The 72,089-nt window shown below is 33.6% G+C and overlaps 3 protein-coding genes across 3 annotated transcripts; all 3 read left to right on the forward strand.

The window, feature by feature from the left end:
• The first annotated feature begins 7,435 nt into the window (after nt 1–7,435).
• On the forward strand, nt 7,436–11,965 carry LOC112019556 (uncharacterized). The gene is made up of 4 exons (XM_024052076.2): nt 7,436–8,771; nt 9,228–9,858; nt 10,396–10,571; nt 11,520–11,965. The coding sequence occupies exons 1-4, from the start codon at nt 8,655–8,657 to the stop codon at nt 11,712–11,714; spliced, it is 1,119 nt and encodes a 372-aa protein (XP_023907844.2). The 5' UTR covers nt 7,436–8,654; the 3' UTR covers nt 11,715–11,965.
• A 12,262-nt stretch (nt 11,966–24,227) lies between these two features.
• LOC112019721 (uncharacterized protein YNL011C) lies at nt 24,228–35,869 on the forward strand. The gene is given in 15 exon segments (XM_024052234.2): nt 24,228–24,530; nt 24,628–24,744; nt 24,863–24,995; nt 26,605–26,701; nt 27,208–27,251; nt 28,495–28,651; nt 30,204–30,275; nt 31,020–31,103; nt 32,325–32,426; nt 32,730–32,777; nt 33,080–33,107; nt 33,110–33,204; nt 34,546–34,638; nt 35,179–35,386; nt 35,535–35,869. Coding segments are annotated over 14 exon segments (1,404 nt in total). The 5' UTR covers nt 24,228–24,319; the 3' UTR covers nt 35,302–35,386; nt 35,535–35,869.
• Nucleotides 35,870–60,836: 24,967 nt separating this feature from the next.
• LOC111996809 (LOB domain-containing protein 29) lies at nt 60,837–62,035 on the forward strand. Its single transcript, XM_024028809.2, has 2 exons — nt 60,837–61,208; nt 61,321–62,035. Exons 1-2 carry the CDS (start codon nt 60,930–60,932, stop codon nt 61,777–61,779), a joined length of 738 nt encoding a protein of 245 aa, XP_023884577.2. The 5' UTR covers nt 60,837–60,929; the 3' UTR covers nt 61,780–62,035.
• Nucleotides 62,036–72,089: the final 10,054 nt, after the last annotated feature.

Here is a 72,089-nt window from a genome sequence, read left to right on the forward strand (position 1 = left end):
CAAGTACCACGGTGATTGCTTAAGAATTTAAGGTATAGGTTATTGCATTGGAGTGACAGTAAAAGAAATCAAAGGCTTGGATTTATTGGCTCTGATATCACCTTGAGTGTGAGGAGCAATGTGAAAGATATTATGGTTTATTTAATAGCCCAAGAGGCTTAGAGTATATTGTAGGTCCAACTAGGGTTATCCTAGCTGCTACATATACCATGCTTAAGGTTCATTGTAATACATAATTAAGTATAGTAAAAAATGTAGCAACTAAAGGCTTTGTGTGTTGGATGTATGTCATTTGGCCAAATCACACAATCTTTGTGTTCTTATTCTCTCACTTCTACTTCTCTATTTCTCTACATCAATATATAGGAAATTGATTCTCAATTCTATGGAATGGTGAAGTTAAACACATAATCAATATTCTAACACTCCCCCTTACTCTATGTGCCCAAACTCTCCCTTAATAAGTGGATCCTAACAATGATATTTTTAATTTTTTAAATGAGAGGTAGGGGTAAGATAAGATTTGTACTCAGTATCACATGCTTTAATAGCATGTTAGAATCTCAAATAAAGAAAGAAGCAAAAGCAAAAGAGAACAAGAACTACGTGGTTTAACTTAATAGTTTACATCTATGAGAGAAAACCTAAATGACTACTTTTTAATATTCATAAATTGGGTTTTTTTTTTTTTTTAGAAAAAAAAGAAAAAGAAAACCTTATTAGGGTATATATAGGAGCTACGTCAAACACTACATGGACTGAAAATATAATTAGTCCTCTTGAACCATAATATATTTAGCACAAACCACAATATCTTTTAACACAATAAGTTTTCACATCTAATTGTTGGCGCATTGGAGATGTGAAGTTGGTGAGCATTTGGCAACACCACCAGTTACCCATAAAACACCCAACTAGGGCCTCTTCTCCAATTATTGAATCTATGGAGGAAATTACAGTAGACTCTTTGATTGATGCTTCCACAAGACAATGGCACATGGACATGGTTGATGGCATTTTTGTACCTGGGGAGGTTGAAATTATTAAGAGAATTCCACTAGCTAGGTATGCTTCGGTGGATATAATTATTTGGCCCATGACTCTCAAGATGGGAAATATTCTTGTAAATCTAGATATATGTTTTTGAAGGAAGAGACTGATGGTGATATGTTTATTGAGACCCCAAATCCCGACAAAGAACTTTGGAAGGATATTTGGTCCTTAAGTTTGCCCAGTTAAGTCAAGAATTTCATTTGGCGGGGCCTGTAGGAATTCTATGCCCACAAAAACTAATCTGGTATGCCAAGCTATTCTTGACTGCCTTCTCTGTGACCGATACAAGGCAACCCCCAAATCTAATCTACATGCTTTGTGGGTGTAGACACCACATTTTATAGCCCTTACGACTCGGGCCCTTGTTCCTTAATAATGTTAGAATTCTAAAGCCGAAGTTTGGTTTAAGGCCTGATCAGATCGAAATTGACTTGAAAAAAGAATTTTTGAAAAATATAACTCTTTTGTGAATTAAATAAGTTATTTTTGGAAAATAAAGACCACACATACATAAGCATGCGTACACATATTAGGGTTCCAAAAAACTATGAAAGACAAGCTTTCTACATTTAAGTTTGGGTTTTGGAACGAATCTCACATCGTCTGGGAGTTGTTCCAAACTTCTATTTTTCAACTATAAAAAGCCATACATGGTTCCTTTTCAAAACATAGAGAAAATTCTAAGGGAAAATATAAGATTCGTTAGAAATAGTGAATCAAAGAGAGAGTTTTTCACAAAACTTACTTAAGTTAATATTTTTCTGATTAAGACCTATTCTGGTCTTGATCTTTGAATTTCAAGGTTTGCTAACTAATCTTATTTTGGTTGTAAATAGATTGACTAAGGGGAATAGTCAAAATCAAACCAAGGAACCTTTTGTTTTGGAGGGAAAGTTTCTAGCTTTTCTTACCTGCTTTCTCTTTGTTTAATTATGCTTTTCTCTAGTTCTTTTGCTACATATATGTTTTAATATGTTTTTTAGTCTAGATTTACGTAGCTTTTTTGTTTTTAAGCATGCTAGGTTGCTAGATTTAAAGTTTTTTTTCTGTTGTGTTCTTGTTTTCTAGGTTAGGGTTAGGGTAGGTTAGGGTTATGGTGTGTATGCGTACACATGCTTTTTGCTTGCGCACGCATGCTCGAAGTATGTGTACACATACAACTGGGCTACGAATGTAGCCCTATGTATGCGTAAGCATACTCATGCACAGAAACCCTAATCTGAACCTTTTACTTCTGTTTCTTTACTTTATCTGTTTAATATGCCTTTGTCCAGGTTTGTTTTCATGTGTATATGTCTCTGCTTCCATGTTTGTTTGCCTTGGTTGTTCTTTACATGCTAGATTATGGTTTTATCTTCTAATTTTGTTGTTTTGCCATGAACATGCCTATAACATGATCATGTATCAATACATAGGTTCTGTGATATAGTAAGGTAAGTCATACATTCATATGAACATTGCATTTGTTTGGAATATGCTTTCAATGATAAGTGAGAACATGCTTGGTTGAATGATGAGTTCTTGATGTTTAGATGCCTATAACCCATGTTTGATTGTTGCCATGTCTATATTTCTACCTTAGATATAATATAATGAGAAGCATGATAGATGTATGCTAGGGTTTGTGATGAAAATGCCATATTACTTAAATGTATGTTAGTGTGTGTGTGTGAGTCTAGAATACAAGCTTTGAATATGCCTTTAATAAGACTAAGACATAAAACACAATGAATGGAAGCTGACCCATGGGTCAAGTGGGGTTGGGTGCCTAACCCCATACCCAAACTCCAAATACATGCTCTGGTAGTAGATTAGTCCTTCCATGAAGCCCTTCCACGAAAGACACTATATTTATGGTTTCTAGATCTAATCTACGTGGTGACTCCATTTTTCCTTATTCTCCTTGGTCCTCTTGACCGAGGTGTACTCCCCCCTGTTGCGCCTACAATGGGCATGCCTTTAGCTAGGTCCGGTATGGTCTACATCTGATGTTTAGGATTTCTGCCATACTACCTGGTTTTGGATTTTAAAGAGCTTATGTCTTGAATTTTGTAGAAGCACCAAAGCCTAGAGTTGTTTACTATGACTGCTTGGTTGATTTGGACTCAGTGAAATCAAGTTAGAATAAATAAACCTAATTGCAATGTTGATCATAAAGCTCAGGTTGCCAAGATCGGTTTGAAGAATTTTCCTAAGTTCAACCTCCCAAGCAACCCCGAGTTCCCAAGCCTCATAACTTATGGCAACCCCCACCTCCTGATTTGTTTAATATTAATTTTGATGGAGTAGTTTTTAGCCATAAGAATAAATCTAACATTGGAGTGGTTATTCGCAACAATCATTGCCTCTTTATCTCAGTAATTCCCTCAAGTTTTTCAAGTTGAGGAGATTGAAGCTTGTTGAGGGCCAAAATTTCACAAGAAAGACCATTCCATAAAAAGTAAGGAAATACCATGGGTTTTAACAAAGGAAGGCCCAATTCATGAAGCTAAGAAGGACCATAAAGACCCAAAATCCCAAAAAGAAGGAAAAAAAGAAAGAAATAATAATGATAATAAAGAAAAAAGAAGAGGATCTCGGTCAGGCCAAAGGAAGGATCCTGGGCGGCCTAGAGGATATGCAACAAGAAGAAGGATTCCAGTCAGACCAGAGGATATGCAGCAAGATGTATGTTCATATTTCTAGCAAAAAAAGGCCATTAAAAATCCAACAAATCTAGTGAAAGAACTAGGTCGGGATACTTAAAGGCTCGGGATCCTCGGGATGTGCAGTACAACTAAAGTCAGATTGAGACAACTCAAAATGGGTATTACGAAATACAAGAAACAAAGAATAGATATGTCCTTCTCAAGCACCCACTGGTGCAACAAAGAACCAAAAAGCTTGGAGAGTGACAATTCATGAACAAGAGGTTGGTACCTCGAGGAACCCAAAATGAAGAACTATAAAGGGAAGTGGCTGGGAAAACCTTCAACCTAGCAGGAATGGATTCCACTCACTTGGGAAAAATGACAGCAAGAAGGATAGCTAAAAGGTGAGTCTGAAAAGGTAAGAAGCCTTGAAAGAAGAGAGATTGAAGGTCAACTACTTAAGGATGCCTTGGAATGGAAAGTCAGCAAGTGGCTTTTAGAGAAACAGCACTAAAAGAGGAAAATTATGAGAAACAGGGGAAGAACTAGCCATCAGAATGGCTAACATGACAAGGACTTTGGTATCCAAGGAGCCAAAAGGGGAGAATCAGTGGTATCCAAACCCTAGAATGGCACTATAAAAGGGGGGAAGCAGCCAACATTAAGGGGCATTATTCAGTAGGAGGAAATCATAACAGAATCTTTGAGAAAACACGGTCTAAAACTCAAAGAAAGTAAAAACAACAGCCAGTATCCCAGAACAGCCATTATAGAACATACTTGAATTCAAAGAGATTCAAACTTTACAAGTCTTAGAGGCTTAGATAGCCATCTAAGTCTGTAATTTTTGAGTTTATTTGGACCTTGTAATGCATCTTAGTGAACACATTGTAATTCATAATTAAGAAAAATAATGAAATATCTCATATTGATTTGAGGATCTCTAACAATTATTTCGCGTATTTCTTTATTACATTGTTTTCCTTTACTATTTCTTGCTGCTCAATACATATATTCCTGCTTGTTAGTTTTCCTTTTACTCAGCTAAAAACTGAGTCCTTTTACCGGAGTCCTCACTTCAACTTGGGCCTTAGACACACTTAGCCTTCAAAGAAACATATGTCAAAACATGCACACATCAGATATCACTTTCTCCCACAAAAATCCTTCTCACCTAACTATCTTGGAAGGCAAAGCCCAAGCAAAGCCACTTGGACTTGAGTTCCAAATCCCACAAGTCTTGTGCAAAAACATTAAGTCTGTGAGAATTGGGGCCAGGATCCTCGTGGTTGAATCATTCTCATAAAATTCATTTACATATATGTATATGTATTAAAATGTATATCCTAATCTAAGAAATTAACAATTTTTTGAAGATATGTGTATTGTATAGTGTGTTTTAAGTAGCACTTATAGAAGTAAAGGGAAATGACAAAACTCTATTGCATAATAAACATGGAAAAAGATCATATAGTTCAGAGAACCAGCATTCTGCATTCTTATAGGCCTAGTATGCCCTAGGATCCCACGACAATATGCCCGGGATCCCACTACAGTATGCCCGGGGTATCAAGTGAAGGAATTCTTTTAAATGTTTATACAATAAAAGATAAGTCTTAAATATTCTATTTCAATCTCTTTCCCATTGTGAATATTATAAATACTTATTTTACTTATTTCCTAAACGTAAATGGTCATTTTATGATACTAAAACACTTATAATGATATTTTATTGCTTAGGAGGAATCGCATTTTTGCCTTAAGGAGATTTATGTGACTTGCACACAATTTGGTTCGTAATCCACTGCCATTTTGCTGCGGTAAACCAAGCCCAATCTACCAAATAACAAATATTTGGCCCGAGATCCTTGTCTCTACTTGGGCTTGTGTGCTAAGAAAAAAAAACACTCTCATACTAGGACGGAAGATAATAATTGTGCTCATAATTTCGCTAAATATTCAATTAATGTCCCAAAATGTGTTATGTGAATGGAGGATATTTCACAACAAGTCTTTCTATACTTTAGGCTGATATAGCTGATTTTTCTTAATAAAAGTGTTCTTTTTTCTCAAAAAAGAAAAAAAAAATTGACCATAATTGTACACATCCTTTCTTCACGTACAGAATAAATCTGTGTATCATAGTTTTACTATTTTCTAAAATTAAAATAACAACCTAGACTCTCTTTTTTTCCCTTGGTTTTGGATATGGCCAGACTCCAAAGTCCAGAGTCGATCCCAACAAAAATTCGAACTTTAACACTGAAATAAAATTAGCTCTTTATTATAGCCCAACTAAGGGGGGCACTTTGATTTTGAAGTTGAGTCCATGATCAATTTTAGCCCACTATACTTTTCTAAAAGCAGCCTAGCTCCAAATAGGAGAAAGTAAATAAGTTTCTTTGTTATTGTTTGGCCCAGCTAAAACCAAATTACTAATATGTGAACAAGTCTAGAAAATTGACCCCCTTACGGTATAGTTTGGGAGGATTTAAGATTTTTAAAAGTTTGTACCATATATTGTAAAGTCTTACTTATTTTAAAAGAAAATTTTAAATTACATACTGAAGAATACTTTAAAATCCTAAATGATTTTTAGGAAACAATAATTTCAGGGATATAAAAAATTTATAAAACAACTATTAAGTATTGACATGAATTTATCCTTGGATATAAAAGCAAATGGAAGTGGACATTGAATCAAAAAACAATCGTTGGTTATAAAAGATTAAAAGCAAATGGAATTGACATTGAATCAAAAAACAACATATCATATTAAAAGAATTTCAAAATCTTATAATAATTAAAAAAAAAGAATTTCAAAATATTTTGAAAAATATTGTATATATATCTTATAGAGTAGTACACTACAAAATAAACAAAAATTGAAACATTTTGGATTAGATAGGTAACTTCAGCCTTTTGAAAACGTAACCTTTTTTGTCCTCAAGAAACGTAAGAAGCCTATCAAAAGATTAAGAGATTGATTTGGTTCCGCCTGGGAAATAATACGAATTAATTTGGTTCCTCTACTTCCAATTGGATGTAGAACTCTATCAAGAGACTCCAAATTTTGGACTAATTGCCCACCGGAAAGTATTAATCATATTTGCACTATATCCAAAAAAAGAAGACTAATCAAGTTAGAATTAAGGCTAATGATATGCTATCGTGGGACTTTTGCATGACATACATATCCTCGATGTTATGAATCTTTTCCCTCCTCATTGTATTTAAATAATAATGGTTTCTTAAAAAAAATTGTGGTGGATTTTTTTTTTTTTTTAAGGGAAAAATATAGTTAATACTTAACATTTCTAAGATTTGAGTTAATACCAGCCAAGTTAAAAACTTTTCAAAACTAATTAACTTAGTTCTTAACTTTTAAACCCTTACCCATTTTAATTATATTTTTCAATATAATTACTAATTAAAGATTAACTTGATAAATTTTGAAAAGTCTTAAACTTAACATACATTACACTTTGAGTAAATTGAAGTTCCCTATATCAAAAAAAAAAAAAAAAAACAATTATAAAAAGTCAACCAGAGGAAGTTCTATTTTAGTAGGAAACGGAGTCAGTGTCACGAAGGCTTGTGCGTGTGACGATTAGTAATAAGAAGTAAAGAAGAACACCTTTTCCTTAAAGAAGTAGAAGTACGTAGCCAATGAAGTTTTACCAACTTCGTTCCTTTTTTTGGTACTCTGTCCTTCTTTCACTTTTTTGTTAATAATAGGATTCTTTTATTGCTATTTGCTACTCGCTAGGCCTCTGCTTCTTTTATGTCTCTTCAAAGCTTCTCTCCTTTATCTTCTATTTTTTTTTTCTTTCTCTGTTCTATTGAGCTTTGGTGGATTGGGTTTCCTTTGAATCTCAGAATTTTCAAGTATTTTGCTTCTGGGTGTTCGACTCTTAGTACCTCTAAGTGGTGGTCAAACTCATCGTAATTTGATGCTCCTTTTTTAATAAAAATTTTACGTACTCGATGTAGCTCTCTTGCTTTTTGTTTAACTTCTACAAGCTTTAATGATACCGTGACTTTAAAACGCTTTTGTATGTTGATCTTTGTGGTTTACTAAAGTTACATTGTGGTAGTTTATGGCTTTTGATTATCTGCAGTATTGGGTTCTTTTTCAATGTAAGTGTTTGCTACTCTCCAACCCCTCATTCTCGTTCAATTGCCTTGAAATTCTTGACCACTAGACCACAACAATGTTGTACGTCAGAGCCAAAGTATAAAGAAAAATAAGTAGGGATTCATGGTGTTTGTATGGTGCTCTTGCATGACAAAGTGACACAGAAGGAAAACAATTTGACAGTCCTAAATTCTAAGTTATTTTGATTTCTCTATATCTAATGTTGTTTTGGTTTCCAGTCATTGAATGAATTGTCTCATTAAGCTCAGATAAACTAAACGGACTCCAAATCTGACAATTAAAGTTATGTTAAAGCTGGATTTTATGTGTTTGTCATTTTTTTTTCAGTTTGGCAATAAAACCCCAGCTTTGGTGAAAGCATCTGTGTCTGAATAATTATCGGGGTTAGCATGAATAAGATTATGATGTTGGGACTTGGGATTGTTTTTGATTATGGAAAGTTAGAGCAACTATGTCAATGCTTGTCATACTTGATTGCTTTACATGGCAGTATGTCAGCTATGCCCGTGTTTATGTGTGAATGTTAGGCTTGCTTTTAGCTGGTAGACCATATAGGGCCATATTCTTCAAAAATCTACAATTAGATGTTGCATTCACTGGATTCGATTGTTTTGCTTTTATGATTATCATTTGTCCTGTTTCTTGGCTAATAGTCCAGCAATCTCATATATATTGCTAATATGTCTTTTGAGCATGTTGGATACTCATTAATCAAAATAGTTGCAGTATAATCCTGTGAGTAGGAGGTGAAGAAATTGTGATTTTGGCCTGCATCTGAAAGGTGGATTATATCTTAGTTGTTTGTGTTCAATATGGAGGACATGTTTAAAGTCATTATGGAGGACATATCTAAAGTCATTCCATGGGTTGGGTACATAGTCCAGATGTTTGAAGATATGTGTTTGGAAATGGATGAGATCGTGAAGCAGGTATCCTTTTAAATTTCCTTTTGACCTTTTTATGTTGTTTTTGTTTTATGTGGTGGTTGAATTTTGGCATTCTATTGAATGTAAATGTTATGTTGATTGTGCCTTATCAGCATCTATATCTTGACAACCTCATGGGTGTAGTACTGTAAATATGTATTACTCAGCTGTCAATTTTAATTATGAGGATTTTATATTATTGTTCTTATTTGATATATTGTTTGGTGACTAATAGGCTGTTCTTTACTTTTTAAACTGTGCTTATGATACTCTTATTAGTAATGCTCAAACATTATAGCCATCTTTCAAATTGTTAAACTGTGTAATAATTTGGATGTGTGTTATGTTGCTTTGGTTGCTTGTATCTTGTTGCATTCTTGCACCATCCTTAATTGAATTCTTTTCACATTATGTCTCCATGCCACTATTTCTCTTATACTTGATTGCATTCTTGAACAGTATGAGGTTCAAAATGATGAAAGCCAGTTGGAGATGGAGAGTGGGAATGTTAGAGAATGTAGCTCAGAAGTCATGCAAGATGTGCTCCCTCCATCTTCTGTGGACACAGAGAAAGAAGAAGTTTCTGACTTGTCTGTGGCAGGAAACACTGATGGAACCACCCGTGAAAAGTTTGGAGAATGTATTGGTGAAAAACATTTTAAAGAGGGACCTTCCAAAGGAGATCATTTGCTAGATTCATCTTTTGTGGAACCTGTAGAGGGCATGGATATTGGTTTATCTTTTGAGGAAAATATCAATACTGGTACGAATGTAAAGGTTGAATTTAGTATCAAGAAAAATCCTACCAAGGAAAAGCAAACCTCTAGAAAGAAGAATTCAAGCATGAGACGGTTATCCCATCAATTTCAAGCTGATAATGAGATGACATTAGATATTAGAGCGGAAATGTTGCTGCCATTTCTAGATGATGTCAAAGGGTCTAACTCTTTCAAGAAAATAGCAGAAGACATAGATGATGATGCTTGTGATGACATACTATCCCCTGACTCTGTTAGTTTGGTTGAGTCCAGTGAGGGTAAAGTTGTGGAAGTTGAACTTCGATGTGGTGATACCTCAACACAATCAATTGGTAAGTACCGTATTTTTCTTATTGTTCTGGATCTTATGACCTCTCTCCATGGATTAGGGGAGAAGGGGCTATTATATTATTTTTATGAATCAGAGACTCTGTTTTGTGCAGAAAATGGTAGTCATTTTATCTTTCTCTTCGTATAGCATTTATTTGCTTGGAAATATTATTGATTTTCCTCCGTTCTCTTGCCCATACATATGGGTTGAGGATTATATGGATATTCTTTTTTAGTAGAACTTATCCCAAAAAATAATTCTTTCTTTATTAGTAGTACATATTGTTTATTGCAGTTATAAGATTTTAGATGTGAAGCTTATAAATCTATAGTTCATTTATGTGTGTTATGCACATTTGTAAAGTGCACTATGCTTCCCTACAGAAGTTTTTAATTAAAGCCTAAATAAAAAAGTTCTCATTTTTTTTTGTGCTCTTTCTCCCTTGTTGCAATCAGGTGCTCACTATGAATTAACACAATAATTACACAATAATTGTAGAGGAATGTTACCATATGTTTTGTTTTCTGCATTATTTCAGAGAGATCTTGTGGATCCGTTGATGAAGGGTCTAGAGAGGATGATGTTACCAAGCAAAGCATACAAACTGTTCAACCATCTGATAAAGTGCAGCTTGATGAAAGTTCTGTTATGGTACCATATTGCAGTGAACTTTATACCATCTCTTGTGAAGAATCAAAAGACCGTTCTTTCAAGGTACAACTTTCTTCCTTTCTCTTTCCTAATGCTTAAGCCATTAGAAAATGATAAATCTAATCATTTAACCATAACTAGCAACGTGCGGTACAACTTATTATTAGTTATTTTATAGACAAAATAGAAATCACTATATGTGTGTGTTCACACATTGAAAATTATGTGATATAGTGGTTAATATATAAATATGCATGTTTCATACCTACTAAAAAATGCATATATCTTTCAATTATTATTTTTAACATTCTTAATTATGTGTTACTAATTTTTTCCCTTTCTGTTGGACATTGCTTCAATTTTTGCATAATATAGGGTTTCAATTGTTCCTCACACAAAAAATAAAAAAAAATAAAAAAAATCTCATATAAATTTTAGAAAAATTATATTAAATTTCATTATGCAATAACAAAATAAATATATTTATTCTATTACACACACATATATATTATATGACTAAAAAGAGTTAGGAAATTTAAAGAATTAAGATTTAAGTTGTTGCGTCAATTGTTGTCAAAGCAACTAAACATGAATAAGAATGTCATAGTCTAATTTTTTTTTTTATTATTATTCCAACTAAAATTATCTTATATAGAGTTTATAAAAATAATTGTATAAAAAAATTCATTTGATATAAATAATTAATGCTCAACTATAGATAATTAATATATACATTTACTCTATTGGCTAATTTAATAAACTAATACTTTGATATAAGTACAAACTTTGTTAATTTAGAATCCTAAATAAAGAGAACTTAAAAAAATGCGCCACATGTCATATATATATATATATATATATGAATCTAACAGATACTTTGAAACAAACATTCCAAGTAATAGTAATATACAAGTCAACAATATTTGAGTTAGAAATAAGGTGTTATAGTTGGAAATTAACGCAATATGGATAATAACTTGTGTATTTCTCTTGTTTTCCTGGTTCTTTCAGAAAGACTTTAATGAAGACCTTGCTTCAAAACTGGGGTTGAAGAAGAAGAAAGAATATGAGCTGAATCCAACCTGTTATGACGAATTTAATGCAGGATTGGATGAACAAAGAGGAAAAGGTTCCAAATCATATCTTGCTGAAAACCCTGATACACCAGACCAAGAATTCTCTGAGTCTGACTGGGAGATTGTTTAGATCAATTACCATTATGTCTGCAGATGAGTCGGTAGTTCAACTGGTTTGGTGGCCTTGATTATGCTGATGAAACTGCGAATTAACAAATGTTTCCTTTTTTTTTTTTTTTTTTTATATATATATATATATATATAAAACAAATGCTTTGAATTATTTGATCTCTTCAATCAAATGTACACTGTTAGATACAGTGAGTCCTTATAAAGGCAGAAGATATCCATTTATTCACAGGTGGATTTTTGGTTCGGATATACATATTTCTTTAGGAAAAGACCCTCTCCCGTTCAAATCCTCAATTTTCTCCAATTCTTTGGAGTTTAATCCTTTTTTTTTTTTTTTTTTTTTTAATTTGCTTAATAGAGATTTCACATTTCCAAAGAAGGAAAAATTAAAAATATTGAGGGCTTCCCAATCTCTTTTTTTGGCTTGTGCAAATAGGTGGAGATGGGGTTTGATTCTCTAACCTTATTCTAGGGAAGAAAAGTTTTTCTTTCGATTAATTACACATTTATTCCTCAACTTTTGTCTTATGTTTCAAGATAATCTTAACCTTTAATGCAGCAAAAAAAAAAGATAATCTTAACCTTTAACCATATAAATGTGGTGCCAAAAAGGTCATCACTGTCAATTGGTGAATTGAAAAATATGATGTAGCAAACAAAAAAAATACTAAAATCAAGCCCATATGCTGACATGGAGCCCAGGTGGCAGTTATTAATGGTAAGGATACTCCATGTCAGCCAGCAATGCTTTTATTTTAGTATTTTCTGTTTTCCATATTATACTTTCTCATTTATCAATTGACGGCATAGATTTTTTTTTTGATAGGTAATAACATCTTTAATTGATAATAAAAGCACAATGAATTTACGATAGTAAACTCACTGCACTGAAAAGAATACAAACCAATCAAAAGGAAAGACTAACAGAATTAACGAAGTCAAACAAAGAATGACAATGTGTAAACCCCCAAATCCGGGACCACTCAAACAAAGTCCTGAGTAGCAAAGACTTCACACAGTTTACAAGTCTCTCAGTTTCCTCAAAAGTACGGGCATTGCGCTCCTTCCAAATTAACCACATAATACATGCTGGAACCATATTCCACACTTTGGAAGTGTGACTCCCCAACCAATTCCACCATGCAGAAAGAAGAGAAACAACACTCTTCGGCATTACCCATTGAACCCCAAACAAACGAAGGACTTCACTCCACAAAGTATAAGCATACTTACAATGGATCAATAAATGATCCACAGTTTCTTCATCACATTGACAAAGGCAGCACCAATTCACAAGAGGTAACTTCTTCTTAACTAGGTTATCTATAGTAAGATGCCCACCCCTAGCAGCTGTCCATAAGAAGAAAGCCACCCTTTTAGGTACCTTAACATACCAAATGCTCTTCCAAGGAAAAGACACTAACGGGGCTGCTAGCAATGAATTATAGAAAGAGCGCACATCAAAAACACCACTACGATTTAATTGCCACATCATGGTATCATCACCCCCCCCCCTAGGTAACTTGGAGGAAATATACGCAAAGAACTCATAAAAGATCCCTGTCTCCCAATCTTGAAATGCACGACGGAAACGTAAGTTCCAGCTTCTACCACCTCCATCCGGAGCATAATCAACCATTTCAGAAATCATAGCTTCCTTGTTCACAGCAATAGCAAACAGTGCCAGATATAAGTCTTTCAAGGCAGTAGGGCTACTTTAAGGGTCATACCAGAATCTGATGCAAAAACCCTCACCTACCACACACAACACATGACCAAAGAAACTCTCAGCGCCCTTCCTAATGTTCTTCCACATACCACATCCATGAGTCCCTCTAACAACTCTAGTACACCATCCCCCACTAGACTCCCCATATTTGGAAGCTATAACCTGCCTCCATAAACGTGTGACCTCAGTCCTAAATCTCTAGAGCCATTTCCCAAGCAAAGCTTGGTTAAACAGCCCAATTTTCCAGATCCCCAAACCACCAAACTCTACTGGCCACACAACTTTCTCCCAAGCAACAAGTGAGAATTTAAAGACCTCATTAGATCTCCCCCAAAGGAAATTCCTCTGAATCTTCTCTAATCTATCCGCCACATGTTGTGGAATAGTGAATAAAGATAAATAATAAGTAGGGAGACTTGATAAAGTAATTTTCAATAAAGTAAGTCTACCTCCTTTTGACAAATATAATTGCTTCCAACCTGTAAGCTTTTTTTCCATCCTTTCAATGAGAGGGTTCCAAATTGAGGAATCCTTGTAATGTGCCCCCAAAGGCATCCCCAAATAAGACATGGGTAAACAACCTACCTTACAACATAAAATACGAGATAAGGCATCCAAGTTCCCAACCTCCCCAACCGACACAATCTCACTCTTACCAACATTTACTTTCAGTCCTGTGATAGCTTCAAAGAAAATTAGAACCATACGAATATGTAATAATTGTTCCTTGGAAGCATCACAAAATAGAATAATATCATCAGCGAACAAAAGGTGAGAGATATGCAAACCTCCACGTGTATTGGGATTTGCCTGGAAACCACTGATAAAGCCTCCGTCCTCTGTCCTTTTCAACAACCTCTCAATACCTCCATTACTAATAAGAATAAGAGTGGAGATAAGGGATCCCCTTGGCGAAGAACACGAGAGCTACCAAAGAAATCAACTGGAGATCCATTAATAAGGACTGAAAAACAAGCAGTAGAAATACACATCTTCATCCATCTCTCCCACTTCTCCCCAAAACCCATCCTCTTCATAAGGTAAAATAAGGCACTCCAACTCACATGATCATAAGTCTTCTCAATACCCAATTTAATAATCACACTCGAAATACCACTCTTCAATCTACTATCCAAGCATTCATTTGCAATAAGAACAGAGTCAAGTATCTGTCTTCCCCCAACAAAAGAATTTTGGGAGTTGGAAATAAGTTTATCCAACACACAACGAAGTCTATGTGCCAAAACCTTTGAAAGTAGCTTGTACAGACTGTCCACTAGGCTGATTGGGCGAAAATCTCTAATATTGACTACACCAAGCTTCTTGGGAATCAAATACAGAAAGGTGGCATTGAGTGATTTTTCAAAGATACATTCTTTATGGAAGTCTGCAAAAAAAGCCAAAATTTCCTTCTCAAGAACACACCAGCATTTTTGAAAGAAAGCCATAGTAAAGCCATCTAGACCGGGAGATCACCCTTAGCCTCCTATAGGGCTGCAATGATCTCCTCCTTCTCAAAATCTCTTTCTAAAGCAATCCGATCAGTTTCATCCATATTTGCAAACTCTAAACCATCAATAGCAGGCCTCCAAGATTCGGTCTCCTGATACAAAGCCTTATAAAAACCCACCACTTGATCCTGAATTGCAGACTCATCCTCATACAAGATACCCTCAACCTCCACACCTCTCATAGTATTTGAACGTCTATGAGAATTAGCAAGCCTATGAAAAAATTTAGTATTATTATCCCCTTCTTTTAAGTACAAAGCCTTTGATTTCTGCCTCCAAGAAATCTCCTCTAAGGAAGCTAAATACTCAATATCAGCCTTTATCTCAGCCTTTCTTGCACTATCTGCATGTGACAAAGTTTGCAGCCCTTCTCTCAAATCTAGGTCCAGAAGTTCAAATATCAGGGATTTTTTCTTAAAAGCCACATCCCCAAAAACATGTTTATTCCAATGCTTCAAGTCTCCCTTAAGAGCCTTTAATTTGCATACTAGAACATAACTAGGAGACCCCACAAAATGGTATCCGTTCCACCAACCTCTCACAAGATCCACAAAACCCTCCACCTTAAGCCACATATTCTCAAATTTGAAAGAAGTCTTTCCCCTCGACTTTCCACCCGCCTCCACAAGAAGAGGACAGTGGTCTGAAATTACTCTAGGAAGAGGCCTTTGAATCACATCCAAAAAATGATCCTCCCAATCAGCAGATACTAGCACTCTATCAATTCTAGACATAGAAGGGTTCTCTGAGTCACAGAACCATGTATACTCACCCCCCACCAATGGTATATCAACCAATAAATCCCTCTCAATAAAGTTCGAGAATTTGAACATGGCTGGACTGAAAGAAGAACAACTAAGACGCTTTACTGGATATCTGATGATATTAAAATCACCAAAAAGACACCAAGCAGCACTCCACCTCCCTCTCACACTATCAAGTTCAATTCATAAAGCATCCCTAAAACCATCAGCATTCGGACCATATACCCCTGTACATATCCAAGCAAAACCGTCTACCATGCACTGTAACAAAACCGAAACAGAAAAGCATCCAATAATACAATCTATTTTTTTTATACACCCTTATGTCCCAAGCTAAAATAACCCCCCTTGCTGTATGAATAGCATCTAAAGCCTCCTAATCAACAAAAGGGCTACTCCAAAGACTTTTCACAATAGCAAAATTGACAGAATCCAACTTGGTTTCTTGGAAACACACTACATCACACTTCCACTCCTTAAGTAAATTCTTCACCGTATCCCTCTTTTGAGGATTGTTTAATCCTCTCACATTCCAAGATAAGATTTTCAAATTCATGGACAACTACCTGAGCCCACCCTACTAAAATTCTCAATCTCTTTGGTTTGTCAACCAGATTGCCCCTCATAGTTAACGGAAGAGACTAAACTCCTTAGTTCCCTCATTCCTTTTTTTGATGAAGATGCATTACGACGCAAACTACCTACCGTGGCTTGTTTTTCTCACACTTCCTCAAGCTTTTGAAAAAAGGCAATGCACTGCTGTTCGCATGAGTCAATAGGAAAGCCCACAAATTTACCAAAGCCCTTGATCTTCCTCTTCACCCACACTGAAGGTTCCAACTCCTCCCCCACAAGAAAATCATCTAGTACAGTCTCCTTTGAAACTAATTCCATACCCCTTTGTGGATCCCACTTAGCCAGAGGCACACATTCCAAAGCATTCCTAACATCCTCATCCTTACCTGACCTCGTGGGGTTGACCCAGTCCAGTAGCATGATTTCATCGTCCTTAGAATCAAAGCCCAACTTAGACAGGGGAGAGAAACAATTATTACCCAGCATCTGGTGACGACAGAACATATCGAAAAATTCATAAACCAATAGAGGTGGGGAAGCAGATGGTTCGGCATTGACAGGTTGCCCATCAGAGTTAAGGACAGGCCCAGAGTTTAGGAAGTCCTCCGCTGGACAACCGGCGACCCTCACACTAAAACCCTACAACCCACCTCAGCCTTGCTAGAGTTAGGGTTCATTGGAAGACCACCGACAGCCCCAACCTTGCCATCGCACCCATCGGACCTTGAAAAGACACCACCAATCTCGTCGGTACTAGGAAAAACCATCAGTGGCTTCTCGGCAGAACCGTGGGGGTCTGAATCTTTACTAAACTGGGTTCCTGCTGACAAAGCATGAGTCAACATCTAACCCAGACACCCCTCGATCCTTGGGAGGTCCCCATCCAACTCGCCGGTACACGAAGACAACATCGGACCCTTCTCAGCTGAAACATGTGAACCCGATCCTTCTCCCACCTCCCATGTACTTCTTTCAGTCAAACGTAGAAAAATTAGAAAAATAATTGAGGACCAAATGTATGGTTAAAATTTTTAAACCAGTACTCTCTAGATGGTATGTATCTTATTTATTGTATAATATAATTGAATCATTTTCAATGACTTATAGATTGCCTAATATATAGTTATGCAACCTGAAGGAAACTATCCTAACTAATATCCATATGGATTAATAAATAGAAAAGAAGGTAAAGAAGAGCTTTTTCTTTTTAAGAAAAAAAATGGTTAAGAGAGGGTGATTAGTGTGACATTCCTATTTGAGCATAACCATAATCGTCCCTAGCGGCCCCCATGTTAAGACTTTATCCTAATGAAGTATAAGGAACGCTAACACGTTACTAGTGGGGAATGGGTGACTCAATCCTAAGATACTTTGCATATAAAAGTCTTGTTGGCCTAAGGCCTTAGCCACTTGGCCAACAATCACGTTAGTGTGTGGAGCCTAATTTAATAGGTGGAATTTAAACTTTTCATTTTAGATAAGTAGTAGGTCATGATCAATGATAGTAGACAAAGAAGAGAATAATAATATACTAAAAGATTCATGGCTTTCCCATTCCTATTCATTAAAAAAGAGAAAAAAAAAAAAAGAAAAAAGAAAGAAAGAAAGAAAGAAAGAAAAAAGGTAAATATGGGTAAGAGCACTAGCATTGGGACGTAAACATCCCCAGTTGCTATTTTACAACCTAATTTCTTAAAAACAAGCTCCATCCCAGTTGCTAAACCCAAATTTTTTTCCCACCCGCTATAGTGAAGTTGCATATATGCAACCTCATTGTTCACATGTTGTATAAAAAAATACTACTATTATTTTATTAATTAACTCCATTTTCTCTCTCCTCTAACTCTCTGTCTCAGTTGTCTATCTCTATCTCTTCTCTCACTATTTCTCTCTTCTCCGTTTCCCACTCTTCTCCCTCTTCGAATCGATAAGTGCTGGGTTCAGTGGCGGCTAGGGGTGTTTGCGGTGCGGTTTTGGGCCATTTTTAGTACCGCACTTTGCGGTGCGGTTTAATTAAAACCATAATTGTACCACACCTTCTTTTTGCGGTCATATGTGCGGTGCGGTGTGGTGCGGTGTGGTTTAGAGTTTAGCCAAAACCATAACCGCATTGCACCTCATTTTTGTGGTCACATGTGGATATTATGTATAAGATGCGGTTTGAAGTCGATATATTTTTCAAATTTTGGGCTTTTCCTACTCAGCCCAAAACTAATTTTTTCCTTTTTTTGGGCCAAGTTTTAAATTATTGAGCTAGTTTTTCTTTATTTTGGGTTGGCTTTTCTAGTCGACACTTGCTAGGGTTCTTAATTTTTTTTTTTTTTTGAAAACTAGGGTTAATAAACTATTAATAATTTATTTAATATTAAAAATAATAAATATATTAATATATAGAGAGGGTGTGGTGTGGTGCAGTTTGTGTGGTTTTCTTATTATAAAACTGCAAACTGCATTACACCGTGCAGTGTGGTGTGGTGCGGTGTACTATTACTTGCGGTACGGTGCGACTATACCATTTTGTGAATGGTTTTGGTGTGATTTTTGCGGTTTATGCGGTTTGGTGAACACCCCTAGTGGTGGGGTTTTGGTGGTGGAGTGAATCAGTGGCCATGTTTGGTGGTGGTAGATCGGCATGGAAGATCATCGTGGGTGGGATTTAGTTGGGTTTAGATCACCGTGGTTGGGATTCAGGTGGTCGTGGGTGGGTGAATCGATGCTACACTGCTATTCTCATCTCTTTCAACTGAAGATTAGTCATTTCTGGTCTTGGGTCGTGGTTTCTTGGTCATTTCTAAGCTTGTGGTTTGATGGGTATGTAAATTTTGTTGAAATTTTTGGGTTTCTTGGTGGTTAATTGTTGTTCATTTTTTGGTTTGTGGTTTATCTATGGTTGTTTGTGGTTCGGTGGCTTGGCTAGCTTTGGTGGGTTACAGTGGCAATGGGTTTGTGATTGCTTCGGTAGGTTGAAATTGTTGGGCTAAGTTGTGGTAGGAGGTTGCTAGCCTTGGTGAGTTAGTGGTGGTGGTGGGTTTGACGGAGATAGAGGAAAAGAGAGAAGTGTGATGTTTATATTATAATATTATTTAATTGTGTAATTTATATTGTTTTATTGAGTTGTATATACTATATACCCCACCCACAATGGATGGGTAACCAACACATATCAAATTGAGTTGTATATAAAAATAGAAATTGGAATATTGGATAAGTTGTAAAATAAGATGGTAAAATAAGTAAAGTAATTTTTTAGGATGTAAAATAGAAATTTTTTAGCATCTCAGATGCTAATGCTCTAAGGGGAGGTCGGGATCATGGGTTCACGAAGCCTAGAATTGCCACACTGCACCACCAAGGGTGCTAGTACCATTGGACTAACATGTTTTTTTTTTTTTTTAGAGAGAATTTCAATCTATGACGTCCGCTTCTGATGATAGCTCTTATTATCAGACCAAGACACCAATCAGTTTTTTATATAGGCAGGGATTGAACCCCAGATCTCTTATTCAACTATCAGAGACTTTACCAATTGAGTTAGCTGGAACCTACCCATTGGACTAACATGTTGAACCATATTTGCAAAATAAAATTTTCTTTTTGCAGTAAAATGTTAAGAATATTAATGTGAGCGGACATTTAACATTAAAAAAAAAAAAGAAAAAAAAAAGTGAACAATTAGCATCGAATGCAAATTATGAAGGGGTCATAAAAAAAAAAATGATATCAATGAGTTAGGATAACTCTTAGATTTCTCCAATCTCCACCATCTGTAGGTGGGATTATACTTATCGTAATTTTTAACATTTTTTTTTTTTAAATTTTTAATTATTATTATTATTATTATTTATAACGGAGCCATTTGATATTGCTTGCCTTTCAAAAAAATCCACTTCACTTCTTAAAGGCCTGGGCATAGTTAACCGATCTTTGTGTGTGTTTTTATTACGTATATTTTTGGAGTAAAAGAGGCCGGCAATATTTAGGAATGTTAATACGTTGAAGTGAGCCACACATCACTATAGACGTAATCTCTTCGGTTTGTTTACTTGGCCATCAAGTTCAAACCATATGCTCTTTCTCAACCAAAAAAAAAAAAAAAAGGTTCAAACCATATTCCAAAAAATAGAAAAAAAAATTCAAACCAAACTCGAGTTTAAAATCATGTTTAGTGCTTTAGTTAATGAATGAGATATGCCACTTAATTTATGCATGAATAATTTTATTTTCAATAATAGATTAATCATTAAACAAACAAAAATCACATTGTGTCAACAACTAAAATAAAATAGCTTAAAAAAAAAAAGGCTACTCAATCCATTATATCATCATCACAAAAATATGAATGTCTAAAAAAAACTAAACCTTAATTTGTATAATGTTGGTTTTAATTAGCTCAACTAGTAAAATTTCTTGTCGTCTAGTGACAGAGCCAAAAAATATATCTAATGGGGATTGGGGCCAACTAATTATAACAAAAGTCTTGAATAAAAATAAAATTAAGTCAAAACAAATACTTAGTTCCATATATTAACTTTAACTTGACAATATTATGCCGTATGTAACTATGTTCCTTTGATGTACTAAAATCATTTGAATTTGATTATGAATTAATCAAGGATCGATCATGTACTCATAAAAGTAACATCTATTTGCTTAGGATCATATTTTTGAACTCTTATAGGGAGTTCAACACCTAAAGTTTCATATTTTGGCACCAATGGTTAAGTAAAAGCTTTTGAATTTTGAAAATTTTTTCTTTTAAAATATGCATGTATGGGCAAGTTTTGCAGTCCAGGTCCAACATGTATGAGATCTTAGCTTAGTAAGCCCATTACAATCAATTTGTAGAGAGTGGGTTAAAGAACTAGGCCCTAGTGAACTTAACAACTGCTAGTATGGATTTAAAAAATGATTAAGCAAAAATAAAGCACACAAGATTGAACGAATTCCCTGTCCAAGGAGACCAATTTTATTATGAGTCAGTAGGACTGGTCATAAGTGCAATGTTGGTAGCTACAGTCTTTTTTCTCCCCCCTCTCTCATGGAGAGTCTCTCACATTATATAGCTTCCTTTGGACCATCTTGATCTTACATTTGTTGATCATCTGAGCCCTTATTTGAGCACTTGTTCCATCAGTCACATTCTTTGGCTTTTTGTGAGTCGCAGTAGCCAAGACTGCATTGTTCAAGGTTTTCTTCACATAAATGTGGTCAGAAAAGTATCTGCATTGCATTTAATGCGATGGTAGCAGTTTTTTCTTAAATATTTCTGAATTCCCATCGCTCTTGTACATGTATGACGCGCGTCCTTGTAGCTGAAGCGTCCTGAAAGTTTGCCTTGATCGTGTGGAATATAGATTTGAGCTGCATTCATTATGTCCGAGGAGGATTTCCTTCTCGGACCACCCTCCATTCGTTTCTTACTTATGAGATTTTAAAAATTGGAATCCCTCACAATTATTTCCCCCTCCTCGGACGTTCACTCGTCCTCGGATAGGGCCCAAGGCCCAATATATAATTTTGGGTCCTTATCTCTACAATGCATATGATAGATGGTTAGTCCATAAATTACTCACACTTTAAAAGGTAAATATTTGAATTTTATAAACTAGTTATATAACTATATTTAAAAAAAGAAAAAAAAAACGAAATGTGCAAACCCAAACAATTAAACAATTGTTTAACCAATAAGATTTAAGTTTTATATTTTATTTGAACTCTTTTCTTTGTTGATTTGGCTTTTTTTCTTTTCCTTTGAAAAATTGTTGATTTGGATTTGGGAGTTTTGCAAGTATTTAAAGGGCCATGCCCTTATTAATGGGCCAAGGCAATATTTTGTTTTTTGGGTTTTTCTTTTTATATAATGCTTTGAGTTTTCTGTGCTATTTTTTTTTTACTAGTTTAAATATTTGAGAATCAATTATAAATTTTGAAAGACTAAACTCTACCCCATCTATTTACTAAAAAAATTTTAGTTTTTGAGATGTCAAATTCTAAAAATTTCAGGGGGGCAATTTGTAAGTTGTAATTGAATATTTTTTGTTTTTGACAAATCTAATGTGAATTGTAAAAAGTCATGGCTTCCCGGCCCCTCCCTAGTTCCGCCCTATTGTCGTTGAATGAGAGATTTGAGATACGATCTCCGCTTACATCAAAAGCTAATTAGTATCTTGATCTGATAAACTTATCATCTTCCTTATCAATAATTAATATACTAAAGTTAATTAGTTTGTCATGGACATAAACAAAAAAAATTTAAAAAGAAAATAATTAATATATATTATAAATGAAAATATAACCTAAAAATAAATAAGTATGACAAAAAGAGACAATGAATTAGAAAGATATAGTAAATTTTACTACATAAGCTTTAAAATTGGTATGTCATCAATTACCCAAAAAAAAAAAAAAAAAGAGATACAAGAATGCACAATCATCTCCATAAACTAAATCATGTGTAACACTTTACCTCATTTCGTCACTTTCTGAGTTAAGTCTAACAAAACGTAATATTAAAAGACCAATTGACCCTCTACAATCTATTTTGAAATAAGAGATCAATTGGTGTTTTAATACTAATTTATGTTAAACTTAATCCCCAAAGCAGACGTTAGGGGCTAAGTGTTACAGAATTATAACTTTGGGGCTTCAATTGTTTATTTTGATAGTTCAGGGAAAATGTGTAAAATGAGGTATAGTGTAGAGTAAAAAATTGTCATTTTTCCTTAAAAAAAAATATTAAACCTAAGACATGAGTTATTTGTAGAATAAACTCAAAAGTCAAAACACATACAATATCTAAGTAAGCCATAACTCATAAATATATTTTACAAAAAATTAGCAACGATAAAGTTGTGATTTTCAATTCTTGTTTTTCGGCATTAATTCTGTGTCAAATTTGATTGTAATTCATTCAATTATTTCCCAATATTTTTATGGGATTAAATGTAATGGATATACTGTTCAATTTAGTAAAGAACTGGGAAGAATGAGGTGTACTTGGGTCGGGTTGGGTTAAAGAGTTTTTTAAACCAACTCATCTTTGTTGGATTGAAAAATTCTCAACCAACCCAACCCATCACATGTATAGAAACCAATCCAACCTAAACCACATGGATAGGATTGAGTTGATGGGTTTTTTTGTGTGTGTGTGTGTGTGTATATATATATATACATATTTTTTGCATTGTAAAAAATTAGGCTATCATCAATTATTCATACACATTTTTCAATAAATTGTAATCCATATAATATGCTTACATTATATTTCATTTTTCCAAATTTATCACTACTAATTAAAAAAAAAAAAACCAAAACCAATCAAACTAGACACACACACACACACAATAATAATAACAATAATATTTGGCAAATTTTTTCATAATTATCCACTTAAGTTTGTGTCATGTATCCACTTAAATTTTTAAAATTTTTATGCCAAGTGAAGTAATAAGTGCAAAATACTAAAAATCTAATATTAATGAACTATAACATTTATTAAAAAAAAACCATTACATGTGCTTAATAAAAATCACTACACAATAAAAATCACTACATGTTCTATCTTATTAAAAATTATATAAAAAAACCTAATTATTTATATTTTTATGATAAAAATTGTGTTTAATCTTAAATGTATATGTGTTACATACTATTTTTTTTAATAATTTGACTAATTATTTATATTTTTATAATAAAAATTGTGTTTAATTTGAAATACATCCATGTGTTTCCATGAGTTACATACTAGTTAAAATAAAGACAACTAAATAAATTTATATACACGGTGAATTAAATTGGGTTAAGTGGGTCAATAAAACTATTAATTTTAACTCAACCCGACCCAACTCAAGATTGAAAATAAAATTCCATTACAAGTTTCATGTTTGTCTTGTTTTGAATTTTATTAATTTATTATAGGGAATTTGGAAAAAAAAGAGTGAGTGGTGGTGGTGGAGTAGGGGGGAAGGGAAGCTACGCCCAAAAAACTTTAGAGGGTGGGGTGGGGAAGGAAAGACGCGGGAATATGGCAGACAGTTGGTTGGGTCCCTCTACCTCTCCCTCTTTCCATTTGTGTAGTATTAGTAAGGCTATGACCACCCAATCCCATCACTCTCTTTCCCATTTTCCTTTCGGATCTCTTTCTCCAATGGCTACGCTTCGTTCTTCCTCACTCAACCATTGCCGTTGCTCCTCTAACTCAAACCCTAACCAGCCTTCTTTGCTCGTCTTTTCTGGTTTTACCTTCACTCAATCTCTCTCTCTATATATATGTTTTTATTTACAACAACAACAACAACAACAACAACAACAACAATTTTCGATTTTGTACAGGTGGGACTGCGTTTAACGGTGTGGTGGAAGAGCTTAAGAATTTCACGACTCGTGTCGCCCATGTTCTTCCTGTTAGCGATGACGGAGGAAGCACCGCTGAGATTGTTCGTGTCCTCGGTAATTTTTATTTTTTATTTTTTATTAATGAATGAATTTTTGGTTTTTGCTCAACAATTCTATGTTATGGTATTTGTGCATATATATATATATATATTTTTTTTTTTCCTGCTATTAGGTGGTCCGGCTGTTGGAGACATAAGGTCGAGGTGTTTGAGGTTGTCGGATCAAAGCAGTGCTGAGGCTCTTGCTGTCCGAAGATTGCTTGGTCATCGTTTACCACTTGATGCCCCAATGGCCAAATCAGAATGGTATGCTTTTTATTTTTGTATTTTATTATAAGTAATGAAATTTGATTGAAGAAAAAGATTACTTCATGTTCGCGACTGATGAACACAAATAATCTTAAACAATTACAAAGAATTAGACAGAAAATTGAAGTGAGTCATGGGTGATGGAACTCTATAATAGAATCATAAGTTCTGCAATCATTCTGCGGATTAAGAATTTTGTTTTCAAATGGGTGATGGTAGCATTAAGTATTTCACATGGATCGTCACACAATATAACTAGAATCATGGTTAGGAACAAGTGGATGCCCTCTCAATTTTTTCTTTGTATGTGTTTTTAAAATATAATTATATCATGTGGTGCATTATGATTACATTCAAATTATTGATACAATTTATTCTAAGTAAAACTCTATCGTCAAAGTTTCAGGAATTTTAAAAACATTTCTCCAATTAAAGTTCTATCATCAAAAGTTCCAAGAAATTTAACAGATTTTGTTTGAAATTATTTCCAAAATATTAATATTCTAATACTAAAGTAAGTCATAATTTATAAATATCTTATATATATATATATATATTAATATACATCGTTGAAAATTGTCTCAAATTCTTGTTTGGGTGTGGTTTGCTTATTGGATTTCTTATTGTGAATTTGTGAGTAGTTTTGTTACTGTTTGTGAGTGCCGTTTGTGAGAGGCTGTGAGTTGGTCTGTGAGGTTTGATTGAGAGGTTGTTATCCATATCCTTCATTGTAGATATTGGCTGGCATTGTGTGTGGATGTGAACTTGGTGTTGGCCAAACCAAATCTAACTTTTGTGTCTTATGTGAATGTTTTATTTTATTTTTTTAAATTTTTGTGTGAATATGCTTCCGCTAGTCCAAATTTTCAACATACATTTACAAGATAATCTTTGAAGAACAATTAAAACTTCTTTCTAAACTCTAAAGATTTGTTAAAGCTCCCTTTTCTTTTGGGGAGGAAGGGGGGTTGTTGTGGCTAGCTCTTTTTTTTAATTTGGATAATTAGGCATTATGTACACCAGGAAAATGATTCCCCTTCATTTGTTTTGAAATGGAGAGGGTGGAGATTTACTTTTTCATAAATCTAATCATGTACATGTTGCTATGTTGTTCAAAATCTCATTTCAGCAAATAAGGAATGCTAACTGATTATGAATAACATGGCACCATATCCATCTTTAAATTCGTGAATATACTATTTTTATTTATTTTTTAATGGACACTCAGTTTCAAAAGCTAATGGTGAGGATCCTGATCCTGCAAAAAGGGTCATATGAACATATAAATTTACAAGTATATGTACTTCATATGTTCTCATAGTGGGAAATGCCTTTCAGTTCTTAATAATTGTATATTATTTATAAAAAAATGGTTATTTTGATTGTGCACAAGTTGTATTGCTACTATTTCTTCTTCAGGTAGCATTAACCTATTGCCTACTTTTGACTTGTGCTTTCTAGTTATTTAGTTAAAAAAAAAAAACAAAAAAAAAAACTTGTGCTGTCTTGTTAATACTTATGTATTCTGAGTTTATCTCATTTACTTGCTAGGTGTTACTGTGATGGGGGTATTGAGTAATGCTATGCTGAGTTGAGAATTTGACAGGTACGATATTGTGGAAGGACAACATCTTCTATGGAATGGTGTATCAAAACCCTACAGGGAAACAATTCGAGCTTTCCTGGCTTATTTTCAGAACCAGGTGAATATCTGGCTTCGGTACTTAATTGTCTGTAAATAAACTTAAGTGTTCTTATCGAAGAGACATATGCCAGCTTTTTTCTTACCTTTTCCGGCCCTAAATGTTTTCATAGACTTTTACTTTAGCTTCCAATTAGTTTAATTTTTTTTTTATTGTCTCTTCAGCGGTATATTCTTTCCAAATTGTATATTATATCACGTTATGCAGTATAGCTAAAAATTTTAGATGATATGTGTGGCAATTAAAGATTGAATACTTAATGTGATAAACTATGTTAAGGATTTATTTAAATTATTCTTATCTTCACATAAATATTTTTAATTATTTTCTTTCTTAATATTGCTTGGACAATTTCAATTTTTTTTTAATCCCCTCATCACTGCTTCTATGATTTCATATGTCAATTTTATTCCTTCCTAATTTTGATTGATCTTTTGAAGTTATAACTACTTTATCTTGATGCTTGGCATGAAAATTTATATAACTTTTATGAATTTTGAATACAGATTCTCCGGCGGTCTGATGAATCATTTTGTTTTAGCAATGGCAGGTACTTTGGTCATTTGAGTTAGATCTTACTGTTGTTTCTTATTTTTTGTGTCATAGTAATGCCTTCTAGAATTTTGATGACTATTGTTTTGAGTTGTGATGACGAAAATTTTGATGGTCCATGAGTATGGTGCTCTATATCAGGGATTTGAATATCATATTTGAGTGAACCTTGTAATTGTAGGCTTCCTAATAACCATTACAAGTAGCTTATGCTTATCTATTAAAGCTTTTTGTTTCATGTAGTGTCTCTTAATTGCTGTATAATCTTGGAGGTTATAATTTCCTTTCTGGAGGTTTTGGATTGATAAATTACCACTAATTCCAAAAGCTTAAGCTATTAGGAAAGAATGAATTGATAATTTAAATATTATTCTAACACTTTCCTCTACGCATGGGGCTAGATTCCCCCTTAACAAAGGTATGGGAAGGTAGAGTGGAGACAAGGTTCGAACTCATGATCACTTGCTTTGATACCATGATAAATTTTCGCTAGTTCCAAAAGCTTAAGCTGTTGGGAAATGGTGAATTAAATCATATAACTATTATTAAACAGGACTTAAGAGATTTTGGTCTTGGAGTACTTGCTAAAAGCAAGTTTCTAAGTTCTGGACATAAGCAATGACTGGTGAAATCTTGGTGTGGAATAAATTTGCAAGAGTTTTAAACCTCTTCCTTAAGGATTAGGCTTAGAGAAATTAACAGTGTTTGCAATGTCAATAGACTCTAACACAGAAACTCAGATGTTAATCTCTATATTAGTCCAACTTGTAGGGGATGTAACCTGTGTACACATTTGCATTTGGTTCACTGTTACAAGAGGATTCCAGAAGTGGCATTGATCAATCTTTAAAGGTTGTCCCTAAATAACTTTAGCTTTTAAGCAATCTTTTCAAATTAATTTGGCTTCAACTCATTTTCTTACTGTATTCACACCTTTTATGCATTAGAATTATGAGGTTAAACTTTTCAACCATTAGATAAACACCCCACCTTTTTTTTCCCAGGGCCATCATGAATATAAGACAAATTGCTTTGTTTGGGTATCGAATTGTCATTTGTTGTTGTGGTTGTGAACATTCAAGCCCTTAAACACAATTCATTTGTTTATTTATTTTGCTCAATCACTTGTGGTTAATCCAATTTTACTAGTAAATAATTATTACATCTTAGTTAATTCTTATTCTTATTAATTTCTTTTCTGATATTACCAGTTACTTAACTGACACTCCTAATTTTTGCAGCATTGGGAATTTCTTCTTTGCAGGAGCACGTATATTTTTTCAGTCTTTAGATGCTGCAATATTTTTGTTCTCACGTGTTTCAGATATTCCTTCAGAAAGTCTGGTCCTCCCAGTGATTTCAACCAATGACAGGCTTACATTAGGATGTGAATTATGGGTATGATGATGACTTGATCTATATTTTGATATGTATATGTATGCTTGTGGGCATATATTTTTTTCATTTTGTATTTTAGTTCACCATTTATTTTGGAGGCTAAGTTTATGCCTATCATGAAAATTTTAGTTGAGAGTTCATTAATTGTACTAATAGTGGTGATGCCCAATATTGATCATTGGTAAGCAGGGTATGGCATCTTGCTGGATCCTATCTACGTAGTAATTTCATCCCAACATGAACATTGTAATTAAGATTTCAATTCCTCCATTTGCCCTGGCATTGTCAAAGTTTTAGCTTTTGATCCACCACCTTCATCTGACCATTGGTCTGACTTCCAACCTTTTTTGGTCAAGCCCAAACTTCCAGCCATCCTGCTCAAAGTCCAAAATGACATTGTGTATTTTTCTATTACCTTGGTCTGCCAAAGTCGTCATAACAAACTGTTTTGCCCTGAGATCCAAAAGAGTAAAAATTGACATCAGCTGAGATGGTTTGATTCTTATTGTCTGTTAAGTTCTATCTTAGTTTTTTTCGTAGAAGGCATGCACAGCATATGACAACTCTAATGTCAGTTCATCTATGGTAAACAATATTTGTGGGAAATATGAGTTTTAGCACAACTTATAAGCAATGCACGAGCATGGCAATAGACATACACATTCCAAGTTATTTTCCATTGTCCAAGAAAATTCTCTCTTGTCGAGAAGTGATTTTACATTCTGAGTTCCCAATTTACTCCAAAGCTTTTTAGGGGTTTTGTCCTCTGTCTAGGATGGCAAATATCTGATGCTTAGTTTGTGATGCACATGTAGTTTATATATGGCATGTTAATCTGTTATGCTTTCTATTAGTTCTATTTTACACGTGGACGTGGTCCACTTATGATTTATCTAAAGAGGACCCAAATAGCAAATAATAAATTTGGATGAAGATGTATTAAATTGTGTAGCTAATGATTGATAAAAGTTTCTTAATTTTAGGATTAGACTCTTTGAAATTATTGGAAATGATAAATCAAGCTCGTATTATATGAATTGAAGCAAATTAGCGTCTTTCATTATTTTGGATGATGTTCCAATAAACCTTTTTTTTATTTTTTTTTTATTTTTAAGAAGCATTGTTCCAATAAACCTAATAATCAGTTTCCAGTATGTAAAATAAAGCCAGAGTTAGTATTTCTATATTTTGAGTTTTCCTTTGTACTTGGAAATAGTGATTTATTTAAGGATATGAATTGTCATAATCTTGTGAATGTATCTTAATCCATGGTTCATTTATATTGTATTTTCTCTTGCTGCTGCATTTTATATTTGAGTTTCATTGTTTAGCTGAAATTTTAGATGCTTATCTTTTGGGAGAGGTTTAATTTGGCCATCAATGTGTTATTGTAACAATTCAATCCTTTTCTGTGATGTTGTATTAACTCATTTTTAACTTAACTAATTATGCAACCATAGTCTGCAGAAATGATGCTAGTTTTAGATATTCAATAGGGGAGTTTTGTGTTGTTATTTTTCTGATGGTTCTCTTCTGTGCAACTTACCTTTAGGATGGGACTATAATAAGAGGTCAGAATGAAATTTCTCATCCAAGTTGTGGTTCCATGGAGCCTATTAATAAGGTATGCTGCTACTGTTTCATGATAAGAAGCCTAATTATGCTAATTATTGTCAAATAATGTCAATAGCATCATCCATCTGGAGAATTTTCAAGATGAATATTATTGAAAGCATTTGGTGAGTAATTGAAAACTTATGTTGGTGGGAATTGTTGCAATGGTGGTCATGAGAGTGGACTGGTGATGGTGGTTTGGTAGCAATATTTTTGCGGTCATGGCAACAATAGTGTGGTTGAGGTCATAATGGTGTCCTGAAGATGACAAGATTTTTTTTGTTCATTTGAATTTGGAAACGACAAGCCTTGTCATTTATCATTTATTTTTAGTCCCTTAATTTGGACTAAATTATTATTCTGGACTGTTAATAGTGAATGCCAAATTTCTAGTAAAGGTCAAAGCAAACAATAGAATGGGGATGGGTACTTGATTTCAATTATGTTTTTAAATCCTTTTTCCTTCAAAGTGTCCTTAGATATAGTCCTTAGGGTATTGTTATTGGTTCTCCTCTCTTGCATACTAATTCTATGATGTCACCCTGGCGTCTTTGTAAAGTGTTTCATTTATGAAGGAAATAAAAGGGTGTTAGTATAGAGGAAGTATTCCTATGAATATGATGTTGACTTGTTAAATGAGTTTTGGCACTATGCTGGTACTTTTTTGGTACATTTGTAGTAGACAAAGTTTCTCATTTTCTGGTAATTATTTACACAGTTTCTTCTATATTCAAATGCCTGATATTTATGATAGGAAAGATCTTCGGTTCCAGCGCTTCCTTCAAGAATAAAGCGGGTTTTCTACATGTCAAGTGAGGGCAGTAATTTGCTGCATGAGGTGAATTTTGCATTATATGTTTTATATAGTATTAGGGATATTGTCATGATAACTCAATTGTATATCTCATTATTCAGTCATGTATAAAGCCAATGGTCTTTGTATCAAACAGTATATCTTTTCACCCATAAACCAAGGGCTGGAGGGTGAGGTCATGGCCTCAATCCTGAATTGGTGCATGAGTTGTATTTGCATGCCAAAAAAATGTTTATTCATTCATGTCATACTGCAAATATTTTTATTTTATTTTAAAAGGATAGAAAAAGGAATGAAAAGCCTTATAGCTCAACTAGTACCTCTTGGTGTTTCCAATGGAGACGTCTAGGATTCAAATCCCCCCAATACCACTGTAACTATTGCATTATAAAAAAAACTTATCCTTTATTTTACTGCCCCTGCCCCATCTTGTCTCCTGTGTGGGGGTCTGGATCAGTTTTACTTATCATCAGAAAAAAAGAAAAATGTTTTTTAGCATTGGTGCCATAATATAATTCTATTCCTTTGCTAATTGAGTGAAACATGTCTGTCATTGGGATGTTGGGTTAGTCGTGTTTTACATTTTTGACTCTTCAAAAGCATGTTATGGTGTCAGGAAACTCCAATTTGTGCTTCCTGAGATATGCGATTCCTATGGAACTAATACTTCTGTTTTCATCAATATTTGATTGTTTATATATATATATATATATTTTCATATATCTCTAGTTATATAGAGATAAAGTATATATAAATTTTAGCTTTAGTATGGTATATTAATTTCTTTCTCCTACAAGTTTCCGGTAATTTTTTCTTTAATATTAGAATGTTGTCTGACAAGCATTAATCTAGGCCAAGATATAAGCCTATGAGCTCTAGCTTAAAATGAACCTTCTTCCCATGTAAAACAAGGTGGAGAGTATAGTCATGATTCAAGATCCACTGATGGCGTGCATAATTTACCAATATGAAAGAAGTCTAGGCTAAAATAAAAACCTTTCTTTAAAATGATTTAGCATTAGCCATCGGTAAAAATGGGAGGTTTTCAAATTTGTTATATTTTCTTGAGGACTTAAGTTATTAAAAAAATTGACTCCTTGGCTTATGGGAAAATACAAGATGTGCCTTCTGTAGTTCTAACACATCAGCCTATTTTGATTTTGTATGGAAAGTATATATTTAAGATATGTGTACTAATTCTTGATATCCAGTACCCATGATCATTTCTCTTTTGATATTGACTAGGTCTTCCCCACAGCAAATCCAGCTGTCCTGGACCAATTGAGTAATGTGGACTGCATTATTTATGCTATGGGATCCCTTGTTACTTCCATTTGTCCATCATTGGTAAAATTCTTGACCGTTAGCTAGCAAACTGCTTGAGTGAAATGGAAATTATCAGAGTCAAGTTCTAATTTACTGACTTGATGTTAAGAATTATATGCATACCGGTTTAAAACTAAAAGAAGTTCACTCACTGGAATTTAGCTTTCTAGTCCATCTTGTAAGAAGCACTCTACAACTTGTGATATTTGTTAACTAGCAACAATTATTATTTTTTTTCTTTTCAGCAAAAGAAAAAAAAAAAAAAGAAAGAAAGAAAAGGAAACTTGTCTTTTATATTTCTCATTGATCATTTACCACTTCTAGGTATTACTAGGCATTGGGGAGATCATTTCTTCAAGGTCCTGCCGCAAGGTACCTTTCCATCACACTATCAAGTGCAAGTTATTGATACATGTGATTATTGAGTAAATGTTTTAAATGGTTTCTTGATTCCATTTGGCTAGGTCTTTTGAATTTACTATGTCTTGCTTTGTACATCTATATATGTATGATTGCTTTTTTTTTTCTTTTTTTTTTTTTTTTTTTTTTTTAAAGTCCTAAAGTCCATCTGAATATATATGCTTATTTTTACAGATTTTTGGCATTGACATCTGCTTTATTTATTTTGCATGTTTTAATATATGTTTTGTACGTAATGGTTCATCCAATATTAGGTGCTTCTGCTGAATAGTACACATGACCGAGAACGAGTGGCTTCTCTGCTTCTTGCTTTGTAACTGCCATTACAGATGCTCTAAATCGAACATATGGGGATCCTAATAATTGTCTAAAAAACAATGTGAGTAGATATTTTATGTTTTGAAATCGTTTTGCTGACTGCCATGTGACTAGGTGATCCTCATTCAAATGGATGCCATAAATAGTAATTTTGCGCATGCAATTTATAATGTTTCCACGATTAGGGTTGAACTGTTTATAAGTTAACTCAAAACTGTGTCCTCCTTGAGGATGAAGCTGACTGATAAGTTATTGTTGTCATTGGAAATGCTGTGCTAATATTAAATTTTCTTTGGTTCCTTACCCTTTTTGATTTCCTCAAACACAGAACACAAACAGCTAGTTAACCGGGGTGATCTTCATTTATCTTATCTTGTTCTTCTCTCTGATTGGGGTGGTGATGCAGAACAAGGGTAGGGAAATAAGGATGAAAGAAAGAACAAAAGATAAACAGAACAAACTCTAGACTTCACCTCCTAGAATTTGCCTGAACCCTAGGCATTACCACCTAAGGGCATTTGGCATCACTACCAAACAAAGAGAACAGAAGAGGATACATATTCTTTACCTATCAAAAAAAAGAGGAGACGTATTCTCATCATAATAATTCTTATTGCAAATCATACTGCCTTTTCACAATTATAAGGAGTACTAGTTAAATAAGATTTAGGGATAACACCAATATGGAAAACATCTAATTAAATCCCTTAAAAAGCCACAACATTAACACCAAATTCAAAATTCAACTTCAAAAAAAAAAAAAAAAAAAAATCTGCAAATTAAAAAATAATATCTTGGATGATTTTGGCACTCCCTGCATCAGGTGGTCTCTGTACTCTTAAACTCTCTCTCCCTAAGCCTTACGTCGACCCAGTCCTTTACACCTGAAACAAAGTCTGGAAGCATCATTTTTATCCTTTTCCTCTTTAGGCATCATCACACTTGGCTTCTCCATAATCATCTTCTCTTTCCCTCTACACTGCATGTGTAGAGGTGACTCTTTAGGTTTTATTGGGGTCTGAAAAACTGAGGTGCACTCATTAACCATTCTTTTCTCCATTTTACAACCTTCATTCCTTGACATAAATTGATGACCATTCATGTTCCCCAAATTGGTGGATCCATAGTTCTGTGGCAAATGGCTGAATGGTTTCTTCCTCACCATCTCTCCCTCCCCACCTTTTCTATTCCCTTCATATTTTTGAAATGGGAGAATGGCAATGTTTTCATAGCAAAAGTATTCTCATTCTTTGCAGCATGAATGGGGTTTCGAAATTTATCTTTCGTGATAAGGGCTGTACTATGTAGTGTATGAAAAAACTCTTGCTTTGTCACCTAGATATAATTGAAGATGGCAAATGAAGAAAATATGTAATTTATTCAAGTTCATATGTTTTTGCAGCCAAGTCAGTACATCAATACACTTTTGGTGCCCAAAGACGGCGAAATTCCCGTAGATGTTCAATGCTTGGCTGCCCAAGGAATCTTTGATGTGGTATGTGTGCATGTTACTGTTTGTTTTGAGTGGTATACCATACAAAAAGCTCTAGAAAAATGTGCTTATATGAAACTACCATTTATGATGTTCCACATTTCATTTCCAAATTGAGCAGTATTCATTTGAAAATAAAATTAAGGCAATATGCTTTTTAGGGTAAGATATTAAAGTTTTATTCAGATATTACTATGATGAGGGCATACTTCTGAAAGCTTTTAAACTACCCCAGGGTAGCTAAAGTTTCCCAATGGGGGCTGATTGGGCACCTCCAATCAAAGTGCTAGTTTTGAATATTGCTGTTGTTACAAGAAAGGTTGATAAGGCTAGACTTTTGACAGCTTGAACATTGGCAGCAGCCAGGAAGGATTCTCTATTATGTCATTATTTTCTAGTGCCCTGTATTCAGAAAAAATCCAAGTATCCTAAGCCAAAATTGATCTATTATTTTGATTCTTGAATAAATGTACTTGACTTGATGATGAAAATATGCATTATTTGTGGACATTGGTTGTAACAAATTATTTATTTATTTTGTAGATAAATGTTGATTCTATACATGATCCGAAAGTAGGTGTAATATTTGACCCGAAGTCACTAATACAATCTCTTGCCGATGTGGTAGCCACCCACATGAGCACAAATGTTAAAGAGCTTAATTGACTATGCAAATGATTCTCAGGAGCAAGAGTAATAGGTTATGATTTGATTATTGGAGCCTTCTAATTGTTGGATCATTCTTCCTGAGGTACAAGTTACAAAAATACAATTTTTTTTGCTAGTGCATCTCTTTTTCATATACTCTTTTATTCTCACAAATGTGTTGCCATAACGATTCATACTATATAAAGTTGACATTTTATTATTATTATTTATTTATTTATTTCTGGCTACAGGTGAATTTGCCTCGCTTCTTTTGTTGGCTGTCATATGAACTTCAATTCAAACATGTTCATGGGATATTATGTAACATTATGGATACCTCAATTTAATTTATTGGCAGCAACTTTAAACTCATCAAACTATTTTGATGGTTGATACCTCGCCCGCAGATTTCCTAGATGCTGTAACATTTTTCAGTATATATACATATATGTGTGTGTGTGTGTATGTGTGTGTTCCTGTAGTTTGATTTCCTTCATGTATGAATATTCCACTTGCTAACTTTTTATTTACCTTTACAATATGTCAAAACAAATTAATTCTTTATAGCACATTCTCATTCTGCCTAGCTGTTGAAAGCTATTAAACCTCCGGCCTGTGTGCTTCTATGTAGGTATTGCTGAATCCTTCAGAGCTCTTAGGGAATTCACCATCTCATACGATTTCTTTTGTCGTGTCATTTCGTTTATAATAAATGGTCCAGATTATACAATTTCATCAATTCATTAACAAAATCCTTAAAATTTTGGTTTCTAAAAACAACTCAAGAAAATCAAAGGTCACCAACATTAAGCTTAAGCGGAATTTCAAAGATAATTGTAGAGGAACTTATAGCAACTCCTTATCAATTATAACATACACTTTTAGACATTAAGAACGTATATTTATAGTTGTTTTTAAAAACCATTATTTTAGGAATTTTGTTCATGGATTAATGACATAACATTATTTGGACCATTTATTCTAAAAGAGCAATCAATGATTTAATAAACTCTATACGGAAGAGTTCCCTAAAAATTCTAAAAGATATTGATCATTATTGTTTATTTATTGTAATTCCTTTTGGTTCCTGCAAAGTCACTATCACAATCACAAGCTTTTTTAAAAAATTTATCTTAGAATCTATTAGGATTAGTGCTCTTAAATCCTATTGTATGATGCTATGTATGATATTATGTATGACATTATGTATGACTTAATATTGTAATTAATAAAATTGTTTTATTATTATTATTTAAAATAATGGTAACATGAATATTCAAACATTATCATATTAGTCCATGAGATGCATAGTATGTGATTTATGTGAAAAATTACAGAAAATATAAATCACAAGTTCTTTGTAAATTCAGAATTTTAGTTTGTAGTCGGTAATGAAATTGAGCGTTTCATCTTTAAAGACTATAACATATCAACTAAGATGATTTGTTTTGATTATGAAAGTGAAGACTTCTAGTTGAAATGCTGATATGTTTTAAGATTTAAGACATATTGATTGGACCGCTGTGAGATTTATTATTCTTCAAATGACTGTCAAATTACATGAACTCTTAATCCTGAGAGAATAATAGACTTGATCATAAAGTGTAGGTTGCTTTGATATATCAAGAGTGAGATATAAAGTAATGGTCAAAACCTCAGTATGTTTGGCAGCCACATTTAGTGTTGATGAAACATATATTCTCAAGATAAAATTCATAATCTCTTAATGGAAATATAAAATATTCCATTGAGATAAGTTTAATGGGTTCGGTTATTCAAAGAGTTAGGCCTAACCACTTTAGTGAGGAATTACTAAAGTATATATTTATGAAATTGGATTTCATAAATATATGATGAATAACTTAAAATGATTAAACCGGGTACTCAAGGATTAAGATGTAATAATCTTTAAAGTAATAATCTATATTCATGACTTTGTATTACTACAAATATTTTATGAAGTGGTTGCATGTACAATAAAGTCTTGGGATATAATTTATTAATAAGGCCTATAGTACAATTATATTTATATAGTGGTATTAAATATAATTAATGGTAATTTTGGACTTGTCAAGAGTTGACAGAAAAACCCAAGGCGCATTGGAGTTGGAGCCTTATTTGTTCCTTTTTGGTCTCACTCCAAGCCAAATACTAAAGCCCAATTGGAAAGGCCTAAAAGGCTAGTCTAATTAGATAATCAGTTATAAGGAGAGAAAAATACAGAATTTTAAAAGAATAAACATGAAATGATATGTATGTGAGGGTTGGACACTCTCTCATTCTCCCTTGAATAAATTTATAGAAACTTATTGAGAGACCACACTTCCTAGGCATAAGTGGAATTGGAGTGAAGATTAAAAGTGTTCTCAAGAACTTCTGATCTTTGTTTTGAAATTCACCACACCAAGATACACTCTCTTATTCTTGTATTCTGAAATTTACAAAGTACATGTTATCAATTGCGAATGAAGTAGATCCATTTATTTTCTGTTGCGTATGTTTTGTATGCGATACAAACATGTATTTTTCCATCAAATGGTATCAGAGTGGTCTTCAATTTCGAATTTGTATAACATGTTTTGTGAGTTTTGGAATTAGAGATAATAGTTTCATGATGTTAGAAGATTATACATTCAATTTTCTGCATGGTTGTTGAAATTATGGTTTGATGAAAATTGATATTGATGTTATGATGTTGCTTAAATTTGAATTTAAGTATGTTAAATTGAACTTTAAGGCTATAGTATCAATGGAATTCAGTTTTGATATCAATCTTTGTTTATCATGTTCATATGATAGTTGTTTGTTGATGAAAAATCGTTGAAAACTGTCTACATCTGCCGTTTAAAAAATTGAAAACACGCGTTTTTCGCGTGTTAACTTCTCGCGAAGTTACTCGTAAAAAATGTTTCTGAACTAGAAAACTTTTCGCGAGTAAGCTTTACTCGCGAAACAGTTGCGAAATTTTCTATCTGAATTTTGTGTTTTCACTATTTTGCCAAAACCCATTTTTCGTGGGAAGAGCATAGTCGCGAGCTTCTCACAAAAATGCCTCTGAATTTTGATTTGAATTTTTCTAAGTGCTTTCAAATGTATAAAGAGCAAGGGTATGTGTGATTAGTTTACACATGTTTACAAAATAAAAAACTTTTCCTTTAAAACATCTAGTGGGAGAGAGATACAAGGGTTAGATCTCACAGCCTCCATTATTGGTTTATAGTAGTATGATTAAGCACTTCGCCTTGGCATATATGCCTTACTCCCTTCGGAGGGTGTTTAATTCAAGGTACTACATATTAAACTTCTTAATGATGGATGATATGTGTTTTTACATTAAGAACGACCATGCTACCATGGAGTTACTTATTGATTCACATAGAATTCAGACAATGGTGTATACTAGACTAAGTTTAATGTTAACCTCTCATAGGAGATATGTCATTATTACTTAGAGGCCAAAGGAAATATGGCATGTTATTAGTGTTTGATAAGAGTTATCATGATAGCACTAATAATGAGAATAATTCTCAATCAATCATAGTGTTTATAATTTACTTGCTTCCAAGAAATTTTAAACATGGGATTAGGTTGTTGTTGCATATTTTATATTATGGTTTTATTAAGATTCCATGCTATATGTTTATATGCTAAATTGATAATGTCTAGTTTACTTATTATATTCATGTTTATTATTTTCAAATTTGATCATGGCATCATTTAGCCCACTTGTTACTATTTTTAATTAAAACAAATTGACTGGATCCAACTATGTTGACTGAAAAAGAAATTTGGACATTGTTCTTATAGCTGAAGAGTGCAAATATGTGCTTACTCAACCATGTCCTAGCTTTCCTTCATTAGATGCTCCTATTGAGGAAAAACAATGATATGATCGTTGGCAGAAATCTAATGAAATGGTCAAGTGCTATATCTTAGCATCTATTTCAAATGTTCTACAGCATCAAATGCATGATGTGGAACTAGTTTCAGACTTTATGCTAAGTCTGAAGGAGATGTTTGGTGAACAAGGCCGTTCCATAAGGCAAGAAACTATGAGGCAAATTTATAATATCAAAATGGCTGAAGGCAGTTCAGTGAGGGAGCATTGTCTTACAACGATCTCTAATATGAATACATTGGAAGTTTTAGGTGCCGATATTGATTGAGAATCCCAAGTGGATATGATACTCTAGTCACTTTTGGAATCATTCAAGGAATTCAGACTCAAATATAATATGAACAAAAAGATTTATTGATTGTCTGAATTAATGAATGAATTGGAAGCAGTGGAAGACATTCTTGGTACATCTAGTGTTGATGCTAATATGGTTGAAGCTTCTACTTCTCAACCTAAGTTGAAAGGCAAGGGTAAGAAGAAGAAAAAGAAGAAGAAGAAGAAGAAGAAGATGGACTTCACCAAGAAAGATGGTAAACAAATTGCCTTAGGAGTTGTTGACAAAGGAAAGAAGATCAAAGTAAAGTGTTTCTATTGTGGTGAGAAAGGACATTGGAAGAAGAAGAAGAAGATGGACTTCACCAAGAAAGATGGTAAACAAATTGCCTTAGGAGTTGTTGACAAAGGAAAGAAGATCAAAGTAAAGTGTTTCTATTGTGGTGAGAAAGGACATTGGAAGAGGAATTGTCTAAAATTCAAAGTTGTCAATAATAAGGGTATGAAAAGTTCATTCCTCATTGAAATATGTTTAGTACAAAATCTCATGGATTCTTGGTGTGTGGATTCAGGTTGTACTAATTATATCTACAATTCTTTGTAGGGGTTCCAGGAGACTAGAAAGCTTAATGAAAGGGAATTGTTTCTTACTTTGGCTGATGGAAGCAAGATTCCAGTTGTAGCTATTGGAGTGCTTAATTTATGCTTTAAGTCTAGGGTTTTGATATTGGAAGACTATTTGTATGTACCTAATGTTCGTAGGAATTTAATTTCTGCAACTTATTTAGGCAAACATGGATATTGTGTTATCCTGAAAGACAATGTTGTAATAAAAAAGGGTAAAATGTTTATTTGTTCTGGAAATATTGTTGATGGTCTTTATATTTTAACCCCTGATAAGCATGAATTATATAATTCTGAATTAGATAATAACTCTCATGTAAAATCATTAAAGAGAAAGTTTCCTTATACTAATGATCCATATCTATGGCACTTGCGTTTGGGTCATATTAATCCAAATAGAATTTAAAGACTAATCAAAGATGGACTCTTAGAGCCTTTGGACTTTGATGAATTTTCAATTTGTGAATCTTGTTTGGAAGGCAAAATGACCAAACGACCTTTTAATGCAAATGGTATAAGAGCCCAAGAGTTGCTTGAATTAGTTCATACGGATGTATGTGGTGCTATGTCAACCCAAGCAAAAGGAGGTTATAACTACTTCATCATTTTTACCGATGATTACTCAAAATATGTTTATGTGTACCTAATGAAACGGAAGTCCAAAGCCTTTGAAAAGTTTAAAGAGTTTAGGGCTGAAGTTGAGAATCAATTAGGTAAACGCATAAAGGCCATTCGATCTGATCGTGGTGGTGAATATCTTCTTAGGGTTTTCAAGGATTTCTTAACTGAAAATGGGATTGTATCCCAATTGATTGCAACTGGAACTCCCCAACAAAATGGTGTAGCATAAAGAAGGAATATGACTCTTTTAGAAATGGTTAGGTCCATGATGAGTTACTCAACTTTACTGATTTCTTTTCGGGGTTATGCCTTAAATACTGCAATGCATCTTTTGAATTTAATTCCATCAAAATCTATTCCCAAAACACCCACGGAATTGTGGAGTGGGCGTAAACCTAGTATGAAATATCTTCACATTTAGGGTTGTCCAACACATGTGTTAAAAGGGAAGCTTGGTAAATTGGAACCAAAATCGGAAGTGTGTTTACTTGTGTGTTACCCAAAAGAAACTATGGGTTATTTATTATATAGTCATAAAGATAACAAAGTTTTTGTTAGTACAAATGCTAAATTCTTGGAAAATGACTATATGAATAATTTCACTCCTGGAAGTAGAGTTGTTTTGGTTGAAATGAATGAATCTATAAATGAACAACCAATGGATGAAACTAGGGATGATGTGACTGTATTAGATACACCACAAGATACTACTCACGAGATTTCTAGTACACAGGTGCCTTGTCATAGTGTGAGGATTGTTAGGCTACCTATAAGATTTATAGGTCTGGGAGAAATTTATGAAGCTATCTCAAAAGATGTCAAAACTGATCCTTACACTTATGAAGAGGCAATGAATGATATAGATGCACATCATTGGATTAAAGCTATGAAATCTGAATTAGATTCAATGTATTTCAATCAAGTTTGGGATCTTATAAAGGCGCCTAATGGCATTAAACCTGTTGGTTGCAAATGGGTTTACAAGAGGAAGAGAGGGATAGATGGAAAGGTTGAAACCTTTAAAGCAAGGCTAGTGGCGAAAGGGTATACACAAAAGGAAGGTATTGATTATGAAGAAACATTTTCATCAGTAGCAATGCTTAAATCTATCAGAAATCTCTTATCCATTGCTGCTTATTATGATTATGGGATTTGGCAAATGGATGTCAAGACTGCATTTCTTAATGGCAATCTTGAAGAAGAAATCTATATGATGCAACCGGAAGGTTCCATAGCAAAGAACTAAGAGCATATGGTATGCAAGTTGAAAAGGTTTATTTATGGACTTAAGCAAGCATCTAGGTCATGGAACATCAAATTTGATCAAGCAATCAAGTCATTTGGTTTTGAACAAAATCTTAATGAACCATGTGTGTACAAAAGACATTGAGATAAAGTAGTAATGTTCCTAGTGCTTTATGTTGATGATATTCTACTCATTGNTTCCGCGCATCGATTGGTTAGTCATGTACTGGGAGCTGTGCATTAAAATGAGAGATTGTCACTACAAAACAAGTCCAATTGGGTATTAGGGTAAGGGTTCAATTGTAGGTTTATATAAGGTATTGAGATCCCTTTACTTGTAACCGCTTGTTGTGATAATAGTAGATTCTCGAGAGTGGTGATCTTAAAATCACTCGGTGGGGTTTTTTTCTTGGAGGTTTTTCCCATTCATAAACAAATCACCATGTCAACTTTATTTTTCGCTGCATTTTATTTTAGTTAGAGATTTATTTGTGCTACCACGCGTTTTGCATGTTAATTGAATTAATTAATTAACTTGGCTAAATCAATTGGTTAATTTATCATAAGGGGTCAATACATTCTTAGCCTATCAAGTGGTATTAGAGCGGGCACACTCTGATTAGATTTTAATCTTTACTGTGTGATCCATTGACCCCTGTTTGTCATGGATAGAGGATAGTCTCTTATTATACCTCATTTATTTGATGACACTAACTATGCATACTAGAAAGTACGCATGAGAGCTTTCTTGCAGTCCTTAGATAAGAAAATGTGGCAAGTTGTGGAGATTGGCTGGACCAAGCCAAAGGAAGCGTGGATGCTTTATTCAGTGCAATCATGAATAAGGAGTTCAAGAAGATATCCTCCAATAACACTGCGAAGGAAGCGTGGACTATCCTCCAGACAACCTATGAAGGAACCAAGGCTGTCAAGGATTCAAAGTTTCAGAGGCTCACTACAAGCTTTGAAGAGATCAAGATAAAGAATGATGAGTCATTCAATGAGTTCTATGCCAAGCTCAATGACATAGTGAACTCAGCCTTTAATCTTGGGGAAACCATTCTCGAACCCAAGATTGTTAGAAAGGTACTCAAATCTCTACCCGAGAGATTTCATGCCAAGATCACCGCTATTGAGGAATCAAAGGAATTGACAAAATTCCTTTGACAGAGTTGGTTGGCAATCTGCGGACCTATAAGTTGGGTTTGACAAGGATTGGGAAATCTACCAAGGGAAAGAGCATGGTACTGAAGGCCAAGAGTAGTGACATAGATGAGTCTTCAGACAATGAAGATTCTAAAATTAAATCCTACATCACAAGGAAATTTAAAAAGTTCATGAAGCATGCGCATGGTAAAGGATTCGACAAAGATCGCAAGCAGTCTAACTCGCCTCAATTTAAGAGCCAAGACAAAGGGAAGAAGGATGCTAGGGATGGCGGCCAGTACACTGTTCCCTCAAGACCAAAGTGTTTTGGGTGTCAAGGTTTCGGTCACATGAAACAAGAGTGCCCTACATATCTCAAGACCATTGGGAAGAGTAAGGCACTTGCTGCTACTTTGAGTGACACTAAGCTTGAGGATGATTCAGACAATAAGGATGATGGAATCCTAAATGCCTTTACTGCCACTATAAATCCTAATGAGGGGATTGTTGAAGATGTGGATGATGAAGAGGACATGGTGGATACTAAGTTCAAGAAAATGAACGATCAAGATGATATCCATATAGCATATGAGAAATTGTACAAGGTTTCTAAAAAGCATGAGAAACTATATAGGCTGGCCACCAAGAAGCTCAGTGATGTAGAGTTTGATCGAGAAGAGCTTTCCACAAAGTTTGATAAAGCCAATCAAACTATTGGAGCACTGAGGTTTGAGAATAATTTCTTGGTTGACAAAACCAAGAAGCTTGAAGTGGAGCTGTTTCAAGTTAGAGCTTAGCTGGAGAGGACTTTAAGTGCAAAGCTTGATGAGATGCTTAGCCTTTACAAATATGCTTATGATTGAATTGGTTTAGGGTACGGTTTCTCTTCTCCTAATATTGCTTCTTCTAGCACTACTGTTTTTGTTTCTCCTGCTAATAATGTTAAATCTGAGAACGTTGCTGTCATAACTATTTTAGTTAGTGAGAACATAGACAAGGGTAAATCTAACTTAGGAGCACCCCCTAAAATTGCTAAGAAAGAGACTAAAAACCCTAGGGCCAAGAAGGGCAATACTCAAAAGCCTAAACAGAAGAAGCAACATCTTTGTCATCATTGTGAAGCAACTAGACATACTTGAACTAATTGCTATAAGTGGTTAGCCACTCAACAGAGCAACAGTATGAGCTCATCGAGATACCTTAATTAGTTTTCATCCTCCTTTACTCCTCTTGGAGATCTACTTAAAACCCTCATGTTCCTTTCGAACTTCAACAGTTTCAATTCTTCCCCCTCATCACCAGTTCAAGGGTTTGCTAAACGGAAAGGTTCTTCCAAAGTGTGGAAGGAAAAAGGCTCAAAGTGATTTAGTTACTTTTCTCTCACTCCCTCATATTTTTGCTTGCATTACTTGTGTGTTTTGCTTTATAGTTTTGAGCCAGTCTAGTTTTATGCTTTGCTTTGTTTAACATGTTTTTGTTTGTTTGTTTTCAATTTTTTTTAAAATAAAAATAAAAAATTGAAAAATTAGAAAAGTACAAAAACAGTGTGTTTTGTGTACATTAGTACTTGTGTACCATGGATGGCTATTGAAACAAAGTTTTCTAAATTTTGTATCTTTTGTAGCTTAGATAAGCATTTCTATGCACAACTAAACAAGTGAGCTTTGTGGCTCGTGTTTGTGATAAATAAGATTAAGTAATCTTTTATACTTAACACTCATATCACTCTTGTTTGACAAGAATAACTAAAAAATCCTAAGAGAAAGGCATAAATAACCATCTCACCACTATTGCCTATCAATTATGAAATGACATCTGTATACTTCGGCATAGTAAAAGTGCAATATCAAAAACTTAACATAATTGGGTATTTCTTTTCTCTCTATTATATGCCCATGCATGGTTTGCTTAAAAGAAAAATATGCAAAGAAAAATAAAAGCAAAAAGAATCAAAATACTTTATATATGATTGCAAGCGTGTCTTCTAGAAGATGTAGGACTTGATAGTCCCCATCAAGCCGTTATGATTGTGTTTGAGTTAAAATGATTTTCTCATATCTCAAATCGTCATAACATGTTGACACTCATGCAATCTTGCAATGTTTTTCACACACAACACGCAATATTCTTTGCTACTCTTGATACATGTGCAGGTACAATGTGATTTGACCATCACAAGGAATACACATGTTAATGTATACTCACTAAAATGTCTTGACTTATTTTTTGAAATATAAAATTGGTTAGACTTGTTTTGTGTGTGTGTGTGTGTGTTTTGGATCTAAAATGCTTGACATTTTTCTTGTTGAGAGACGATTTTGAGTGTTCAAAATGTTGTTTGGATCTTTAGTTAAGTAGCATGTTTGATTGCATTCATGTCAGTGTTTTTCTCTTCCTTTGAAAAACTATTTTTAAGCAATCTCGACAGCTTCTCGATACCTCTCGACATCTATCGAGCCTCTTGAGCTTCCTTTCTTGATAGCTATTATTGGAATTTCGATCCATCGAGGTTTTTGAGAATCAGGCTCAACAGCTACTCGACAGCTTCTCGATCCATCAAGGAAGTTTCTGTATGCTCAATAGATGCTCAATAGCTTCTCGATCCATCGAGGTCACTTTGCTGTGGGCACCTCTCGATAGCTTCTCAATAGTTGCTCGATAGCTCTTTCTAGAAAATTTTATTTCTTGACACCTCTCGACACCTCTCGATCCATCGAGTAGTGTATGTTTCTATATATAGGATCAGCACGATTTCTATCTCATTTCTCTCTATCTCTCTCGATCCTTAGTGCCTTCTCACCTTCCCAAACACCTCTCTCTCACTCTAAACCTCATTCCCAAGTATTTTTCGGCCTAGATTGATTCTTTCTTCACTGGTAAGATCTTGTTTTCCCTCTTTTTCATGCATTTCATTTATATAAAATCTAGTTTTTGGGTTTTTTCAAAATTGATGAGTTTTTCACAAAATTTTTGGGTTGGTTTTTGTTTAAATGATCCTAAATGTTCATGCATTGCTTCACATTTTCATTTTAACAATGATTCATGCATTTTAGATGTGTGATTAATATGTTGAAATGATGTGTGTTGTTAGGATTGGATTGTGCTAAGCTCGTGATGCTTTTATTTTTGCATGTCACATGTTCATGCATTTTTCATGCATACATACTTTCTTTTATCTCTTTTTTATATTGATCTTGTTGGTGCTTTTCTGCATGTTTCTCTCTCTCTCTCTCTCTCTCTCTCTCTCTCTCTCTCTCTCTCTCTCTCTCTCAATGCATTAGCTTACTCTACGGCACCTAAGCACAAATCCACTCCATCTCGAAACTCTCTTTGTTCCGGGCATCTTCTTCTTCTTCTCTCATTGATTCTACTCCATCTCACGTCCCGTTCCACGATGATAAAGCCCGAAAGGACTTTCGGAGAACTTTTCGCGACAAGGCATTCATTCGGAACACCAAGCCATTCTATCGGACTTTTCCGATACTGACCTTCCCACTGTCATCTACAATAAGGGTTGGGAGGCACTTTGTGGCATCCTGATCACTTGCCCTTCTGTGATCATATAGAAGTTTTACTCCAACATGCACAAATTTAAGTTTTCTATACCTCAATTTGTTACTCGCGTTCGGGGTACGCGCATTATAGTTACTCTGGATCTTATATCCAAGGTACTACATGTATCGAGGGTAGCGCATCCTAACTACCCCAGTTGTGATCATCTTAGGACTATATCCAAAGACGAACTCATGTCTCTATTTTGTGAGACACCTTCTTCTTAGGGTGGTCGTCAAAACACCCCTTGCTCGACCTTTGCTAAAGGTCTGAGGTTCTAGAACATGGTGATGACATTTGTTCTCCATCCATTGTCTCACTATAACTCTATCACAGAGCCTTATGCTCGATTTTTTTTATCCCTCTTAGAGGATCTTTCTATTGACTTTCCTTCTCACTTCATAAGGGATAGTATGAAATGAGCTTATCATGATTTGTTACCTGTGATAAGCTCCTTTTTCCTTCAACTATCACGCAGATTCTCCGCCATTTTTTTGTGTCCTATCCCGTGTCTAATCACTTCTTTGTCATGGGTGCCATCAATGCTGCTACCATTAGACAGAGTGAAACCCAGCTTTGATCGAAGCGGCCATGAACCGAGACAGCAGCTCCTCCGGCTTCTTCAGCTCCTTCCACATCTGCTCTTTCTTCTTCTATGAATGGTGTGACCCTTGATGCGATCATGGCGTAGCTTCAACGCATGGATGCTCGCCTTAACACTCTCAACGATGAGTTGTGTCAGGTGAACATTCGTGTCAGTCATATTGCACGATGACACACTCTCCTTGATGGCTTCATAGAGTCTCCCTCTCCTTCTCCAGAGGCTTCTAAGGACGAGGACGACAATGGTGACTCTAATGGTGATGCTAATGCTGATGAGGATGCTAGCTCTTCTAATGATGATGAGATGAATGCTTGAGTTACTTACCCTTTGTCATTCGTGACAAAGCTAGCTCTTCTAGTGATGCTGAGATGATTGCTTGAGTTACTTACCCTTTTCCATTCGTGACAAAAAGGGGAAATAGTTTTGGAATGAGAGTAGTCATGTATTTAGGGGGAGACTTAACATAGGACATTTTTTATAGGGGGAGTGCTTATATTTTGAGGGATGTAGTGAGGTTATTATGTATTTTCTTTTCTTTCTTTTACTTTTACCTCCTGTACACTGGTTTTGTGACCATTTGACATACATTGTACTTATCTTTTGATATATATATATATATATATATGATGATGTATGTTATTCACCTATCTCTTCATGTGTTGTTTCTTTTCTCTCTTTATACACATGCTTCTTATTATTATTTGTATGCAATCTTTTAAATTTTTGTTACACACTAAGATGCCATGATGAGTTTTTTTTAAAATGTTTCAGAAATACAGGTTGTCAAAGTCTTTCTTGCCATGAACTCATATGTTCATTTGTTTATTGTGGTTTTATCATGGATTGCCAAAGGGGAAGATTGTTAGGACATATGTGAATCATGTTAGGAACATATTTCAATATAGAATTGGCTAATCCTTTGACAAAACGCACTTTACTTGTAATTAGGTAGATCTAGGATGTGTTTAATATTTCAAGGAACAAGGTTTCAAGTCCAAGTGTTAAAGCCATACAAATCTGTCCAAGAATCAAGTGAAAAAGAGCTGGATTTTAAAACTCGACAAATATCATCTATCGAGGTTTAAAAGGCAACTTTTGCCCATGCTCGACGACTACTCGATAGATACCCTATCTATCGAGATTTAAGAAAATTAGTTTTTCAAATCTGATTTCACTCCAATCTGTGTATACATGTTTCGGCTTTCTTTTCTCACAACCCTAAACATATATAAGGATAATTTTAAGATTGCATGAGTATGAAGCAAAGTTTTGTTCATGCAAATTGTGACTAGAGACAGAATTTTCCCTACTTCATCATTCTCTTGAAGAAGCTGCTGCATTTGTACACCGTTGGGTTTTGTGACCAAGGAGTTTCGTGATCTTCATCGTGTTGATGAATTGAAGAAGTTTACAGCCAACTTCTTTCTCAAGTTGGTGAGTAAGCCACATACTGAGATCTGCACATCGATTGGTTAGTTACGTACTGCGAGCCATGCATTAAAAAGAGAGATTGTCACTATAGAACAAGTCCAATTGGGTATTGGGGTAAGGGTTCAACTGTAGGTTGGTATAAAGTACTGGAATTCCTTTATTTGTAACCGCTTGTTGTGATAATAGTGGATTCTCGGGAGTGATGGCTTTAAAATCACCAAATGGAATTTTTGCCTTGAAGGTTTTTCCCATTCGTAAACAAATCACCGTGTCAACTTTATTTTCCACTGCATTTTATTTTAGTTGGTGATTTGTTTGTGCTGCCACACATTTTGCATGTTAATTGAATCAATTAATTAACTTGGCTAAATCAATTGGTTAATTTATCACAATGGGTCAATACATTCTTAGCCTATAACGATTCATCAAGGTAATTTTGCCATTGACAGATTCTCGACAGCACCTCAAGAAATTCATAGCTGTCAAGATTTAGTGCTCGATAGATCTTCAATCCATCGAGCTACGATTTCTTTAAATAGGTTCAGCACAAAATCATATTTCATTTCTCTCATTCTCTCTCAACAGAAAAAGGTTTTCTCTCCCTCCAAACACTCTTTTCTCACTCAAAACCTCCTACCCACGTGATTTTCGATCTAATCTAATCTCAAATCACTTGGTATGTTTCTCTAATCTCTCTTTTCTCATTCATTTCACGCATCAGACCTAGGTTTTTGGAGTTTTTGAAAACTTTTGAGATTATTGTGAAACTTTTGGGTTGGGTGTTGCTTATTTAATACTATATGATCATGCATTGCATTCCATTTGCATTTTTACAAATTTTCATGCATTTAGATGTGTGCTTAAATGTTGAAAATTGTGTGTTGTTAGGTTTAGATTGGGTTGAACCCATAATGCAATTTCGTTTAGCACGTCACATGTTCATGCATTTTTCATGCATACGTACCCTCTCTTTTCTTGTTGGTACTCTATTGTGATTGTGTTTTTCTGTTTCTCCCCCTCTCTCTTTCTCTCTTATAGATAGACTGCACATGGCACCCAAGCACAAATTCACTCCGTCTTAGAACCCTCTTCATTCCAGGACATCTTCTTCTGATCCTACCCCCACTCATGTTCGGTTCCGTGATGAGAAGGCCCATAAGGACTTCTCAGACAACTTCTCTAAACGTGGTGTTCATTCAAAGCGCCACGTGATTCTATCAGACTTTTTTGATACTGCTCTACTCACTATCATTCACAGTCAGGATGGGAATCTTTTTGCGAAATACCTGTGAGTTGTCCCACCATGATCATATAGGAGTTCTACTCCAATATGCACAGTTTCGATACCTTTATACCTCAGTTTGCTACGCATATTAAAGGTACACGTATCATAGTCACTCCGGAGCTTGTTTTCGAGATACTACATGTTCCGCGAGTATCGCATCCTGATTACCCCGCTTATCCATGTTTGAGGAATATGTCCAAGGATGAACTTCTGTCTCTTTTTTGTGAGACACCTTCCTAATGAAGTGAGCACCAAAACACCTCATGCTCAGGCTTTGCAAAAGGTCCAAGGTTCCTAAACATTGTGATGACATTTGCTCTTTATCCACTGTCTCACTATAACTCCATTACAAAGTTTCATGCTCAGTTTTTGCAATCCCTCTTAGAGGACCTCTCTATAGACCTTCCTTCTCACTTCATTCTCTCTTTCATCGATGTCTATAGTGATACGGCGACTCGTGACAAGCTCATTTTCCCTACGGCTATCACGCAGATCATTCGCCATCTTTCTATCCCTTATCCTAAGTCTCTTCACTTTATCGTCATAGGTGCCATTAGCACAGCGTCTGTTCGATAAAGCAAGTCCCAGCTTCAACCGAAGGGCCACAGACCAAGATGACGACTCCTCCAGCCCCTTTCGTTTCATCCACCTCTGCTCCTTCTTCTTCAATAGGTGGTGTGACGCTTGAGGCGATCATGGCGTATTTTCAGTGCATGGATGCTCGCCTTAACACTCTCAGTAATGAGTTGTGTCAGGTGAATACCCATGTCAATTGTATCGCACAACGACAGGCTCGCCTTTGTGGCTTCATTGCATCTCTCTCTCCTTCTCCAGAGGCATCTGAGGACAAGGACGCTGATGATGGCACTAGTGATGATAATGATGATAAGGATGAGGATGCTAGCTCTTCTGGTGATGAGGAGATGACAACCTCTTAGTGATTTACCCTTTTTCATTCGTGACAAAAAATGGGGAGTAGTTTTGGGATAAGAGTAGTCATATATTTAGGAAGAGAGTTAGCATACAATATTCTTGTTACGGGGTGTGTTTACTTTTATGAGGAATGTAGTGAAGTTATTATGTATTTTATTTTCTTTCTTTTACTTTTACCTCATGTATACCGGTCTTGTGACCATTTGACATACATTGTACTTATCTTTTGATATATATATATATATATGATGATGTATGTTTATTCACCTATCTCTCCATGTGTTTTTTCTTTTCTCTCTTTATAAACATGTTTCTTTATGTATGCAATATTTATTTCTGTTTCACACTAAGATGCCTTGATGAGTTTTGTTTATAGTGTTTCAAAAAGACAGGTTTTCAAAATCTATCATTCCATGAACTCTCTTCTCGCAAAGTTTTCAAAAGTTTGTGTTAGGATTAGATTTTATTGTAATCAACAAGTGATTATGAGTTTAGTGATTTATGACTTCTCTCACACTTCATTTGTTTGTTGTGGTTTTGTCGTGGATTGCCAAATGGGGAGATTGTTAGGATATATGTGGAACTTGTTAGAACATATATTATGTAAAATTGGCAAATCCTTTAACAAAACGTACTTTACTTGTAATTGGATAGATCTAGGATAGGTTTAGTACTTCAAGGAGCAGGAGTTCAACTCTAGTACTGAAGTTATCCAAATCTGTCCAAGAAACAAGTGAAGAAGTGTTGTTCATTAAAGTTCAACAGATAGCTCGATAGATAGATATCTATTGAGGTTTAATGCTTATGCTCGACAAAAACAGTATCTATCGAGAATTATGAAATTCAGATTTCCAAATCTGTTTTCATGCATATCCAAGTGTATTTATGTAGGGTTTCTTTTCTCACAACCCTAGACATATATAAAGATTATTTTAAGGGCCGTCTCAAGTGATGCAAAGTGATTATTCATACATATTATGACCGGAGACAATTTGCCCTAGTTCATCTTTTCTTTGAAGAAGCCACTGCGTCTTTGCGCCAAGGGTTTTGTAACTAAGGAGCTTCTTGATCTTCATCATTGGATGAAATGAAGAACTTTGCAGCCAACATCTTCCTCAAGTTGGTGTGTTAGTCACGTACTTGGATCCGTGCATCAATTGGTTAGCCACGTACTCGGAGCCGTGCATTGAAAGGAGAAATTGTCACTACATTACAAGTCCAATTGGGTATTGGGGTAAGGGTTCAACTATAGGTTGGTATAAGGTACTGGGATTCCTTTACTTGTAACCGCTTGTTTTGATAATAGTAGATTCTCGGAAGTGGTGGCCTTAAATTCACCTAGTAGGATTTTGCCTCGGTAGTTTTCCCCATTCGTAAACAAATCACCATGCCAAATTTAATTTCCACTACATTTAACTTAGTTGGTGATTTTTTTGTGCTGCCACACTTATTGCATGTAATTGAATCTAATTAATTAACTTAGCTAATTAATTGATTAATTTACCAAATGGGTCAATACATTCTTGGCCCATCAAAAATAATTTTTATATATGTCTAGGGTTGTGAGAAAATAAACCCTACACAAATACATAGGAATATGCGTGTAATCAGATCTGAAAAGTCTAATTTCATAATTTTCGACAGACAAAGCTTGTGTCGAGCTTCAATCAAGCTTCAACATTAAATCTCGATAGAAAGGATTCTGTCGAGACTTCTATCGAGCTTTAATGAACAGCACTTCTTCACTTGTTTCTTGATCAGATTTGCATGGCTTTAACACTTGACTTGAACAACGTGTTTCTTGAAGTCTTAAACCACCATAGATCTACCTAATTACAAGTCAAGTGCATTTTGTCAAAAGATTAGCTAATTTACATCAAATATGTCCTTAACACTTTCTATGTGTCTCTCTTCTCCAAGCAAAAACAACAAACCCACCCCTCATGGCCACCACCAGACACCACCTACTCAATGTCACCACCCTCACCCACAACCATGGCCTCAACACCCAGTAACTCATGGCCATAAGGCACAACCCATGACCTCAATCCACGGCACAACCCACAACAAACAACTACAACCAACCACTGAATCAATCAACCCACACACAACCCAAAGCCACCCCAATCAACTCACACCCAGACCCAGCAAAACCACCCAAGGCTGTCGAAACCCACCTATATCCTAGACCCGATTGTACAACTCAGCCCCTATCTAGCCACACCCATTCCCACAAAACCCACAAAACAAGCCACAACCTCTGCCACAACCTAAAACCTCTACAATCCACAACTCCACCACAACCCACAACCTCCACCACAACTCATCACAACCCACAACCTCCACCACAACCCACAAAATCCACAATCCAACCCACAAACACCACAAATCACCAACCCACCTCACAAATTACATACCCACGGTGGCAAATCGGGAGAGATGAAAGATTTGGCTGAGAGAGAGAGAGAGAGAGACAAAACGAGATAAGATCCATCTCAGAACCAGAACGAGACAACAAGGGATAGAGAGAGAGTCTGATGAACCAAAGAAGAAAAGAGAAAAGTCAAGCTCTAGAAGAAAATAGAGAGAAAATAAAGTGAGGGAGAGAAATGATATTTTAATTGAAAGGTTAATAAAATATTATTATTTTTTATAAGATTTGAGCTACAGTAGGCTATCATCTTTGATAGTCTACTATAGCTAAGTTGCTAAAAATTTTACATATACCACTCTTGATGTAGCGTGTTTTCTGTGGTTTCAACTGCTAAAAAAAGCATTTAGCATTTATACCACCTTTGATGAGAATGCTTTTATTTCATAAGAAATAATAGCCAATGATTCGAATTAAATAACTTCTCCTATAATTAGAAAAAATAAAAAACTCCTCTTATAAGTAGAGAGTGAAGGATAATCTCATTGGTTCAACTATATAAAAGGGTGGGTATCCTTTTTTTTTTATTAAGGAATTAGAAAATACAAGGAAGTTTTATTTGTGTAATGTCTGGCCTTGTACAGACCATAGCATACATCAAGTTGCCAATAGTTGAGGCATAGGGCACCTTGCTCATATGGTCATTTTCTTCTTTTGTCTTTTGTGATTGTTCTTTACTTAGTCTGAAATGACTACCCAAGGGTGTGCTCACTGGTTTAGCTTCATTCATGTTGAACCTAATAAGAATCTTCTTCACATATTCTGCCTGTGAAAGCTTCAATGTACCATTAGCCTTGTCTCTAATGATTCTCATTCCAAGGATTTGTTTTGCAGCTCCCAAATCCTTCATTGCAAACTATTTTGACAATTGCTTCTTCAGATTATTAATCTCCTTAGTGCTAGACCCTGCAATGAGCATATCATCCACATACAGCAATAAAATGATATAGGAATTGTCAAAAACTTAACATAGCAACAGTGATTAGCTTCACATTTCTAGAAACTAGTTCTATTCATAAAACTATCAAATTTCTTGTACCACTATCTTGGAGCTTGCTTTAGGCCATACAAGCTCTTTCTTAGTTTGCAGACCAAACTCTCTTGTCCCTGAATAATAAACTCCTCTGGCTGACTCATGTAAATGTCTTCCTTCAAGTCACCATGAAGGAATGTTGTCTTCACATCTAACTGCTCAAGATGTAGATTCTCTGTAGCCACCATTCCTACTACCAGTCTAATTGTTGACAGTTTCACAACTGGAAAAACTATTTCTGAATGCTCAATGCCCTTCTTCTGCTGGAACCCTTTGACAACTAGTATGGTCTTGTAGCATTTGCTACCATCATGCTCATTCTTTATTCTAGTATATCCACTTGTTGTGCAAAACCTTTTTTCCTTTTGGCAATTCAGTCAGTTCCCATGTTTGGTTCCCCAACAAAGAATCTATCTCATACTTCATGGCTAACTCCCACTTGCTTGAATTTTCATCTTGCAAGGCTTCTTCATAACATTCTGGCTCACCACCATCAGTCAACAAGAGATAATTTAGAGCGGGTGAATAACACTGTGGAGGTCTAATGATCCTGGAAGATCTACGGACTTCAACTACAAGCGTACTATGATCTACCTGTGAATTTACATTCTCCTTTTCTTCTTCACCCCCTTTTTAGGCAGTATTTTTAGTCAATTCATCTAAGTTAACAAACTCAGATTTCTTTTGATCTATCTCTATAACATCTAGCACTACAGTTGATCTATCCTTGTACATAACATATTCATTAAATATCACATTTCTGCTTCTGATGATTTTTTGATTTTGTTCATCCCAAAACCGATAGCCAAATTTATCATCATCATAGCCAATAAAAAAACATATTTTAGACTTTGCATCAAGTTTACTACGAGCATCAAAATCAATATGAACAAAAGAAACACAACCAAAAACTTTTAAATGTGAAAACTTTACCTCTTTACTGCTGCAAACCTCTTCAGGAATTTTGAACTCCATGGGAATTGATGGTCCTTGGTTTATCAAGTAAGCTGCAGTACTAACAATATCAACCCAAAAAGTTTTTGGTAATCCAGCATGCAACCTCATACTCCTAGCACGCTCATTGAGAGTTCTATTCATGCACTTAGCCACACCATTTTGCTGTGGTGTCCTAGGAATTGTCTTCTCCATTCTAATTCCATGTGCAACGCAATACTCATTGAACCATCCATCTATGTACTCTCCTCCATTGTCTGAGCTTAGACATTTTACTTTCAAATCTGTTTCTATCTTAACCATGGCCTTCCACTTCTTAAAGTTTTCAAATACATCAAATTTATTTTTTAGAAAATAAACTCATACCTTTCCACTTGAATCATCAATGAAAGTAATGTAGTATCTTAAACCTCCAAGGGATGCAACTGGAGAAGGCCCCCACAAATCAGTGTGTACGAACTCCAATTTTCCAGCCTTTGGTGTCTTGCCAGTTTCCAAGAAACTCACCCTTTTCTACTTTCCTAAGATGCAGCTTCACATATGTCAAGATTAATAAACTGCAGTTCTGGTAGTTTCCCTTTTGACAGTAGCATCTTCATTCCTTTCTCACTCATGTGACCAAGTCTGCAGTGCCATAGACTTGCATCAGTATTTGCTTTAGCAACTGCAATTATGTCCCTTGGACTTGAGGTCATATACAAAGTACCAGTTTTCCTTCCACAAGCCAATACCATGGCTCCCTTTGTAACCTTCCAGGTACCACGAACAAATAGTATTGCATGCCCTTTATCATCAAGTTGTCCTACAGAAATCAAATTCCTCCTCAGGTCAGGAATATGTCGAACCTTCTGCAGTAACTAGATAGACCCATTGGGTAATATAATCTGAACATCTCCCATACCCACAACATCTAAGGCTTCTCCATCAGCTAAATACATCTTACCAAAATCACCTTCAACATAGTTCTGTATGGTTTCTTGGTGTGGAGTGATATGAAACGAAACTCCTGAGTCCAAAACCCAATCATCAAGTGGACTGTCAACAGCAAGAAGTAGCACATCCTATACCTTATCTGTTATAGCATTAGCAGAATTATCATCATTCTTCTTCTTAAGACTTGTGCAGTACCTCTTAAAGTGGCCAGTTTTGCCACAATTCCAACATTGTACCTATTGGCCAGATCTAGATTTACTTCTGTTCCAATTGGAATTTTTGGATTTTGATCTACCCCGATTTGAATTGTCATTACCTCTACTTCTTGTCTCAAGTTTTAGGGCAAAACCAAACCCTGAGATTTCATCTGTATCTCTTCTGCGAATCTCCTTAGCCAAAACTATATCTTGTTTGTCATTGTACTTCAACTTTTCTTTTCTAGTAGAATTGCTCACTGTCATTCTCATAGCCTCCCAACTGTTTGGCAATGAAGCCAAAACGATCAGTGCATGGCTCTTATTATCAAAATCAATTTCTACAGAAGATAGTTGATTTGTGATGGTGTTAAATTCATTCAGATGTTGTGCTACTAATGCATTCTCTGCCATCTTCAAATTGAATAGTTTCTTCATTAGATGCACCTTGTTGTTTGTTGATGGCTTTTCATACATACCAAACAAAGCCTTCATCAGATCTGCCATGGTCTTCTCCTTCACGACATTATGTGCAACAGACCTTAACAGGGTTAATCTGATAACTCTCAATACCTGTTTGTCTAGAAGAGTCCATTCATCATCTTTCATAGTTGCAGGTTTCTCCCCTAAAAGCGGCAAATGCAACTTCTTCCCATAGAGATAGTTCTCAATTTGCATCCTACGGAATCTAAAGTCAGTGCCATCGAATTTTTCTATTCCAAACGCCTTTCTTGTTTCCTCTGCCATTGCTCCCACTCAAACTTAACCCTAGGCACTAATACCAATTGATGGGAATTTGTACGAAATTTCCAAACCTGTGAGATGCAAAAATAAAGAAAAATATACTCCAAAGAAAAAATAATCACACACAAGATAGTATTTACATGGTTTGGCAATTTTCCTACGTCCGGAGTTGCAGGGATTTCACTATTCTCAGGGAAAAATACAGAGTGCGGCAGTACAATTTTTCTCTCTAAAAAATGACATCAAAACCCTAATCTCCAAAACAAAAATTTTTATATCCTACACACAGGATTTACAATGGACTAAGCCTCAAAAAATCTTCCATTAAAAATTGTAACAATATTATTTCGAATCGGGTCATAATCAGAATCAAACACAACTAAGCTCCACAAAGTCCAACATGAAAAAGTAAAAAAAAAAATAAAAAAAAAATGATATTTTCTATCAATAAACGTGAATTATATATTTTGGAAAATTCCTAGCTTGATCCACGAAGGGAATATCAATAATATTAACACAAATTACACCCGCCTCTCACCAAACTTGAAGGGCAATTCTCCCATGCACTCTTGACCCAAGGGGTGGTGGTTTAATGGTCAGTAGCCTTACTCCCAAATAGTTAGAGGACATTATGTCCTCCTGAGTCTGACTTCTACAAAGGAAGCACCTATAGATTATTGGTGAAATATTGGTTTAGTATTTAGTTATACCTTAGTGGGGTTAGGATAGTTATGGCTCACTAAACCTTGCGAGTAAAATGTTATTATGGTCAGTGGTCACCCCCAAATAGAGAAACCACATTTTTTTTCTTTTTGGAGAAAAAGTAGAGAAACCACTTTTAATTGCTCTCTTCTACCTTTTTTTTTTTCAATAAATTAAATTTTTTTTTTTTTTTCTCTAACCCTTAAATAGTTAAATTCATAGATGGACAAGATTGCCGTACTTTGCAATATAAATCTTTATCAAACAAAAGGCAAAAAATACATTTGCTAATAATTTATTGGTCTGTATGCACAAATTCCTTGTAATTGAGAGTAATTTAATTTCTTGATATTTATACTTATACATATTTAAACTCATTCTTTGAAAAATATATATAAAAAAAATATTATATAATAGAGCATTAAATACATCTTAATAAATAAAGTTGTCTGGGCCATGAGCTTAATTGGGTTCGGATTTACCTATTAAATACTTTAAACTTTTCACATATTGGCTAAAACCCAATTTCAACTTTGGACAATTGGACCACAGTAGTACTGTACCAGTAGGGAAGATAGATATCAGGCTTATAATAAATTTCGCATCTCTAATGAAATCCACTATTGGACTTGGGTTCCCAAGACCTAGAGATTGCAGCAGAATAAAGTCTACTTCTAGGAGGACCGTAGCAGCTAGACTTTAGGGTAGGGTCCTTATAGAAAATGTTTTCTTGGTCGATCCACAGTATTGACTCTTAAACCAATTTGACTATTAGTTATTAGCTTTCAGATGCCATAATAAAGTTAGCTTAACTAAATCTCCAATTTTTTTTGCTAAAACTTAAATCTCCTTAAAACTACCCTTGATTGGTACACTAAACTGATGTGTGAAACACATGTTATAGGGATCTTTGACCTTATTTCAACTATAGAGTAGTTTAGCAGTAGGTTGTTATTGTTAGGACATATATGGAACTTGTTATGAACATATGTCATTTAGAATTGACTAATCTTTTAACAAAATACACTTTACTTGTATTTTGGTAGATCTAAGATGGTTTAAGTCTTCAAGCAACATATTGTCAAGAGTTAAAGTCATGCAAATCTATATCGAGGTTTAAAATGGGGTTTTAGTCCGATGCTTGATAACATCTCGACAGATAACCTATCTATCGAGGTTTACAAAATTCAAATTTTCAGATCTATTTTTCACACATATCCAAGCTATTTGTGTAGAGTTTATTTTCTCACAATCCTAAACATATATGAGGATTATTTTAAGGGCCATTAAAGGTGATGCAACTTAATGCAAAGTGATTATTCACTCAAATTGTGACCGGAGACAATTTGTCCTAATTCATCTTTCTCTTGAAGAAGTTATTGCATTTGTACGCCGTAAGATCATGTGGATGAACTGAAAAACTTTGCAGCTAACATCCTTCTCAAGTTGGTGTGTTAGTCATGTACTGGGATTCATGCAAAAGAGTAAGCCACGTACTGGGATTCACGCATCAATTGGTTAGTCACATACTAGGAGCCGTGCATTGAAAGTAGAGATTGTCACTACATTACAAGTCCAATTAGGTATTAGGGTAAGGGTTCAACTGTAAGTTGGTATAAGATATTGAGATTTCTTTACTTGTAACCGCTTATTTTGATAATAGTGGATTTTCAAGAGTGATAACCTTAAATTCACTCGATGGGGTTTAGCTTCGGTGGTTTTCCCTATTCGTAAACAAATCACCCGTGTCAAATTTAATTTCCGCTACATTTAGTTATTTGATGATTTAACCATAAGATTTTCAATTGCCCTGTGAAGTTACTGGTTTTGACAAATGTGATGGAAGACTAACAATATCTAAATTTGGATATTCCATATCCATCATAAGTACAAATGAAATCTAATATCCTTCCCACTATAATTCTCATCTTTGATCATCCTGGATTATATTCTAATTAAACACCCATCCTCCATAAGAGCCTGCCATTTGTTGTTACCAATTTAAGCACATAATTAAGGTTCAATGCCAAGTTTTTACCTCCTATTGGGGAAAAAAATCCAAGTGTTTACACCATTGTTCACTGAATCACTAAGGAGTTGGAAAATCTCCCAAGGTTTTCATAAATAGTGTATCGCCACCAAAAAAAAAAAAACCTATATTCCATGCAAAATAAAAGTCTCAAACTATAACAAGTATGACAATCAAAAACCTAAATGATATTACAATTAAAGGTACATAAATTCAATTGTAATGTGATTCATGTGAAGTGTTTTAGATGAGTAAATGGAGTCAGGTAATATAGGTTGGACTTAAGACGTCCCATGCCAAATAATTCGGTTATATCAGTTCTCAATTTATGAGTCCTACCCATTTCCATCTAACATGATGTATGTCTTTCAAGCTAAAAAGCATGATGTATGTCTCAAATTTGTAGGCTAAGCATACAACACAAGTTCAAAGAAGTAATATGAATAATCTTTTTCCACTGGAGAGATTGCTTCCAGGTGATGCATCTAATAGTGGGTATTAATCTTCAACACACAAACTAATAAAGAAGTCTACACAGAGTTCAATTTATGGTGGTGATTGTTTTAATTGTGTAACAATATTTAAATGTAACAAACATCTTTTTAACCTAAATTTGGTATGGAGGGGGCCCCCATACCATTCTGTAAATGTAGTTGTAGTTATCGCATATGGGACAAATACATTAAAAATGAGCTATAATATATCCAATCATCAAGAAAACTAGAAAAGAAAGCTCTTTTGTCCTATAAGGATGATGAATGGAATCTTGAATAAAAGGATAAGCATTTGGTATGGAGGGGCCCCCTCCATACGATGTCACCCGGGTGACATCCAGTTTTATATTAAACAATAATGAAAACTGTAGCCATTAAGGGAACCTAATGTAATTAATTATTCATTATAATATAATCCACCCCCCTCTTCATCCTCTGGTATTTATAAACATGGTGATAATGCCTGGCACAAAGCTAAGAAACCCAACAAGCAATATCAAAACCCCAAAAGATAATTAAGATGACAGGTTCTGGTTCTCCTTGTGGAGCTTGCAAGTTCTTGAGAAGGAAATGTGTAAGGGGTTGTGTTTTTGCTCCTTATTTCTGTCATGAACAGGGAGCCACCCATTTTGCTGCCATTCACAAGGTTTTTGGTGCAAGCAATGTATCAAAGCTTCTTGCTCACCTCCCGGTGAGTGGTCGTAGTGAAGCCGCGGTCACAATCTCATATGAAGCTCAAGCTAGGCTTCAAGATCCTATTTATGGTTGTGTTTCACATGTTTTTGCTCTCCAACAGCAGGTTTATTTAGTACCCTTTTTTCCTTTCTCTCTCATTTGATGATTCAAACCCTAATTAATTTGTTTTTCTTGGTCCTGACTCAATCCATGGTATTTTGCTTTGTTCTCTGAAGGTTGCCAATCTACAAGCTCAACTAGCATCTCTTAAAGAATTACAAGCAGTTCAAAGCTTTCTCAATGGCTTTGCTAGTGCAAACCCTAATGAAAAGTACTATGGAAACCCTTCTCATCCACAAGATGGTCAAAGTTGGTTTCAGTCAGAAATTTCAAACATGATGCAACAATTCAATCCAAACATCAACAATAATGCCTCAACAATGCCATACCAAGAGAACATGTCCATGTCAAACTCTATGGGGAACTATGGAAATTCAAACATCCCTGAAGAAATCAATGCTTCGTATGGCTGCAGCTATGAAGAGGCTTCTCATTCCATGTCTTCTCTAGACATGAATGTAAACGACAAGCAATGGTCTCTCCAAGAAACTGATGACCTTCAGCCAGCGGCCTTCGGCTATATATATTCAGCATTCATGATCGAAGATATGGGACTTGGCGTGACAGATGTATAATCGGTGAAGACGACCTTTGCCAATTTTGAATTGCTGCACCATACTTTGAAACATGCACTTTTGTTGCCATAAATAAGCTAGAAACCCTAGAAATGTTCATACAGTTGGAAACCCTAAAATCCAGCCTATGATTGTTTTGTTTAATCTAGTGTAATCTTGGAATATATGAGTAGAATAATAGTGTACTTCTTTGACAAAACTGCAGATCTGCCTTATATTTGAGCAAATTTGCTTTGTTTATGTACCTAGCTAGTAAAGACCCTAAAATTTAGACTAAATAAATTTTGCTAGTTTGATACTTTCCCTTCATAAACCTAAGAAGTTGCTTTTGCAGACCTTCTTGTTTGGTACAAGGGAAGTGGGTAATACTCTTAAGTTAAAAATCTACTAATTGGGTAAGACAGAATTTTCTGTTTTGCACATATGGAAGTATATTTTTTAGAAATCTGTAGAGAATTTTTCTGTTAGTTGTTGAGCGTGAAACAAGCATGGGTACTTCCTTTGTTCCCAACATATATGAATACACAAACATTGTCTTGTGTCAGCCTTTCCATGTATTGGAATAAACAAACGGTTAAATAAATAACTTTCCTAGCTTTTTGAGTGACATGCAACTGGGCTACCAAGTAATTTCAAGTCAGTTCTGATCTTAAGATACTGCACTTGCAAGGTAAGTGGGTGTTCCCTACCATGTGATAATGTCTGATAATGTCAATCAGTTGGAGGTGGAGGAGGCTATTTCCCTATTTTTAAACCAATGCATGGCACATCAGAACTTGACAGTAAGGAAATTCACTTCCTAAACCAGTCGGTATACTTAAATTAACTAACTTGAAATGGTAAAGTTCACTAGATTAATAAGACTTTCCAAATCAGATGAAATTCAATTGCAGCAAAAGACACTAATAAATTGCGTGGTTCCCTTTCTAAACGTAATTCTTTAAACTCGGCAACAACCAACAGTGATAACTGATATGTGATTTATCCATTTAATAGACTACTGCACACCAAGATAAAATTTTGCACATTTAATAGACTAGTAAGGGTTGCCTGTGCAAGGCAAGTGAGAAAATTTAAGATAGAATTTTTTTTTTTTTTTTGAAATAATATCAAACCATGTATTTTAATTTAGAATAGTCATTTAACATATAACTATCTATTTAGTACGGTAATTTCTTGAAAGAAAGTATTTGATATCAAATGATACCATGTTAGCGATATCAAAATCTAATAAATAAGAGAGATGTCAGCAAAAAATAACTAGCCCACTAAAAATTGAAAGCATGTGTTAGTGGATAGTTATTTTTGCACATATGTCTCTTGTTTGTTGAATTTTGATATGGATGACGTAGTCTTATTTGATACAAAATACTTTTTCACTTCTTAGAACCTTTTTACTAAAGACAATATCTACTCACAACAAAAAAAATAAAAATAAAAATAAAATAAAAAATAATAATAATAATAATCTACTAAGAATGATAACAAATGTCATCATCTTTCAACAATTAACAACTAAGTTTTAATAAAACATTGTCACAATATTTAAATTTTGCAATAAATGATGACATATGCTACAATTGAAACTCTTCACCAAATTAAATACCTACAACCCTTTGTAATAAATATTTTGTTATTCATACTTCCTTCTTTATCATTTTATTTTATAAGCCTAACTACGATACTTAGCATACTTAATTTTTAATAAACACCTTTTTAAGAAAGAAAGCAAATAAAAAAAGAACAAAATAACAAACAACATATGTCATTAAAGTATTTATTAGATAAAATTATAAATCTAGAAGATTTAAACCACTAATAAATTAGTGCTCTCTAAGTAACAATTAGAACATCATACATCATCATTTTTACTTTCTAAATATGACTAACACATAAAACTCAAAATACATTAAAAAAAAAAAATTGGGACATTAAAATTTAATGAGGCATTTTAGTTATTGCACAATGAAATATTCTAGGAATCATAAGATTTTGTTAGGGTCTAAGAGAGTAAGAGTAGGAACTATATACTTGTCTACAAAATATAAATGAGGAAATTATTTAACTTTAAAATTGGAGGGGATGAAACTACCCCAAACATAAAGGGGGAAAATATTTTTTCTATAATTCTTTTTTGTTGGTAAAACTATGTGTTTTTTACTTTAAACAACGTGTTAAAAAAAATGATCAATCCAAGAAAACTATCCATAAAACTATGAATTTTGGCTCAACAAATTGGCTAAAGAAAAAAAAAAAAAAGACAAAAACACAATAAATGTCACGACATTTTCTCAATACCTTTATTTTAGCTATGGTGGGCCCTGGTATGATATTTTATAATTTTATTTTAGAATAATGTTACATCCACAACATTTTTATAACAAATCCTATATGTTAAATTGTTATTTATTTTAATTGGGACAACCACTTTAAACTATGCATTAAAAAAGAACAAACAAAAAATCAACAAAAGAAAATTGTGTATGAAACAGTGAATTTTTGCTCACCAAATTTGACTAAACCAAAAAAGAAGTCTAAGAACACAACAAATTGTCAAATATTTTCACAATACCTTTATTTTCAGCCCTTGTAAGTTTCAGTCTAATATATTATTATTTATTTTATAGAAATGTTTTTTCTATAATATTTTCATAACAAATTTTAGTTGGCAAGTTGTTACTGATTTTAAAATAGGCCCACAACTAATATCAATTTTTTATTCATCAATAGTAGCTTACCTATGATTTGTTATGAAATTAATGTGAAAATGTTGTGGACTTAGCATTTTTTTATTTGATCTATAAGAAATTGATACCTCAAAAATTGTGAAAATATTGTAATAATAATAAGTACTACAACATTTTCACAAAATATTGATTTTATTTGTGATTAATCACAGTCTCATATTTTATTATTTTATTTCGACTTATAAGAAATTGACACCTCAATAATTGTAAAAATATTGTAAAATTTGTTATGCCAGTATAATAATATATATATATATATATGCTAGTTCATATAAATATTTAAAGAAAAAAAGTACAAACAGACGACTGAATAAAAAAAAATTAAAAATTAAAAAAAAAAAAAAAACTGTAGCTACAGTGCCACTTGAACAAACCAAAGAGGCATTGTTTGCGCATTGGTGCTTTTTATATATAGACTAGTGTGGGTTGCATGTGCAAGGCATGTGCTGCCCTTTCGTGAGAAAATTAATATAAATTTTTTTTTTTTTTTTGGTTAAAGAAGTATGAAATCATCTACTTAACTTTAAAATAGCTATTTAAATATCTATTTACTATGACAATTTCTTAGAACTTATTTATTAAATGTAATATCTACTTACCAAAAAATGCTACAAAGAATGATAATGAATGTCATAATCTTTCCACAATATTTAAATTTTCTCAATGAATGATGATATATGCTACAATTTTTTTGAAGATCTTTATCGAACTATATACTTGCAACCATCTACAATGAAAATTTTATTATTCATACTTCATTCTTTATTATCTTGAAAACGCCTTAAAATGTATACTTGTTATATATTTATGTTAGCGTTATCTCCTTATTACTATGCTTAATTTGTATAATTAAGCCATGATTTTCACTAATCCGTATTATTTATCTTTACATAATTTCTTGAATAAAATGTCATTCATTGTATGTAATTTTCTACTTTCAGAAGATCATGTGAGAAAGATGAGTTTACAGGAATTTGTGAGAGAATGGAAACCAAACTAGAATTAAAGTGGAGCTAAAGGACCATGCTTAAATGTCTAAGGAGGTGCAACTAGAGTGCTTGGATAGTCTACCATGATATGAAGTTTCAAATAAGGAAAGAAATCAAAGAAGCAGAATCTAAAAATGAAAAATCTGATTTAAGCACTGATCAGTATTTTGGATGTATCTCTCTCCTCAAANAAGGTATTGAGAAAATGTCGTGACATTAATTGTGTTTTGGTCTTTTTTTTTTTTTTCTTTAGCCAATTTGTTGAGCCAAAATTCATAGTTTTATGGATAGTTTTCTTGGATTGATCATTTTTTTTAACACGTTGTTTAAAGTAAAAACACATAGTTTTACCAACAAAAAAGAATTATAGAAAAAATATTTTCCCCTTTATGTTTGGGGTAGTTTCATCCCTCCAATTTTAAAAGTTAAATAATTTCCTCATTTATATTTTGTAGACAAGTATATAGTTCCTACTAATTCTTACTCTACTTAACCTAACAAAATCTTTGATTCCTAGAATATTTCATTGTGCAATAACTAAAATGCCTCATTAAATTTTAATGTCCAATTTTTTTTTTTAATGTATTTTGAGTTTTTATGTGTTAGTCATATTTAGAAAGTAAAAATGATGATGTATGATGTTCTAATTGTTACTTAGAGAGCACTAATTTATTAGTGGTTTAAATCTTCTAGATTTATAATTTTATCTAATAAATACTTTAATGACATATGTTGTTTGTTATTTTGTTCTTTTTTATTTGCTTTCTTTCTTAAAAAGGTGTTTATTAAAAATTAAGTATGCTAAGTATCGTAGTTAGGCTTATAAAATAAAATGATAAAGAAGGAAGTATGAATAACAAAATATTTATTACAAAGGGTTGTAGGTATTTAATTTGGTGAAGAGTTTCAATTGTAGCATATGTCATCATTTATTGCAAAATTTAAATATTGTGACAATGTTTTATTAAAACTTAGTTGTTAATTGTTGAAAGATGATGACATTTGTTATCATTCTTAGTAGATTATTATTATTATTATTTTTATTTATTTTATTTTTATTTTTTTTGTTGTGAGTAGATATTGTCTTTAGTAAAAAGGTTCTAAGAAGTGAAAAAGTATTTTGTATCAAATAAGACTACGTCATCCATATCAAAATTCAACAAACAAGAGACATATGTGCAAAAATAACTATCCACTAACACATGCTTTCAATTTTTAGTGGGCTAGTTATTTTTGCTGACATCTCTCTTATTTATTAGATTTTGATATCGCTAACATGGTATCATTTGATATCAAATACTTTCTTTCAAGAAATTACCGTACTAAATAGATAGTTATATGTTAAATGACTATTCTAAATTAAAATACATGGTTTGATTGGGCAGTTAAGGTAGGTAAAGATTAGTTAGTTAGTTCCTAATCTTCCTCCGTAAAATACGGATCCATCCCTAGATTTTAGGGATTAGCTTAGTCTGTTACTAGATCAGGTAAGCTATATATATATACTGTACTTGACATGTAAAGGATAACAAGAATTCATTTCAACAGAAATTTTCTCTTCGTCTCTCTCTCTAATCTCTGTTTGAAGTTTTCTCTTTTTTGCTCTCTGTTTTCATTACCTTCATAGTGTGAACACCATTGAAGAATCTTTTAAACCTCTGTTAGATTCTTTTCAATAATGTCAATCAGTTGGAGGTGGAGGAGGCTATTTCCCTATTATTAAACCAATGCATGGCACATCAGAACTTAACAGTAAGGAAATTCACTTCCTAAACCAGTCGGTATACTTAAATTAACTAACTTGAAATGGTAAAGTTCACTAGATTAATAAGACTTTCCAAATCAGATGAAATTCAATTGCAGCAAAAGACACTAATAAATTGCGTGGTTCCCTTTCTAAACGTAATTCTTTAAACTCGGCAACAACCAATAGTGATAACCGATATGTGATTTATCAATTTAATAGACTACTGCACATCAAGATAAAATTTTGCACATTTAATAGACTAGTAAGGGTTGCCCGTGCAAGGCAAGTGAGAAAATTTAAGATAGAATTTTTTTTTTTTGAAATAGTATCAAACCATGTATTTTAATTTAGTATAATCATTTAACATATAACTATCTATTTAGTACGGTAATTTCTTGAAAGAAAGTATTTGATATCAAATGATACCATGTCAATGGTATCAAAATCTAATAAATATGAGAGATGTCAGCAAAAAATAACTAGCCCACTAAAAATTGAAAGCATGTGTTAGTGGGTAATTATTTTTGCACACATGCCTCTTGTTTGTTGAATTTTGATATGGATGACGTAGTCTTATTTGATACAAAATACTTTTTCACTTCTTAGAACCTATTTACTAAAGACAATATCTACTCACCAAAAAAAAAAAAAAAAAAAATCTACTAAGAATGATAACAAATGTCATCATCTTTCAACAATTAACAACTAAGTTTTGATAAAGCATTGTCACAATATTTAAATTTTGCAATAAATGATGACATATGCTACAATTGAAACTCTTCACCAAATTAAATACCTACAATCGTTTGTAATAAATATTTTGTTATTCATACTTCCTTCTTTATCATTTTATTTTATAAGCCTAACTACGATACTTAGCATACTTAATTTTTAATAAACACCTTTTTAAGAAAGAAATCAAATAAAAAAAGAACAAAATAACAAACGACATATGTCATTAAAGTATTTATTAGATAAAATTATAAATCTAGAAGATTTAAACCACTAATAAATTAGTGCTCTCTAAGTAATAAATAGAATATCATACATCATCATTTTTACTTTCTAAATATGACTAACACATAAAACTCAAAATACATTAAAAAAAAAAAATTGGGACATTAAAATTTAATGAGGCATTTTAGTTATTGCACAATGAAATATTCTAGGAATCATAAGATTTTGTTAGGGTCTAAGAGAGTAAGAGTAGGAACTATATACTTGTCTACAAAATATAAATGAGGAAATTATTTAACTTTAAAATTGGAGGGGATGAAACTACCCCAAACATAAAGGGGGAAAATATTTTTTCTATAATTCTTTTTTGTTGGTAAAACTATGTGTTTTTTACTTTAAACAACGTGTTAAAAAAAATGATCAATCCAAGAAAACTATCCATAAAACTATGAATTTTGGCTCAACAAATTGGCTAAAGAAAAAAAAAAAAAAGACAAAAACACAATAAATGTCACGACATTTTCTCAATACCTTTATTTTAGCTATGGTAGGCCCTTGTATGATATTTTATAATTTTATTTTAGAATAATGTTACATCCACAACATTTTTATAACAAATCCTATATGTTAAATTGTTATTTATTTTAATTGGGACAACCACTTTAAACTATGCATTAAAAAAGAACAAACAAAAAATCAACAAAAGAAAATTGTGTATGAAACAGTGAATTTTTGCTCACCAAATTTGACTAAACCAAAAAAGAAGTCTAAGAACACAACAAATTGTCAAATATTTTCACAATACCTTTATTTTCAGCCCTTGTAAGTTTCAGTCTAATATATTATTATTTATTTTATAGAAATGTTTTTTCTATAATATTTTCATAACAAATTTTAGTTGGCAAGTTGTTACTGATTTTAAAATAGGCCCACAACTAATATCAATTTTTTATTCATCAATAGTAGCTTACCTATGATTTGTTATGAAATTAATGTGAAAATGTTGTGGACTTAGCATTTTTTTATTTGATCTATAAGAAATTGATACCTCAAAAATTGTGAAAATATTGTAATAATAATAAGTACTACAACATTTTCACAAAATATTGATTTTATTTGTGATTAATCACAGTCTCATATTTTATTATTTTATTTCGACTTATAAGAAATTGACACCTCAATAATTGTAAAAATATTGTAAAATTTGTTATGCCAGTATAATAATATATATATATATATATGCTAGTTCATATAAATATTTAAAGAAAAAAAGTACAAACAGACGACTGAATAAAAAAAAATTAAAAATTAAAAAAAAAAAAAAAACTGTAGCTACAGTGCCACTTGAACAAACCAAAGAGGCATTGTTTGCGCAATGGTGCTTTTTATATATAGACTAGTGTGGGAATTAATATAAATTTTTTTTTTTTTTTTTGGTTAAAGAAGTATGAATCATCTACTTAACTTTAAAATAGCTATTTAAATATCTATTTACTATGACAATTTCTTAGAACTTATTTATTAAATGTAATATCTACTTACCAAAAAATGCTACAAAGAATGATAATGAATGTCATAATCTTTCCACAATATTTAAATTTTCTCAATGAATGATGATATATGCTACAATTCTTTTGAAGATCTTTATCGAACTATATACTTGCAACCATCTACAATGAAAATTTTATTATTCATACTTCATTCTTTATTATCTTGAAAACGCCTTAAAATGTATACTTGTTATATATTTATGTTAGCGTTATCTCCTTATTACTATGCTTAATTTGTATAATTAAGCCATGATTTTCACTAATCCGTATTATTTATCTTTACATAATTTCTTGAATAAAATGTCATTCATTGTATGTAATTTTCTACTTTCAGAAGATCATGTGAGAAAGATGAGTTTACAGGAATTTGTGAGAGAATGGAAACCAAACTAGAATTAAAGTGGAGCTAAAGGACCATGCTTAAATGTCTAAGGAGGTGCAACTAGAGTGCTTGGATAGTCTACCATGATATGAAGTTTCAAATAAGGAAAGAAATCAAAGAAGCAGAATCTAAAAATGAAAAATCTGATTTAAGCACTGATCAGTATTTTGGATGTATCTCTCTCCTCAAAAATCCAATTGACACAAGGCTGGATGCGTTGAAACCATGACTTAAATATATACAACTTTCCAATTTTGAGTTTTCTGAAATTATCAATTTTTTAAGGCTGAAATTAACTCACAAGTTACTGTTGTAAACTTGGAAGAAAATTAAAATAGTAAAAGTTTTATTTTCTTTGGACACTTAGACGTTAGGGTTTTGAAGGGAGGCTATGTAGAACGAATTTGGTATAGAAAATCTTGTATTTTTCTTTCTCTAATGGCAGCCTAAATGTTTTGCAAGGACTAGGGGTTATGTTTCTTCTAAACGGTATGAATATTCAATGTGATTCTTTCTAGGATTTTATTAACAACATATTTGATTGTTCAATTAGATTTCTTTCAATGTATTAGTTTTTCCATGCTTTCAATAAGTTCAATCATGTTTTTCTTATTGTTTAGATAAATTTCTAATAGTTTCAAATAGAAATCAGGTTTTAAAGTGAATGGGTTTTTTCTGAAAACTTTTTTAACCGCATTATCAATCTTGGTTATCATGCGTTCTTAAATTGTCTCAATTCAACCGAATCGTAAGTATTTAATTGTATAAGAACAATCAATTATGAAATAAATATTTTCTTATATCACAAAGAATTTCATATCGATATAGGGAAACACCCCAATGCCCTAGTATTTACATTATTAATTTAAATCAGTTTTTATTATTATTCTTGTTAACAATCACCTAGAAAAAGAACTTTTCTTCTTCACCCAAATTGTTATTTAATTATATTGTCTTTAAATTTATCCCGCTCCTTGTGGTTCGATCTCGGTACTCCGAGAATTATATTGCTACAATCTCCTGCACTTGGGAGTGAGTAAGCACATCTTATTTTATGAGTCTAACTATAGCTTACTTATTTTTAATGAACACTCTTCTAAGTGGGAAAAGAAATTAAAAAAATAACAAAATAACAAAAGACATCTATCATCAAAGTTTCTATTAGATAAAATTATAAGTTTAGAAGATTTAAACCTAATAAATTAGTGTTCTCTAGATAACAAATAGAACATCATATATCATTATTCTAACTTCCCAAGCTCGACTACCAATCTACCACATAATATTCAAAATAAGAAATTTTTTGGGACATTATAATTTAGTAGGAGTATTTTACACATTGCATAATGAAATATTTTAAACATTGAATAATGAAATATTTTAGGAATTATAAAATTTCGTTAGGGTTTAACTAAGAGAGTAACAATAGGAATATATGCTCATTTACAATATATATATATATATATATATAAAGGAGGGAATTATTCAATGTGTGTGTGTGTGTAAAAAAATATGTTAACAAATAATAATTAAAAAAAAAAAAAAAAAACTTGAAACAATGAATTAAAAAAAAATCAACCTAAAAAAACTATGCATAAAACAATGAATTTTGGTTCAACAAATTGACTAAACCAAAAAAGAAGTCTAGTAACACAACAAAATGTCACAATATTTTTACAATAGCTATGGTGGGTTCTAGTTTGATATTTTATTATTTAATTTAGAGTAATGTTACGTCCACAACATTTTCATAATAAATTCTATTTGGTAAATTGTTATTTATTTTAAATTGAGCTAACCACCATTAACCGTGCATTTTTTTTTTTAAAAATCCAATTGAAGAAAATTGCGCCAAAAACAATGAATTTTGGCTCACCAAATATGACTAAACAAAAAAAGAAGCCTAGGAACACAACAAAATGTCACACAAAAAAGAAT

This window comes from Quercus suber, unplaced genomic scaffold (assembly GCF_002906115.3).
Source record: "Quercus suber isolate HL8 unplaced genomic scaffold, Cork oak 2.0 scaffold_45, whole genome shotgun sequence".
In the NCBI taxonomy this organism is placed as follows: domain Eukaryota; kingdom Viridiplantae; phylum Streptophyta; class Magnoliopsida; order Fagales; family Fagaceae; genus Quercus; species Quercus suber.

What these genes read in the sequence shown, in the direction of transcription:
- LOC112019556 (XM_024052076.2), top strand. Translation starts at nt 8,655, where the DNA reads ATGGAGGACATGTTTAAAGTCATTATGGAGGACATATCTAAAGTCATT. An exon ending in TACCTCAACACAATCAATTG is followed by an intron (nt 9,859 to 10,395) that starts GTAAGTACCGTA and finishes GCATTATTTCAG; the next exon opens with AGAGATCTTGTGGATCCGTT. An exon ending in CAAAAGACCGTTCTTTCAAG is followed by an intron (nt 10,572 to 11,519) that starts GTACAACTTTCT and finishes TGGTTCTTTCAG; the next exon opens with AAAGACTTTAATGAAGACCT.
- LOC111996809 (XM_024028809.2), top strand. Translation starts at nt 60,930, where the DNA reads ATGACAGGTTCTGGTTCTCCTTGTGGAGCTTGCAAGTTCTTGAGAAGG. An exon ending in TTTTTGCTCTCCAACAGCAG is followed by an intron (nt 61,209 to 61,320) that starts GTTTATTTAGTA and finishes TGTTCTCTGAAG; the next exon opens with GTTGCCAATCTACAAGCTCA.